Source organism: Cryptotermes secundus, unplaced genomic scaffold (assembly GCF_002891405.2).
Source record: "Cryptotermes secundus unplaced genomic scaffold, Csec_1.0 scaffold743, whole genome shotgun sequence".
In the NCBI taxonomy this organism is placed as follows: domain Eukaryota; kingdom Metazoa; phylum Arthropoda; class Insecta; order Blattodea; family Kalotermitidae; genus Cryptotermes; species Cryptotermes secundus.
Window position 1 is genome coordinate 390,815 of NW_019745093.1, and position 72,089 is coordinate 462,903.

The window sequence follows — 72,089 nt, forward strand, 5'->3', positions numbered from 1 at the left end:
ACCAGATCCAATAATTTCCGGTCTATCTTCAGAAATCGTAGCGAATTATGAGTTCTCTGCTTAAAACTTTGGAACCGTGAGTCTAAAAATAATACCAATAACTTGCAGAACTGCATATATTCATAAAATTCCTTCCTAAGCAAACACCATATCTGCCCCATTTTACTCTCTCCTGCTGAGGTATATGTATATGTGTGTGTTTTATTCTGTAATTTACTCGCTTCTTACTTATCTTCTCTCTTCCTTCCTTTTTGTACCACATTCTCTCTATATATTTCTCAATATATGTATATTCGTCTATTTTCTTCTTGTAAGATTTGAGGCTTTCACGGCGGTGACTATGAAGAAAGCAGTCTTCTGGGATTTGGCACCGTGTATATGTGGTGTTAACCGACGTTTCGGAGGAACGTATCGCCTCCATCTTCAGGNCTTCTTCCTCTCCCCACCTTCACTACTCTCTTGCTATCTTTCCTTCTCTCTCTCTCTGCCTCTGCTATTCTTATCTTATCACTGTACTTCTCTTCCTGAGTATATCTGCCTATTTATCTCCTTTACTGACTTCTCTCTCCCTCTGTTCCACCGCTCATTCGGCATTTATTTCCGTCTACTTCTCAATATATTCCTCTTCTGTGCTACCTCCATTTCTTGACCTCCCTTCTGTTCCCTTTAACTCTCATCGTCTCTCTGCTTTTTCTCTTCCCCTTCCCCGTTCTGAGTCCATCTACCGTCTCTGCTCCCCATCTGTCTTCCTATCTGTATCTTTCTCTAAAGCAGGTTTCGCGAAGTTTAATCTCGTATCTCAAGTTTGAAGTCTTCACGAGTAGAGCCAGACCACATACAGGCTCATGATTCTCGCAAATTAACTTAATATTTCGTGCAGACTTCTACAGCGTTGAGACCAGTGAAATTGGAACAGGTTCGCCTTCCAGACACACAGATGTATCCTTAGAAATGAAATTTATGTTTAAAGAAGAAGTTATACTGTGTCTCCGAACTCTTACGCATAAACCACCTACTGCCTTTGTTCATATTAGATGTTTACTTGCGTACTACTTAAATTTAAATGCATTTGGAGCCTGAAATACATCTAAATACTATATAAAAGTTCAGTCCGTACCTCACAGGAAACACATTAAAGGATAGGCTGTAGAGTTTATGTTAAAGAAACGATACCACTTGGCTCCAAAGGGTTAAAGAATGTGGTACTGCATAATATAGCTTAGTGAATTCAACATTTGAAAGCGGTATGAAACAAAACTTGCAAAATCCAAGAGTATCACTGACAAGCACGCTTACTGCATGTCTATTTGTTAGGTAATTTTGACAATTATCATTATTCAGAAAATATCGTACTCTATAACCACTGTCACCGGGTGAAAACCCATTTGCAGTTAAATAATAATAATACAGTAAAACTTGGTTATAGCAACATCGGTTTCTGCGACACCTTGTCTATTGCGTCAAATATTCAATGGTACGNAATAACGGCTGAACGACTCTGTTAAGCATCATTTTATCATTTAAATCGTGTTCCAAACCCATAAATCACAACTTTATATTATTGTATGTATTTTGTTTATTGTTTCCATAAAGAAAACAGTATATAACTAAAAGAACAGTCCTTACAGCTCTATATCCAAGAGGTCAGTTCCCTGTACTGTTCACCTCTTCTGAAATATCAGACCGAACAGTGATACTTATACTACAAGCATCACACTGATGTTAGAGAAGTTGCCGATATGCCGTGGTAAATACGAGTACAATGGACAGGTAACGGTAAAATTGTCCCTGTATTTAAGTAATTAAGCACTACGCCATGAAGGCGTATGGGGGAGTGGATGTATAGATCCACATTTTCTTGACCTCGGCACTAGTTGGAGATGAGTGGCCAGCTTCACGCCCCGGCTGTTTTACCCGCAGGAAAGTGCTCCCTTACCCATTGGATAGGAGGCTGGGTGGACCCCAGAGCCGGTCTGGACAACGGTAGTCCAGCCCTAAGCCCGTCGCTATACCGACTGAGCTATCCCGACTCATATATTGTAACAGGCGGGTGTTTATTGATGGTTCTGAGTTTAAGAATGAAAGACGAGAGAATCTCACAAATATTTCAAACATGGAAATGAAAGGAAAACGCCAAAGAGGAAACCCAAGATAAATATAGAATATATGTGTATGTTAGGAAAGGTGTCACCTAAAGAAAGGAAGAAAATAGGAGGAAATTGAGTGGAGGGAGAAGCTCTAGGTAGACAAAGATAGATGGAGACACTTGTCTGTTATATGAAAAACGTGGAAGTAGAGACATGGAAAGAAAAAGATTTTTATTTTCAGTGTTTGGGGAAAGGGTTGCTGAAGGGAATATTTGGACTTAATTGACAGGAAGTAACAGATGGATGGACGAAACTGCAACAATGAGAGAAGGTGAGGTTCTCACAGAGGTTAATATTAAGTCTGCGGTGTCGCAAAATGAGCCAGATACGAAAAATCGCGTTCACCATCCCTTCCTCCTGAATCACTCTGTATATGAGGTTCACGCCACAGCCTTCTTCAGTCCGTTCCGTATAAGAACATGACAGAGTTTCAATATCCAGCCCCGTGATAGAGTTACGTCAGCCGATGGGAAATATTTGCCTACGCTCTCGACACGGAGTATCGCGTCAGTGTATCGAAATTGGGCACAGAAATTTCTTTGCAATAAAAATATTTGAGAATCCACACGAATTATTCCACCCCCTTGAACATACAAATTATAGGAATGATGACATAAAAGTGATCTAGTTTCTACTGAACTGCGTGTAGGTTTACTGTGCCTGTCTCCAGAATATTGCATTTACTAAGAAACAGATCATAAATAGAAAACTGGCTGTTCCGCTTCTTGCACGCACGCACGCACAATCCAATCCAATATGGAAACAAATATAAAATAGAGGTTCCAAGAAGCTGTTATAAGCAATTATTTTTCCCTGAGAAAGATGGCATATGACGACAGATACCTGTCACAGTGGCCGCGCGGTCTAAGGCATAGATCGTCTTCGCCCGCTTGAAAACTAGGATCGTGGGTTCGAATTTCACTCAAGGTATGGATATCTGTGTGCGTTTGTGTGTTTGTGTTGGCCTGTTTGTAGGTAGCGGCCTAGCGAGGGGTTGATCCCCAGCCCAAGGAGACCTACCGACTGTGTATAGGATTAAGAAACTGAAAATCGGCCAAGGTCCAACAAAGGGCTGAAGAGCCATAGATAGATACTGCTGTTAGCAGATCCAGCTACCCACACAGTTAGTAGTAACTGCAAACCAGCACGTGCAGAAGTCTATCGGCTCAAACTCTTACAGTAATTTCATTCAGCAACTTTACTACTTTAGTGCATAGAGCGATTACAAAGTTATGTCGTTTTTCATGAACGAGGAAGCTTAGTTTGCTAAGCGACGCGAAAAGGAAACCTACATTTTGGAAAGTCGCAGCAAATTGATTATTCGTGTGTTGTGAGGTTTGAGGTTCCCACAGACGTGACTATTGAGATTGCTGTTTTGTGGGATGTGGGGCCTTGCAGTTCGGTAGATATGTACCTGCTCTGCTGTCTCCATCTTCAGGGGAGACGAGTGGTATAGATACAAGGAAGGAAGGGTCGCTGGAGAGGCAATGTCGGGACCAGGAGGAACAAGAGACTCTGAAGACAACCATTTTAAGGGCAGAAAGCAACGCGGAAGGAGGTGAGAATGATGAATCACTGGAGGAAGGCGGGCGGACCAAATCGTAAAATAAGAGAAAAGTAAAATATAATAAGAAAATGAAGGTAATGAAACTCTACATTTTTCCCTTTGCTTAACTGAGCACCAACAGTGTGAGCCTCAAGTTCGCTCTGGTCGTTATGAAGTAAGAAACATCGTCCGTCCATGCCGGGAATCGAACTCCCATTTCTCTACTTACGGTCTGAGATATGAGCCGTGTAATCAGTCGGAAATTAACCGACGTTTCGGAGGAACTTTCGATCCCCATATGCAGAGCCGAAGAATAAGGCAAGTTTGCTACCTGCTTCATATTGGTTTCTTGCATGGCTTATTCTTCGGCAGGAGGCGAAATGTTCCTCCGCAACGTCGGTTGACATTCAACGGGCCACATTACATTATGTCTCAGACGGTAGCGCTCTTCATAACTTCAGCTGTGAGAACTTCCTTTTCCGGTTTCTTTTTTCCGGCACATTGTCTAGCGGCTATGCTGACAGTGATAAAAGACTGGCAAAGCGGAGAACACGAACATGCACAGTGCTCACGTTCCACAGTTTCGGAGTCCATGTGTAATTACAGTGTCAGAGGTTAGTTATTTGTTTGCTCCAAACAAGTGATCCAACCTTCTTCACATCCAGATAAGAAATATGGTCTGATAGCACGGTATCTTTGACCGAAGCGTTCAGTCTCCTCCTGCTAGAAACATCTAACTAACGCAGTGATCTCTCGGTAAATACATCGGCTGCAGTTATGAGTTGTTCGTTATTTCATCCGAAACGGAATTACTTCACGTCATCGGACAGATTGTGTCAGTATAAATGCAATTTGGAAGTGCGTGTGTGAGTTTCACATAACGAGTATCTGTTTCCTACACATCTTCTACCGAGTGTTGGAGTGTTCTATCTCCACTTTTTGGAAAAAGTGAGATAACGCACTTTTGTGATTCTCCGTATTGTTTTCACTATTACCATGCATTTCCATAAATTTTCTTTGCTTGTAAGTCTGAGATTTCAGAAAGTGTTTCGTCACAAAATCAAAATTACGCATTTTTTTATGTTTTATATGTGACTCAAATTGTGTTATGTTTGGTGCTTGATTCATATTAAAAAACATCAGTGTTTATTGTTGTCTGAGTGCTGGAGTGTTCTAGCTCCACTTCGAACGAAAATGGGATAATTCACTTTTTTTATTCTCCGCATTGTGTTGCACTATTCCCACACAATTTCATAGGACTAGCTGACTTGCATGTGTGAGATGCCAGAATGCGTTTTGTTCTAAGCCACATTTAAATTGCAGTTAGCTCCCAAACTTCAAAACCAGTTTCCCGAAAATTGCTGACGATGGACATAGTTCACTCCAGTACTCAGGTGACGAAATGTGTTCTAGAGAATTAGTTTCGTAAAGAGACTGTCTTTATACACTCAGGACTTAATTCTGTTTTGTATGACACTCAGCATAAACAGCGATTATGTCCCTAAACAACGTTAACCAGTCGGATTTTGCAATGGAGACGTGAGGTGTTTCCTGTGAGGTACGAACTGAACTAACCTATAGGCGTGTACATTAGAATGTTTTGTAACGGTGAGTGAAAGCTAACAAATTCTGATGTTTCGGAGTACCGTATCAGCGAATTGCCGAGGGTTAACATGTTGCATACACTAAATTACGCGATGAGTCATCCTGAACGAGCGAGTAGTGTCTTGTTCCAGTGTGTTGTGTCTGTTTTATAAGTAATGTGGATAATTGAAGAATAGTTATTATTAATCATGGAATGTGACCTACTTCATGAAGATCTGAAATGTAAGATTTGAGGCTTTCACGGCGGTGACTATGAAGAAAGCAGTCTTCTGGGCTTTGGCACCGTGTATATGTGGTGTTAACCGACCGGTTCTCACGGTCTCTTCGCTTGCAGAATTCTTATATTTTTTCTTCAACCCTGAAGATGGGGGCGATACGTTCCTCCGAAACGTCGGTTAACACCACATATACACGGCGCCAAAGCCCAGAAGACTGCTTTCTTCAAGATCTGAAATGTTCCTCTCCCTTTCAAAACCTGCGTGAATTTGTCCATTCAGATCGGTTCAGTAAAAGTGTCGACAGCCCTAATCTGAATCCACGGGCTAAACAAAGTGGACACTTGATAGCTTTTCAATCAGGCAATAACCACTTCATTCAAAATCCTTTATAATACATTATTCATTGACCATCATACCGACCGACGCGTTATAGTCTCGATACTGAAAAAGCTTCGTTATATAAGTTCATAGTCACTGGCGAAGGGGGGGTTGGGGGTATAAGCCAGTCATACGTCCCTCCCGGACGTTTGAAACAAAATTGAAGTGAAGACGAAAATATACAAAGTACGAAACTTAAATAATGGAAGTATTTAAATGAAATGATTCTTCTGACCTGAATACTCTAGGACGTACGTGTATAGTGTTGGACGGTCTGATGTTGCTTGGTTCTGGCGTCTCGTAATCTCACATTAATCATTATCAGATAAGAGAAGAGATGTCGAGTGTACAGCCTCGTGAACTGATATATAGCCTCTTCGCATGTGAGTCTGATATTGTAGTGTAACAGGCCGTGGAGGCCCATAGGGTTGTGAGACGTCGAGGCTCCCACATTTTCTAGACAACTGACTCACAGATGGCGGTAAGGTTGTCAGCCTATACCCCCAGGAGGATTCCTGGTACTCATTTCTGTTAGAGGCTGAGTCGACCCTAGGGCCATAGTGTGACTGGCAGGCTTAGGTCAATTGAAAAATCCACCCCATCGGGACTCAAACCCGCGACCTTCCGGTTTGTAACACAACCAACTGCACTACCGTGTGTCCCCAGCGAATAGATTGGTGTAAAATTAGCTGACTCGTATTCGGGAGGTTTTTGATTCGAATATCGGTCGGCTATCATGACTGAGTCTTCTCATTATTTTTCTCAGTCCCCACAGCTAAGTATTGGGATAGTAACAGTTCACTATTACACACATACTAGTGTTCTCAGTATGTTACAGTCTTCACTAGACGTTGATTGGTAGCGGCTGCCAACGGTGAAGTTCCCTTTCCTATAGGGTCCCAAACGGTCCCCGGCCTTAGCTACTAGCTTCTAAAAGCAACACCTCACAACGATAGATCCTCAGTGGTTCTCGAATCAACTCACTCACTCCACTGACTGACTTCTCATCGTCCTGCTTATAACGTTTCAGCACGGACCCCACAGAAAACGTCGTTCCTATGTTGATGTTTACGCGCCGTTGTCTAGTAATGGCCGTCGTGTAATCTTTTCGAGTTCGTTGCCTAGCAACGAGTCTACATGCCACAATATAAAAATTCCGACCATACTGAGTAAAGCCAACATTTACATGCATCCACAAGGGCATAAATTCGCAATTGTGACTGGCAAGAAACCAGGAGAAGTTATACTGGACCCAACACTGATGGTTCATGGCAGTTGTAGCTACAGTGCAGACGCATCTGTGTTACATTCACGTTCTGAAGAGTTAAACAACTGCGGACATAGGTCAGTCCCAGTACAAAGGTCTCAGTGCAGGCTGTGTTTGTGAGGCCCTGTTTGAACCTTATTCATATGAACTGACATTGGTGACAATTGTCCGGCTTGGCAACACAGTGGCACAATTATCTTGACGGCACGTGCTGCGTTTCTTAGTTTAGTTGGCAGGGATCTCAAGTTCGTCCAAGAGAGCGTTGGTGTGAGTGCAACAATGGCATTAGTGTGCCCTAAGTATAGAATATTTTTACACGCCTCTTTTCCCTAACGGCGTTTCCAGTATATCCGTGTATGCAGACTTATGATAGAAAGATTAATAAGTAATGACTCAAAGAGGATGCTTGTCTCCACGGCGTCGCGCGTCCTGAAGGTAGCTACGCCTTTAGCGAAAAAGCAATCACGGAAAGCCGACAAGGGGTGGTCCTCCAGCAGGGATGTTTGAGCGTGAGGCTTACAACTCCAAATCGTAAAAAAATATGTTAAATGTACTCTTAGCGAAGTAAAATTAGAATGATCAAGTCATGGAGCGTAAGATTGCCAGGGCATGTAGAACGAGAGGGGGAAAAGAGGAATGCATATAGGATATTGGTCGGAAAGACAGAAGGGAAGAGACCACTAGGAAGACCAAGACGTAGGTGGGTGGACAATAATAAAATTTATGTTGGAGAAATAGAACGGGATGGTATGTACTGGGTCTGACTCAGGTTATGGACCATTGAAGGGCTGTTGTGAACACGGTAATGAACTTTCGGGTTCCATGAAGGGCAATAGAAAAGTCACAAACGACCCCGGAGGGCTCTTCTGAAGTAGGAAGTTACCTTTCTGGTACAATGTAATGCTGGAAATTTGAGTAGCTACGCAACTGGCAGCTTCCGAAGGAGGGCTCAGTTCCATGGAGTTAGTTCAGAAAGGATTTGGAAGACAGTGATTATGTCCTAATTTGAAGTACTATCCCAGCACTATCCTGAAGGGAGTAGAGATAAGACAAAATATCTTCTTCTGACAGATCTCAAAACGACGCAGGGTTACAACTCCGGGAGCATAGCGTCTGTTCCTACGGCTTGTTAAATCTCGGGCCCTCTCTTGACGTAACGAACCACAATTTAATAACGCAGAACCAGACTTTTGGATCGTGATAGCTTAGTTAGTGGCTATTATAGAACAATATCTGACCTTGACATGTGCCACTTATATTTTCAAATGCGAATTCGGTCTGTCAGGCTGCCTAATCTCATAAATATGTTTCATAAAGAGTATTAATTTCATCTGCCAGTCCACTCAAAATATATGCAGAATCGTTTTAACCGAGGTCACTAGATCATAAGACAGAGAATATAAGGCAGGCTGGGAGGGTCAGCACTTCTCCAAAAAAAAAAAAAANGGCGGAAGAATTTCCATATTAAATTTAATTAAAAATTATAAATTCTTCACAGTATATTTTCACTTCTGATTACGAAGAACCTAATTATAATTTATATAATTTTGCATAGCTGATAGTCTTTCAGAAATTAAGAATACGCATGCCCATTTGGAACCCAATGATTACCTGCAAAATATTCACAAGATCCTGCCCATGAATTTCTATATGTATAATATAAATACCGTCGTAAATGCAACAATTTATTGTAGTTCTTTTTCTTCCTTCTTACACACTACATGTTTCGGCCCTAACTGGCCATCATCAGGTGTATTTCGTTGACGTAGCTGTTATACTGCATGTAATTTAAAATTTAAAAAACACCAGCTTCCTCAATTGTCATTGCTGCGTTTCAATCGGTCCCGATATACCAGAATCCCCTTGCTATTTTTGTCAGTTATGTTTAAAATCTCTGATAATATACACTCGATTTAAATTTAAAATTTAAATCACAGGGATACCTGCTCCATGTCTACAGGTGCTGCAGCGGCTACTTCTTGCTTTCAGCACCGTTCACGTATTATTCTGTAATACACAAATATTCGTATTACTATCTTATGTTCTTACGTTATTCCTATATGTTTTATACTGTTATGTGCGCCGACTGAAAAGCAGCGATGACAATTGAGAAAGCTGGTGTTTTTAAATTTTAAATTACATGCAGAGTAACAGCTACATCAACGAAATACACCTGATGATGGCCAGTTACGGCCGAAACATGTAGTGTGTAAGAAGGAAGAGAAAGAACTACAATAAAATGTTGCATTTAGGACGGTATTTATATTATACATATAGAAGTGATGAGTGCAACAGGATGCTTAAATATAATATAGTAAACTGCCCATGAACTTCATACTGCAACAGCCTAATTCGGTCCCCACCCTCATAATCCTTCCTTTCAAGCCTTTTACCATCTATGTCTAGATCTTCCAAGTGGTCTATTCCCTTCAGATGTCCTGGTCAAAGCTGTGTATGAATTTCGGATCTCTGTCCTGTGTCCTACAGGTCCAGAGCATCTTACCGACCCACACTCTGTGGGCAGAATGCAGAACTTCCTACGTTAAAGCAAGTGGTACATATATTAATCACTGGTCTTTGAAGGGTTAAATTAAAAATATATGCACAAGGAAGCAGTCGTGACGTAATATGAGATATTATTGTGGTATCTGCCTCGATGGGCTGAGGAAAACCACAAAAATCCTCAATCAGATGAGGCAATATTACTCCTGACGTCTGAATTCACATCATTTCTGTAAGAAACAGTCGAGCAGAGCGTTCAGTAACTATGGTTATCTTGTTAAAGCGGAAATTTGTATTTGTATGTCCACGCCAGCATCTTGGCGCTTCTTTTATTTGTTTAAATTTATACAGTATGACAAATTTACGGGCCGTAAAATGGAAGTTAAGACATGGAAAAACGATATTTACACTGTGGGTATCATAGACTGCTGTGAATTTTGAGGTTGCGCTGAAACAAAAATAATCATATCAACTTTGTTAATTAGGCATCACGCCATGGAGTCGCAGGGGGTAAGTTCTTAGCTTATCTATCTATACCTCTACAGCCCTGTTGGACCTTGGCCGCTTCTCAGTTTCTTGACATTTTAAACAGCCGGTAGGACTCCTCGGACGGGGGATCAGCGCGTCGCAAGACCGCTACCCACACACAAGAGAACATAAACACAGAATAAACTTAGACGGACATCCATGACTTGAGTTGGATTTGAACACACGATCCCAGTGTTTGAGCGCCCGAACACAGTCCATGCCTTAGTCTGCGCGGCCATCGTGATGGGCGAATTCTTAAATTGGACACTGTATAGAAGTGGGCGATCAGACTCACGCTCCGGCTGTTCTAATTCCTCAGAGACATGCCTCGATACTACTGGATAGGAGGCAGGGTGGGACCCACAGCCGGTCTCGAAGCTGTGGAGAAGAAATACTCTCTTACCCATCACAGGAATGGTAGCCCAATGCATAGAGGGAGTCGTTTAAAAGCGTAGTTTCAGATTTGTGTTCGGGAGGTCCGCTTATCACATCTCGGGACACTATCTATCTTGTTCGGAACGTATTTCTGATTATACTTAGCCACTTTGAGCAAAATTCCGGGATTAGACTTCGATTAAGCAGAGACCAGTTCCTTCCAAATCCTTTCCAGTTCATTATCATCCTACGATTCGACGCTGACAGCATCGTTAAATAGTCCACAGTAGAGATTGCCGATTCCTGGTTAGCTCAGCCCACAGTCTAGTCACTATACCCTCTGAGCTATTCCCGTTCCTGTATAATTATTAGTACTTTGCGTTGCACGCGCAGAAATGAACTCGGCAAGCGAAATACGGAAATAAGTGAAGGAAGTATCGGCATTTTCCATCGTGTGCCCCCCCCCCCAACCCGCCTCTCGCCGAACACGAGCCAGCGTCGAGAAACGCAAAGTTATCACAGCGAGTGGCCTCTCTGTTTGCGCAAGAAACAGGACTGCCTCAAGGCAGCCAAAAAGAAGTTTACAATCCCGCTTTATTTTGGGCTTCCAGGTTCACAATGAAGATGTATACGCGAGATGAGATGAAACTTAGAGAATTTGTAAGCATAGGAACTTGACGGGGGCACGCGGTAGCGTAGTTGGTTGAGGGGCTATGCTACAAGACGGAAGGTAGCGGGTTCCGATGAGGTCAGTGGATTTTTTCAATTGACCTAATCCTTCCAGCCGCACTAGGCCCTGGGGTCGACTCAGCCTCTAACAGAAATGAGTATCAGGACTTAAATAAATAATTTCCTGGGGAGTAAAGGCTGACAACCTTACCGCCATCTTTGAGCCGATTATGTAGATAATGTGGGAGCCTCAACGTCTCATAACCCTATGGGCCTTCACGGCCTGGTACAGGGATAGCTTTACTTTTTCTTTTTATAAGAATTGGATAAACGTACAGACCGGCTCTGGGGTCCACTCAAACTCCTATCCAATGGGTACCAGGGGGCTCTTTCCCAGGAGGTAAAGCGGCAGAGGCGTGAAGCTAACCACTCACCTCCAGATAAGGTCGAGATCAAGAAAATGTGCATCTATACATCCACTCCCCCATACGCCTTCATGGCGTAGTGCTTAATTAGTTAAGCACAGGGAGAACTTTACCAAAGAATCAGATAAATCCGTTGGCTCAAGGCTCCTAGAACCCATTTGATAGAAGGCTCGGTGAGCCTCAGGGTCGGCCTGGAGGGTGAGCCTGCCTGTAGGCTAGTCACCGAGTTGTCATGACTAAGCACATTCCGAGCCAGTTGCGATTTATTTTACTGATGTTCCAACTCAGAGAATTCATTTTTCCAAATACATTTAAGCCTTTCTGAGCCCTTCTTCTTCCCTTCATCTCGTGTCCCACTTCTCAGCCCCTCCCTTATTCTTTCTCCGTCTCCAAATTTACTGGTTGTTTTACATCGCTGTCCGTACCTAAGCTAGTATTCAGCGCCGAATGGCATCGTTACAGATGAGTAAAATTGAAAGGCTTAGGTAGTAACTGGTCATGACGTAATTGAAGTTACTGTCCTGGTACCTTACTGCGCGGACTGTGGGAAATAATGAAAAGTCTCACTCACGATACCTGGTAGAGATTCGAACCGAACCCTTCCCGGATACAAACAAAAACAAACTCCATGGTTTTAGTCCGCAAGCGAACTATTCCGACTGAGCGACCGCCGCTTGTCAGCGAAGTTAGTGGCAACTTAAGCGGATAGTGTGTGCCGCGTGGTCAGCGCAACGGAACCCCACGGCTGTTAATTTCGGTTTTCTAGACCGGAGCCGCTATTTCCTTGAAGTATCTCCTCAGTTATCCTCACGAGGCTGAGTGGACTCTGTTCCAGACACTACTTCTCAGAAAATCTAGTAGCGCCGGGAATCGAACCCCGGACCTCTGGATCTGTAGCCAGGAACTCTGACCATTTGACCACAGGGGCGGTCCGGACTACGAATCAGTTATCTTCACATCGATCCATTCACTGGGGTCACGCGGTAGCGTAGTTGGTTGAGATACTATACTACAAGCCGGAAGGTCGCGGGTTCGATTCCCTATGAGGCCACTTGATTTTTTCAATTGATGTAATCCTTCCAGCCGAACTATGACCCTGGGGTAGACTCAGCTTCTAACATAAATTAATACCAGGAATCTTCCTGGGGGTAAAGGGCGGCCGGCGCATAAGGCTGACAAACTCACCGCTATCTGTGAGCCGATTGTGGGAGCCTCAACGTCTCACAACCCTATGGGCCTCCACGGCCTGTTACAGGGATAGTTTTACCTTTTACCAATCATTCGCTTGCACTGTTTGTTTATATTTTCTGTTATTTTCCGTTTATAATTTCTCTCCTAGTTCACAATCTTCCCGTTTGCTTCTCCCTGAACACTACGCTGTTCCACACGTTCCTGTAGGCGGGTGCGGGGAAAGTTAGCTGTGAAGTGCGGTATTTCCGCCAGAAGATTAGACAGGCCACAGCGATAAAACGCGATTTGTCTGTGACGTCGCGTTGGAACAAACTCTGCCCCCTTAAAAAGTGGACAGGGGATTCAGTGGGTTGATAGAGAGAAATTGCGTTACTTTTCAGTTGGAAATCTGTTCGGGGGCCACGTTGGGAAGCAGTTCTAACAGTGCGGTGTGCTGCGGGTTTTGCAGGCATAATCACAGTTCCTCATGTCGAGACACAAGGCAAGGACGCGTCGAATAGTGACAGTTCAGCGAAAGACTGTGTTGCACAACTGCTTACCTGAATGAAGCGCGTCAGGTTAGTGTACCACTAGCAGGAGGCTTACTCACAAATGGCAGAATCTGAGGTCCTCACATCGGTGCTTATGAAGAGTAATATCTTTTGGGATATAACACCGTGTATTCCGTTAAAAGTCACCGAACCTCGCACCTGCTTTCACGCTGGTATCTTGCTCGACTTATTCGACCCTGAAAATAGAGGCGATATGTTCCTCCGAAACGTCGGTTGACCGTCAACTGACTACATGTCGTTATATACCAAAAGATATTGCTCTATTCACAGATTCATTGTGAGGTTTATATTGCTACTAAATTTAAATTTTGTGTTTTGTTGTATCTGAGGTTCACACAGCGGTTTACTTCTGGGAAATGACGCCGTGTAGTCCGGTAAAAATTCATCGACACCTGATTCTTTCTAGTGAGCTTCTACATGAGCACGCCATCAAGTCTCAGTAGGCAGTTCTATTGATGTGGGGTTTTTTGTTAATGGTGTTTCTAGATTCATTAGTGTGCGGTGTTGGTTGTAAGCTGGGTATGGTTACCAAGGTGTGAGCCAAAATGTGAGCTTGTGAGAGGCAGAAATTTTTGGCACTCAAAACTTACAGTGGCGGTGCTTATTGGAGTGTTTAATATCGTGAATTTTTCTGCGAATGTTTCGTGACCCGATCCTAGAACGAATCCGCAGAATACGGGTCAAACAGGAAGCAAATAATAATAATAATAATTAGTGCTCGTAATCAAGAAAAATGTGGATAAATTCCCGAGTATGTGTGTGTGTGTGTCTGTGTGTGTTTAACTTCTGATCCATTTGACTGTCTGTTATGCGCGTTAATAACCGTTGGAACTCATCCCAAACTCATAATTTTTANCACGTAAGTGTTGTTAAGAAGTGAGAAATGAAACATATAAATATTTAATTAAGAAATGAAAAGTATAGATTTTCAGAGGATAATAATAATACTAACAATTATACTATATTTAAACATCGTTTGGAGAGAACTTTGCTGGCTCCGAATACGTAAACATCCCTGCAGACAACATTAGCAGCTGAAGCACATCTAGCAGAGGGGCAATAATAATAAAAATGTGAAAGTAAAATTGTCCGAGCTTAATTCCTTAAGCACTGTGCCACGGGGACGTATGTGGGAGTGGAGGTATAGCTCCACCTTTCTTGACCTCGGCACTAGATGGAGGTGGGTGGTCAGCTTCACGCCTCGGCCTCTTTAATCCCGGGGTAAGAGCCCCCGTTACTCATTGGATAGGAGGCTAGGTGTGCCCCAGAGCTGGTCTGAACCCTGTGAAGAGAAAATATTTTTCCCGTACCAGAAATCGAACTATGATTCCTTCTGGGTCCTCCACGCCCACCACTTCTTCTTCCTAGTGAACTCAATCCATTTCTTTAAGATCAGTTTCAATAATAATATCCCATAAACGCCTAGGTTTTTATGAGTTGTCTCTTTCCTTCAGGTTTTCCGACAAGAACTCTAAATATATTTCTGTTCTGTCCGGTACCCTTAATGTGCCCCGTCTTCACGCGCTCGAAATGGCTGACGCTTGCACAAATTTCTAAACTCGTCATGCAAATTACAGAAACGTTGCTACTGATAATTTTCATGGTTAATGATTCATGAATATTTAACATGAAGTTCTCGCGGTCTACATGTTTCCAATGTTCATCCACGTGGCAAACTGCACTCACTAATTGCGACCCACTTACGCGTCAGTCGCCTCAATAAATTGGGCAGGTACTCGGCTGTTTCGAGTTAGGCTCTACCCAGTAGGAATGTGGATTTATTTTCTCAATCCGTAAATATTTACAGTCATTCCTCGCTAATCCGGAGTTATGGGCGGTAGAGGTCAACCGGAATAGTGAAGCAAAAGTAGCCCTAAAAGACAAATAAAAATCTTAGAACACAAACACATGGAAATTTTATCAATGCAAGAAATAAAATCTATCCCCGTAACAGGTCGTGAAGGACCATAGGATTGCGAGACGTCGAGGTTCCCATATTTTCTAGACAATCCGCTCACAGATGATGGTAAGATTTTCAGCCTTATGCGCCGGCAGCCCTTTACCCCTCCAGGAATATTCCTGGTACTCATTTCTGTTATGGCCTGAGTCGACCCCAGGGACATAGTGCGGCGGGAAGGATTAGGGCAATTGAAAGGATCTACCTCATCGGGACTCGAACCTGCGACCTTCGGGTTTGTATCATAGTGCCTCAACCAAATACCCTACCGCGTGCCCCTTGCTGTTAGTAGTGTTGATGAAAATAAATAATAAAATATCACTGTTTAACCTTTATTTCAAAACAAAAAAAGATAATATATTGAGACCGCACCCTAGCTCAAGTGGTTAGTCGCCGGCTTTCCACCGCGGCGACTCGGGTTCGATCCCGGCTCTGGTCAAGTGGGATTTGTGGTGGACAAAGTGGCGCTGGGGCATGTTTTCTCCGAGTACTTCGGTTTTCCCTGTCAATCTCCATTCCACCAACTGCTCCACAATCACCCTCACCTATCATCTTGGACTGGTACAATAGGCCTGAAGTGGCCGCAGTACAAGGGGCTTAGCCCGACTCCACTAGCAAATAAAAAATATATATATTTATTCATCGATAGAAGACTCAAAAGCTGTACTTGTTTTTGAACGTAATTATGCAGGTTTGAAATCAAGTTTTTCTGAACAGACAAGTGACTCATCTGCCCTCCTAAATGCCCAGTGTCTTTCAAAGTATGCACTCAACTGTGAACGGCATTTTTCATTTTTCATATTTCAATCCGGATATAGCATAGAATGGCAGGATGAGAGATAAATGATCAATTGGAAGAGATTTGGAAGGAAGTTGTCGTGGTCTCCTGGAATTTACCTGCAAGACCACCAGAAAAACACGTGAAATCTCAGTGAGGGCAGCCCGTCTTCCGGCCGAGACTCGAACCAAACTACTCTTGAGTACATTTCCAGAGCGATATCGCTACATTGTCACGTTCTGTGAGGTGTTTACTTATTATCTGTCTGTACCCTCCTATTCACTTGCGGTTTATTTTTCCACACTGACGAAGGGAGCAGGAAACTCCCCCAAACCTTAGTTAAGCTTTAACCGGGATGTAAGGCATCTACTTCCTTTAAGCCAGCAAGTCTTGACATAAGAATTAAGACTGCGAGTCAGTGAAGCGAAGAGACAGTTCTGTGCGTTTTCCCAGCAGCCCTTGGTAAGTTTAAATAATTAACTTTCCTCTCCGTTGATCCTGCTTGTGCCGTGGTTACATTCTAATTTCCTCCTTCCGTATGGCCGCCAATCTACGAATAACCTGTCTCAGTCGATATTTCAGTGTGGTCACAGTAACGACAAAATATAACCTGCGAGATCTACAGTCTCGCATAAAAGCTTATTCACACGTCCTATCATGAAACTATAGCCGCGACAGCTCGGTTGACATAGCGACAAGGATTACGTGCTGACCGGCCGAGGAATCTGGGTTCGATTTCTTCTCTTTTCTGCAATGCCCAATCCAGCTCTAGGGCCCACCTGTCCAATGGGTACAAACGGTTATTTCCGGCGGGGGGGGGGTTTAAGCGGCTATGGCAATTCAAACTGACCACTCACCTCCATTGTCGTGCCGAGGTTAAAAATGAGTGGAGCCGTGCCTCCACTCCCCCTGCGTTTTCATGGCGTTACGCTTAATGAAACACAGAGAAAATTTTCACCTTTCTATCATAAAAGCGACTTTTCCCTTTTCACAAGAAAAGGAACCATTATTGCAATTTATGAATCTGTGACTCTACAGCCTTTTTATGGACCTTAGCCTCTTTTTAATTTCTTGATCCTGTACACAGTTAGTAGGTCTCCTTGGTCGAGGGATCAGCCCGTCACAAAGCCGCTACCTACACACAGAACATAAACAGAATTAATGCACACAGACATCCATGCCTTGAGTGGGATTCAAACCCACGATCCCAATATTCGAGCGAGCGTAGACATTTCATGCCTTAGACCGCGCGGCCATTGTGATAGGCATTCTTACAATTATCATAAATACCAAGGCCGCGCCATAGCTCAAGCGGTTAGTCGCTGGCTTCCCACCGCGTCGGCCCGGGTTCGATCCCGGGTCTGGTCAAGTGGGATTTGTGATGGACAAAGTGGCGCTGGGGCTGGTTTTCTCCGAGTACTTCGGTTTCCCCTGCCAATCTTCATTCCACCAAATTCTCCATCATCATAATTACCCGAGGCAGGCTACAATAGGCCGATCAGTGGCCGCAGTGTTGAGTGGACCCAGCTGGACTCCACCGATTAAAATAAACATAAAAACCAGTTTGAAGTTTATAATAGAGTGGGCTGTTTTGATGAAATACGGCAGAACACTCAACAGTTTCGTGTTCTATTGATTCAGAACGTGTAGGCAATGAAGTGACGCATGAAACATGTTCATTTCAGGAACGTACGTTTATGATTTCGCATGACTTGATTGTCTCTATATGAAAATCATGCAACAGTAGTAATGTCAGGTTTCTTTTCGAAGCCTGAAGAAGAGACAACAGGAGTTGTCTGCAGTCTAGCTGCAGTTGTCAGTACAACTGTCATGAGGCATCAGTACTGGGTCCCACATTAGTGCAGTTCAGGTGCAATTGTCAGTACAACAGAGAGAATTTACTGGAGTCTAGTTGCAACTGTCAGTACAACTGCCATGAGGCATCAGTACTGGGTCCCACATGAATAGCTTCCCCTGGTTTCTTGTCGGTCAGAAGATGCCAATAATGTTATTTAGTTGAAGAAAGCAGTCTTCTGGGATATGGCGCTGTGTAGATATTGTGTTAACCGACGTTTTGGAGGAACGTATCGCCTCCATCTTCAGGGTAGAAGAAAAAGATAGCACATGAGCACTTGTTTGCGCCGGTTCCTCGCTTGTGCAGTTTCTTCGTTTTCTTACATGTTATTTAGTTGTCTGGCTGTGACGTCAGTTCACGTATGTGTTAATGAGTCTAAGTGTGCAAATTCTGTATTCCTTTGATTGCGCTTAGTGATTTATTTTTATTTTCCTTCTTCTTCTCGTTATTTCCTTTTACGTCATCATTCTCCTCCTCTATCTCTTGGGCTCTCTACGCCTAACCCCCAACTTCCTTACGGAGGTTAACGTGGTCCTGTTCAGCAGGTTTCACGCATCTGTCTAATCACATCGTTGTAGCGGGTTTTCATTTCTTGTTACGTATTTGTGTCTACAGCCACGCCGTAGCGTAGTTGGTTGAGACACTATGCTACAAACCGAGGCCGCGCCATAGCTCAAGCGGTTAGTCGCTGGCTTCCCACCGCGGCGGCCCGGGTTCGATCCCGGGGTCTGGTCAAGTGGGATTTGTGGTGGACAAAGTGGCACTAGAGCAGGTTTTCTCCGAGTACTTTGGTTTCCCCTGCCAATCTTCATTCCACCAAATTCCCCATCATCATAATCAACCGGGCCAGATACAATAGACCAATCAGTGGCCGACGTGCCGAGTGGACCCAGCTGGACTCCACCACCCACGGTACGAAAATGCTACAAACCAGAATATCGTCGGTTTGATTCCCGATGAATTCATTGATTTTTTTCATTTGACCTAATCCTTCCAGCCGCACTGTGGCTCTGGGGTAGACTCAGCCGGCGTGTAAGGCTGACAAACTCACCGCCATCTGTGAGCCGACTGTCTAGAGAAAACGTGAGAGCCTCCACTGCCTGTTACAGGGATAGATTTACATTTGTTACGTGTCTGGAAGTTGGAGGTATTCATCTAATTTAAGATTTGAGAAAGCTGCAGATAAGAAGTTAACTTCTGTTGTTCTGGGATATCTTCCAGTCATCCTTAAGCATCTGTCTTGTATCATCAGGATTGTTTAGATATTAAATTTGTGTGCGTAGGCAGGTGCAGGCTTCGCAACCAAAGCAGACCACTCATCTAACACCACGTCATGTATAGCCAGAGTTTGGTGACGGATATGAGTTTGCTGAGGTAACCGGGGAGGGGATATGGCTCTGGAATTTTTGCCAATGTCATTTTGAATATGTTGCTTATGCGTTCATTCCAGATGTGTAAAGTATAGGTAAGCCGATCACAGTGGCCCCGCGGTCTAAGTTATGAAGTGTCTTCACTTCTCGAGCATTGAATGGGTCGTGATTTCAAATCCCACTCAAGGCATGGATATCTGTGAGCGTTTGTGTTTTCTTGCTGGCCTGTGTGTATGTAGCGGCCTTGCGACGGGCTGATCCCCGGTCCAAGGTGTCCTACCGGCTCTATTACAAAACTGAAAAGAAAGAGGCCAGGGCTCACCAAAGGGCTGTAGAGCCATTGATGAATGAACGAAAGTAAAGGTAAAGTTGTTACTGTGCTTAACTAATTAAGCACTACGCCATGAAGACGTAGGGAGTGAATGTATAGATCATTTGTAATTAATCTCAGCACTATTTTGGATTGATCAGCTTCACGCTCCGGCCTCGTTACTCCGAGGAAATAACCCCCGATACTCTACAACGCACTACAGCACGCACTAAGTCTTCTCAGTCAGCTGTATCTTCAACGGTTGTCGCCTGATAACGGCTTCCAATGTCGTAGATTCTTTAGCTTCCGTATTCAGGCCTTATTCGCCGGCGACTGTGTTACAACTAACTAAACTTTAGACTTCTCTTACATATAACACCTTGGCAAAAACCCTATAGAAAAAAACACTCCGAACACGTTTTCTATTGTTGCATCACACAGCTGTCGCACCGACTGCATAGAGAACACTGCTACACAGTCCACTGATGCGTGTTAAGAATCTGTTGCCTAGAACCGGACGTTATGTACAGAGTCATTACTTAGCAACGAGTTTACATGTTACTAATGTGCTTTAATATGTGGAGGACTTTACGACGTTTCGTCCTTCACATGAAACATCAAAATGCAAGGTGACATTAACTGTAAGACGTTGCTATGTACTCTACACGACATAAGAAAGCAAAGAATACTAAAACTATAACTGTGAAGAATGCTGTATTGAAACTGTGAACTGACGGCAGTGAGTTGCGTTTGTATAACCGGACAGAGATGACTGATAGACACAAAATGGCGGGGCCTCTCGGTCGATTAAAACGATTACCGACGTTTACTGTATCAAGGGGAGAGGTACAATTCAGTCTTCGAACTGTGGATCCCATGTTCCGGCTGTCTCTAACGCGACTAGTTGATTCATCGTCATCAGCGTCGCCTACGCCTCCCGACTCATCCTCTCCAGGGGCGGAGGCCCGGTTTGCAGCCAGCTGGGACACTCGTTTCAGACAGGAGTGGGCACGGCTGAGGACGGCCGTTCAAGAGATCTTCCACTTCAAGGTAAGGGCTGTTTGGCATCCCTGCTTCTCGTATATGCAGCGTTCAGGGCGCATGCGTCGTTCTGCGCTAACTTCCGTAACTCATTTAACGAAACTTTCAGTAAAAGGAAGGTAAAGGTATCCCTGTAACAGGCCATGGAGGCCCATAGGGTTGTGAGACGCCGAGGCTCCCAAATTTTCTAGACAGTCGGCTTACAGATGACGTTGAGGTTGTCAGCCTTACGCGCCGGTCGTCCATTACACCCAGGAAGATTCCTGATACTAATTTCTGTTAGAGGCTGAGTCGACCCCAGGATCATAGCGGTACCGATACTATATAGAGTCAGATGGTATGATAAATTGGGAAGTATTTGAAAGGAAGTGGTCGTGGCTTAATGAGGTACCATCCCGGAATTCGGAAGGGACTGAGGACAACCATGAGAACCAACAAACGGATTAGCCAAATCTAGACTGGGATTCGAACCGAGTACAGAGCTTACATCTGGAACATCCCATTAATATTGGTCTGGAGACCAGCTGTCCTCTATGATGATTTTTCAAGGTTTTCCTCAGTAACTGCAGGAAAACTCCTAGATAATACCTCTAATTAGACCACGACCGGTTCCTTCCAGATCCGTTTTATTCAGTATTCACTAGTAGTCCAATCATTCGGCTTGACCTGTGCAATATGGCGCACTGGCAGCGAGTTTAAGTAAATCATCAAATAAAATAAATCACTAAAAGTGGGATGGTCTAGAGGTAACGTCATAAATTCTTATTTAGTGAGGTGCTCGGTTCAATTCTCGACCGAAACACCGACTATCCTGACTGGTTGTGTCAAGTCCTGTTGGTAAACGCCTGTAAGATACCTCGATTGGGTCACCGACTGTTTCCTTCTAAATCCCTTTCAGTTCATCGTTCACCCCATCACTCGACGCTACTGACCATGCCGTAAAACGAGTTGCACTACTCCGAGTCATGAGATATTAAAATATGGTCATGGGCCCAAGAGGCTCGGAAACAAGACTGACTGTGCTGGCGAAGACCAGTAGAAATTTACCATACTCGATTCGGCATAAACTAAATCACAAACCCCACAACGTAATGCTATATATTAGAGTAAACTTTCGGAACCCTGTATTGCAGGCGGAACCTCGGCAGAGCGGCTCGAAGTCAAGACCCGCCTTTACACGCGGCCAGCTCACGGCGTTGCACAATGACATCAGAGTTCTGCTTCGATCCCAGGCTGGGGCCTTCATATTCGAGTACTACCAGAACACTCTTCTCCCTACCGTCGCATGCCTCCTGCTGGAAGAGATAGAGAGGTTCTCGTCAGATCTCGCTGCCAGTCTTGTCGCGGCCTGGACGCACTTCTACTGCCACGCCCTCCCTACACTCGAGGCCGTCTTCATACAGGTGAAGGTGCGTTACCCCTCCCAGATCACGCACTATCTGCTTCCTTCTCAATTCTTACCAACTCATCCATCGTAGTACCATCCTACATACTGAAGGTAAGGATAAAGTTTTTCCAGTCTAATGGAGGTACAGCTCTACGTATTCTTATCCTCTGTACAAGACAGAGGTAAAGCTATCCGTGTAGCAAGCCGTTAAGGTCCGTAGGATTGTGAGACGTCGAGGCTCCCACATTATCTAGACAGTCGGCTCACAGATGGCGGTAAGGTAGTCAGCCCCATGCACCGGCCGCCATTTATCCCCCAGGAAGATTCCTGGTACTCATTTCTGTTTGAGGCTGAGTAGACACCAAGGCCATAATGCGGCTGGAAGGATTAGGTCAATTGAAAAATTCCAATGGCCTCCTCAGCAATCGATCCCGCGACCTTCCGTCTTGTTGTACAGTGATTCAACCAACTACGCTATCGCGTGCCCCCATGAGATGGAAGTGGGGCCAAATTCGTGCTCCCGCGGAAGTACGTCCCCTTACCCGTTGGATGGGAAGCAGGGCGTGTCCCTTAGCTGGTCTGGACGATTTACTGAAGAGAAAAATCTTAGTCCGGGAATCGAAGCAAGATTCCTCTGCCTTCCATCTCATACCGACTGAGCTGTCCTAACGGGAGTGTTAAAATAACCCAAAATCTACATGCTACAACGGAGAGAAGGCGAGGAGAGTGGTGGGTACGACTCGTCGACATTTGCCATTGTGTTCGCGGCCACACTGAGCTTCATGTGGCAAAAGCGACGGTGAAAATGGCCTCAATGTTTTCATGCTGAACAGTACATCCAGGGACGGTCCTTGATTTCATTGCCTTTCCTTCTCCTCGCTGGAGGACTGTACGTTTTCAGCAGCAGAATTCACTTGAAGATGTACTGTGATATTCCCATGGCTGTGAATATTAGGATTACGGCCTTCTTGGATGTGACACCGTGTAGTCTGGCAAGTAATTACCAGTATTTCAAAGGATCATACTGCTTACATTATGTCAGTAACTAACTAACTAACTAACTAACTATCTTCCCGGAGCTCAGCCCTTCTTGAGTCGCCAGTTGTGCAGCTACTCAAGAACATCCCAACATTTTATGAAAACCGATGGTTCATCACCGTGTTCATAAGAGCCCCCCACTGGTCCCTATCCTGAGCCTCATCAATCCAATCCATACCATCCCATCCTATCTCTCTAACATACATTTTAATGTTGTCCACCCACCTACGCTTTGGTCTTCCCAGTGGTCTTTTTCCTTCTGACTCTCCAACCAAAATCCTATATGCATTCATCATCTCCCCCATGCGTTCTACATGCCTTTCGCATCTTACCCTTTACTTCATAATTATACTTGGAGAAGAGTACAAGTTATGAAGCTCCTCATTATGCAGTTTTCTCCAGCCTCCCGTCACTTCATCTCTCTTCGGGCCAAATATTCTCAACACACTGTTCTCAAACACACTCAGTCTATGTTCCTCCCTTAATGTCAGAGATCACGATATTCTGTCCTAATTAATTAACACCACGTAATGAGAGTCATTTTGAGAAGCTATTAGTCGCTTAGCTATTCAAGAAATTCCCTGCGTGATTTAACGACTGAGTAACTCAATGGAAAAGAGCCTTATTGTGAAGCCAACAGGAGGTATCGAACCCGATGGCTCAATGCCCTGATAACAAGAGCCTACCTACCATAATTGTAAGTCTATGTCCGGTTGCTTGGCTACCGAGCGGGGCTTAACCGCGTCCCATAATTCCCTGCGCCTCCTAGCAACAGGAATGAAACCTTTGATGTGTTCCAGAACCAAAGGACGTCCATCAGACAGGCTACGCTGCTGGCGTTTCGTGACTGCGTGCTACTGAAGCTGGCGTCCCGTCTGGAGCCCTTGCTCGATGAAATGAACGCTGAAGGGAGCGTCCCGCCTGCAATCAGACAGATGTTGCTAGTTCTGCAGGTAACTTTTTGTTTTTAAGTTGGCAGTCTTAACGTTTCTGGTATTCTTCTGAATAAACTCGGCATGTAGTTCTTCCATTTAGGGTTTAACGACGATTTTCATTGCTCAGGTTTTTTTATTGCTAGTGGGGTCCCTAAGTCCCCTGTACTGCGGCCACATCTGGCCTATTGTACCAGCCCCAGATGATAGGTGAGGGTGATTGTGGAGCAATTGGTGGAATGAAGTTGGCAGGGGAAACCGAAGTACTCTGAGAAAATCTGCCCCAGCACCACTTTGTCCACCACAAATCCCACTTGACCACACCCGAGATCGAAACCGGGCCGCCTCAGTGGGAAACCAGCGACTAATCACTTGAGCTATGGCGCGGCCCAATTGCTCAGGTTACATAACGTCATTGCTCAGGCGGTTAGTGGCCGGCTTCCCACCGCGGCAGCTGGGTTTGTGACCAGGTCAGGTCATGTAGGATTTATGGTAGACAAAGTGGCACTGGGGCAGGTTTTCTCAGAGAACTTCTGTTTCCCTTGCCAATTCTTATTCAGCCGACTGCTCAGCGCTCACTGTTATCTAACATCCGGGGCTGGCACAATAGCCCAAATAGTGGCCGAAATACCAAGTGGACTCAGTCCCACCCCACCCCAAGAAACTAAAAAACAAACTATATCGTCTCATGACAGGATGTTTGTTGGTTGTGTAGGAAAGCAGAATGGAAGGATTCAGAGGAATGGCAGAACATGTGTGCGTATGTATAGGGCTATATATATATATATACATTAAATAACTAGCCGGGATAGCGCAGTCGGTATAGCGACAGGCTACGGGTTCGACGTCCGAGGATTTGGATTTCGAGTCCCGATAGGGTCAAGAATTTTCTCTTTTCCACGTCGTCCAGACCGGCTATAGGGCCTACCCAGGGTCCTATCCAATGGGTACAGGGGTTAAAGCGGCAGGGGCGTGAAGCTGATCACTCACCTCCTGCTAGTGCCGAGATAAAGAAGATTTGGATCTATAGAGGCACTCCCCCATAAGCTTTCATATCGTACTGCTTAATTAGTTAAGCACAGGGACAACTTTGCCTTTTATATGATTAAGCACAAGGAAAATTTGGAGGGCACGGTAAGAAGGCGCGAGGGTACAGTAGCCGGAGTGTAAAGCCGGGCAGCACAAAGTGTAAACTTAACGGATAGTATGAATTATTCAATCTTCAGTATTCAGTAATAAATGGTAAAAAGGATATGCCATAATTAAGCCGGTTAGACGCCTTCCTCCCACCATTAAAACCCGAGTTCGATCCCCGGTCAGGACATGTGGAATTTGCGGTGGACTCGGACAGGTTTTCTCCACATCCTTCTGTCATAGCGGCCGGAGAGTGAAGCTATCCGCCTTCTTCTAGTGTCGGGGTAAATATCACATGGATCCATACCTCCACTCTCCCATACGTTTTCATATCGCGCAGGGATTTCGCCTTTCTTGTGATACTGCAGTTGATGAGGAGTGATTTAACGTGACAGCCTATACACGCATTCTAGAAGTTTTTGTTTCGAATCTGTGCTAGAACCGCGACTGTCCTGACTGAGGATTTTCGTGGTTTACTGAGTCCTCTTAAGACAAATGTCGGGGAACTGCCATGATTACGTCATGATCACTTCCTTCCAGATCCTTCGCACTTCATCATTCACCAATCATTCCACTATCCAACGCTGTGTAGTCGAGATACTGGACAAAATCATACAATAGACACTCCCCCCACCCCAAAGACAATAAAACCAGCTGTTGCCCTTCAATTGACGTACGGTGAATAGGTGAAGTTTCTGAATGAAGCGGAGTGTACATAAATGCTCAATCAAGCAATTAGTAAAGAGGGACTGGGGAAAACAGCTAAGAATCTTATACGAGGAAGAGTCAGTAAACAGGTCACAAATGGAACTAAAACAGCTCTAATAGACGTAATAGAGCTTTATGTGTATCACTAGATAGCAGCACAGTCCAGCTTCATGACAATCTAGGTAGCAGACGCTCATGCGAATGTTCAGAGGCTGGTTTCAGTAGTCAAAATGGCGACCGTGTTTGAGAAGTGTAATATCGAAGAGCATTATATTGTGCTTTTCCTGTGGGCAAAAGGACTCTATGCAAAGGATATTCATAAGGAAATATTTCCTGTTTACGGTGGGAAGTATTTATCGCGTAAAAAGTTCCACATCTGGGTTGTAGACGTTTCGCTGATGACGAAGAGGTTGAAACGGGGGTGCTGAAGTGGCTGAGGCAAAAGCCAAAAAATACTTTTATGCTGCTTGTTTCGACGCACTGGTAAAGCGATGGAAAAAGTGTATCAGTGTTGGTGGAGGATACGTTCAGAAATATATTTTTTTTTTTCCAGTTTCGAATATGACGTATTTTACGTTTTATATCCATTTGTGACCTCTTTACTTACAGTCCCTGTCCCTCGTACGTGGTAACCAATAATCCACCTGAGTTTCGACACGGTTACCTTCTGAATACAAGACTACACTGTTACCTTTATTACCAGGTGTTATGTTGTACATCTATGAAGGCTTCCAGGCTGGGGAAATGTGAAAGTTTTCACGCGTAAGCGGAAATAGAAATGTACAACGTCACGGAAGTTGTCCAGTTAGCTGTGATAGACCACACCGGAAGTGGTCAAATCACAAGAAGTGTTGACTAATGATTGCAAACAAGACTCTAAAAATATACATTTATGCACTGAACAAGTGAGTTTAGCGGAATGAGTTATAAGAAGGATGAAGATAAAGATATGCTGGGCTGTTTCAAAGGAACATATCGCCTCCATCTTCAGGATCGAACAGTAAACCAAGCAAGAAACCAGTAGGTGCCTCTCGGGATCTCTTCGTTTTACAAGACGTTGCACTGAACCTCAAGTCCTGTACCCTAAATGTACAGAATCAGTACACAGGCTTCAGCGCGTGCTGCTTTCACAGGCGCTAAACTAGAATTAAAAAGTTACAAAGATAAAGTTGTCCCTGTGTTAACTAATTAAGCACTACACCGTGAAGGCATATGGGGAAGTGAATGTATAGATCCATATTATACTGACCTCGGCACTAGCTGGAGGTGAGTGGTCAGCTTCACGCCCCTGCCGCTTTACCGCCGGGGAAAAAAACCCCGGAGCCGGTCTGGATGACATGGAGAAAATTTTTGGTCCTACCGGGGCTCGAACTCCGACACCGACTATGCTATCCCGGCTCCCAAACTAGAATTAAACACGTGTACATTGTTTAATGAGTATGCTTCAAAATTCATCGAGTTTCATCAATTTTCTCCTGCTGATCTTCGTTCGGCAGTTGCTTTCTCATTTATCACCGTTCCCTGAGGTGTTCGACAGCCCTGCCAGGCAGTGCATTATCATATCCTCGATCTTTAAGTTGTGGGCGTCGTTTCGCTGGTTGCAGAGTGAAGGAGTTAAGATTACTCTTAGATTCGATCTGAAAGATATTTTGATATGTACTAAATAGACAGGATTTAATAAACTGATATCTGTACTAACAATGTGATCCATGGGGCGCCTCTAGAGGAGAGCTAATACCAGATTCTGCGAAATCTTTCACTTGGTTTAGAAGTTATTAAGAGGGATATACGGATGTAATGAAGAGATTTTCTGGGATGTGACACCGTGTAGTCCGGACTGAGCTACATGACGTCACATCCCAAAATATAGAAATCAACACAACCACAAAATCCCTTATTGAACTGAATAACTTGTGCTAAATACTGAAATTAATTTGAAATACTCGAAGTAAATTCCAACTCGTCCTTGTTATCAACTAAGTACCACGTCATGAAGACGCATGGAGGAGTGGGCGTTCAGCTTCATGCATTCATAACCTCGAGCACTAGTGGGAAGGGGACAGTCTCACGTTCCGGACTCTTTTGACACCATGGATGACGAGAGAACGTTATATTTGACATGGATACTGTGAGAAAGAAAAAAAAAGATCTTGTCCATACCAGACTTCGAACCCCGATTCTATATCCGTCCAGGCCATACTAAGATCCCCCACTTCTTAGGAATAACAGTACAGAACCCCAGTTCTTAGTTTCAAGTCGACAAAATTTCGAGAGCACATCATTACGGTGTTTGTGCCCCATGTGGAGTGCCACTTGTAGCTTCTTAGAACACCGTAATGATAAGTGACGTCAAGTGAGTTCGGAGGCGGGGGAAATCCCCTTAGTGATACTGTGTCGCTACCTAGCGACACTGCCACACAACTGGCAGTTGTTTGCTGCCTTATCTCTTAAGTAAAATAGTAATCGATACGATTGTAAAACACTTAAGATTACTAATAGTTTATAAATTGAAGTATATACTAGCAATTATGAGAAATATTCCATTTTAAGGCCATAGAATTTTGAAGTGTTACTGATAATCCAGGAATTGAACGTACTGGCAGTTCGACTCAGAGGTCACAATGGCTGCAACTCCTTCGTATTCAGGATGTCCCGGGTTGAAGTCTCGGACAAGAGACAGACTATCCTGAGGTTTTCCACAGTTTTCCTCACTCACTTCGGGAAAATTCCGGGAACGCTTCCTGCCATGTCCTCTCCAATTCATTACTGACTACCAACTTATTATTCGACGCTATACTGACAATATCATTAAGTTAAAGACAACAAAATAAAGAAATGCTAGCGGGGATATGAAAATGGATCTTAGAGAGATAGGATGGGATGATATTGATTGGATTGATCTGACTCAGGATAGGGACCAGTGGAGGGCTCTTGTGAACACGGTAATGAACCTTCGGGTTCCATAAAATGCTCGGATATTCTTGAGCAGCTGAAGAATTTGCGGCTCCTCCAGAAGGGCCCAGCTCCACGAGTAGGCAAGTAAGCGGTTACGAAGATTATGATTTTCTGGGGTATTACGCCGTGTAGTCTGGTTTATATTTATGAAAGTTGCATAAACTATATCGTCTTCATTTTATGAGTATAACTCTTGATAGATCAGCACCAAAGTTCTGGGAGTCCACCTGTATCTGTCTTCGGTGTAAAAGAGTTTGCACTGAAAATGGAGATAGCACCTTGCGCCGAAACAATGCTAACTACTTACTAACTACACAGCTTGACGCTACATAATGTCCTACCAGAAATCTCATTAACTTACTTCAGTTTACTGTTCTGGAATTGTGGCTCTCGCAATGAAGGAGGCACGCGGTAGCGTAGTTGGTTGAGGCACTATGTTACAAGCCGGAAGGTCGCGGGTTCGTTTCCCGATGAGGCATTGGAATTTTTAATTAACCTAATTCTTCAGCCGTTTTATGGCCCTGCGGTCGAGTTAGCATCTAACAGAAATGAGTACCTGGAATATTCTTGGGGGTAAAGGGAGGCCGGCGTATAAGGCTGACCTCACCGCCATCTGTGAGCCGATTTTCAAGAAAATGTGGGAACCTCGACGACTCACAACCCTATGGGTCTCCACGGCCTGTCACAGTGATAGCTTTACCTTTATGGATTGTAATGCAGCATAATTGGTATAAGTCCACTAACGTTTCGTAGGAATGTATCCCCTCCATCTTCAAGTTGGAATAGTTAGCAAGCAAGAAACAAGACATAGCAGATAGGTTCCTCTGAAACACCGGTGGATTTTGACCAGACTACGCGAGGTTGCAACCCAAAAATATCCTACTTCCCATACTGATGCCTGTGATAAATTCAGGTGTGACGTGTAACTTTTCCTTGCTTCTGGTTCCCTTAACTATCTTCTCCAGTTGTTTTCTGATTTGGTCTGCTTACACTCTTGTCTTTCCCCTGTCCTGCAGAGCGTTATGGAATGCTACCCCCCCAGTGAGAAGCGCCTCAAGTTGGAGTCCCTTGTGGCCAGAGTTGTGTCCCCCTATCTGGGACACAGGGGGCTGTACGAAGGGGGCTATGCTAAGCCAGTGATACCTTCACGAGAACTGGACGTGGCTCATCTGAGGAGACCAAGTGGTGAGTGAAGGCAGAGGCATCTCACTGTCAATGCAGACGTAACGTTCCCTTTGATCTAGGATGCGAGTACGCAGTAATTGGGTTGTCTTGGGCAACATGGGGGGGGGCAACGATTTTCGAAGAAGCTCTATACAACTCCGTGGCCTTTAGTCCGCAAGCGAACTATACTGACCGAGCTACCGCCGCTTTTCGGCGAAGTTAGTGCCAACTTTTGCGGATAGAGGGTGTCACGTGGTCAGCACAACGGATTCCCACGGCCGTCAATCTCGGTTTTCTAGACCGGAAGGAAGTATATAACATACATTAAATTTATAAACTCCCAAAAATAACAAAATATTACAGACTATTTTTCAATTTGATGCAAGCCGGAAGGTCATGGGTTCGATTCCTGATGAGGTAATTTGGTTTTTCCACTTGACAATCCTTACAGCCGCACTATGTCCCTGGGGTCGACTCAACCTCTAACAGAAATTAGTACCAGATTCTTCCTCGGGGCAAAGGGCGGACGGAGCATAAGGCTGACCTCACCATCATCTGTGAGCCGATTGTCTAGAAAATGTGGAAGCCTCGACGTCTCACAATTCTATGGGCCTCCGCCGTCTATTACAGGGATATCTTTACTTCTTAACTTTTACTTCTCAATTTTATTTGTATTAATTTACATAGGAACCAGTAGAACTGCGAGAGAGATCTGAGACTCGTGCACGTCAGTGCGACAGTCGCTGCTGGGCCGCGCACGCGCCCAGCTTAGAGAGAACATTTTTCTTAAAATTTATTATTTCCCTCATGCCACAAAATGGGGGCGGGTTATTTTCAGGCAACGTCGATTTCTAGAATAGTACATAATGTCGTGTGGTGGGATGAAAGGGATAAATTTGTAAGGAAGCGGTCTCGGTTTAACCAAGGTAAAGTCTGTCTGCTGTAATAAAAAGCGAACGTCCTGTGGTGTGTAAGCAACCTTGCATGAGACGTCCTGACTATGTACGTTTGAATATCCCACCAGAGCATCGACAATGGAAACACGTTTAAAATAAATTCGAGCGACTTTCTATTGATGACGCAACTGCGTACGTCATGAGCTCACTATGACGTACACTCTTTCCAATAATGGGTGGAGTATACTACCATGACACTTGCCTAGAATTTCTGAGGAACACCACAAAGAACCATTGTACACATATCTTGTGTCTGTCAAGATTCGAAGCAAGCACATCCCGAATACCAGGCTAGAGTACTACTGCTAGGCCAACATGCTCAGTCCCACAAAATGTGCACAACAGAAATGCAGTGAAATATTTTTTGAGTGGACACACGAACGTAAGAGTCGGACGCTTTTCTCGTCGAGTCGGGCCGATTTTTAACTTACGAGTAAGAACTGAAGCATTCATACTGTGTCTGAGAGTCACTCAGCATCAGATAGTTACGTAGTCATCATGAAGTCATTAGATATTACTGTCAACATACTGTAACGTTTTTAGTTACTACTGAAAGGGTTTTGGATTGATAACCGAATTTATTTGACTCTATGTTACACAACGCGTGACTACACTTTACAGTACACTGTTACCACATGCACACTAGTGTCCACAGTCACTTGTTCACTGTCGTTACTTGGTGGCGGCTTCTAACGGTGGACCTTCCATTTCCTCTGGGTTCACGAACTGTCCCCGTCCTCAGCTACCAGCTTGTAATAGCAACAGCTCACGACATCTGAACCCCAGCGGTCGTCTAACTAACTCACACTTTCCACTAACTTGTTCCGCTTATAAGTCGGCGAGGACCACACAGGAAACACCGTTCCTCTATTGCTGCTTAAGGGTCGTTGCCTAGTAACGACCGTTTTATATTTGAGTATTACGCTGTCGTTGTCTAGTAACAGCACTGCACGACACATTACGATGGGAACCTAACCGCCATATCAGACCTCGCAGAAAACACACAGGACTGCCCGCCCATAAGGGTTTTCTGTTCAAGGGTGAACAGTGACAGTGATGTGTCTTGTTGCAGTGGTGGATCCTAGGAGACTTACCCGGCCACTGAGTGTCAACTCCTCTACTCCTCATGTCGAAACACTCAGCGATCTGTTCTGTCTGTCTGCTGACAGGGCATTTCACAGGAGAGTGGGCAGTAAAGACATCCTGTGACTTCTGCTTAATTTAATAAAATTGTTTATTTTAAAACAATCTCCTGACTTTGCTGACAGTTATAATTTTACGTAGAGTAAACCCTCGATAATCCGGTTACATTTAATCCGGATGTTGGGTAATCTGAACTGAAATATGAAAAACGAGAAACTGTATTCACAGCTGAGTGCACACTTTAGAAAACATGGGATTTAGGAGCAAGAGAACTTTCAGACTGTGTTGAGGGCAGCTGGAGAGACTGAAACCACGCGAGAAAATATCAAAGATTGGCTTCAGCTGGACGAAATAGGCCCTGGATTTCAGCTTCTGACAGAGGAGGAAACTGCTGCGGTGATATTTTTTATTTATTTTCATCAGCACTACCTACATTATTAAATTTTCAATTTATTTGTGTTGCTAAGTTTTTCTTTGTCTTTTAGGGCTATTTTTGCTTCATTTATCCAAATTACCCCCCCCCGCCCAATTAATCCAGATTTGCGATGGTTTACTCTTCCTGAAAATAAATACATGTGTGGTCTAGCTAGCAGCCACAGAATCTTCCTTTCTAGAGTACCAGCACCGGATCGCTTGGGGAATCTAAGTCAGTTTCTATCCATTCCTTGTTCTCCTTTCCTATCAACTTCTCCACCTCCTCCACAGTTCCTTCCTCCTCCTTTTCTTCTTCTCCTTTGCTCTCTTTCTCATTCTCTCCTCCTCCTCCTGCTCTCCTCTTTCTCTTTAGAACAGTGGAATTGATCCACTCTGCAGTCTTACGTATACGTATGTATGTATGTAAGATTTCTAGAATTGTTTCAGAATGTAATGGCAGGATCTGGAGATGAATGAACATCCATTGGGATCTGTGGACAGAGGAATTCCTGAACAGCTAAACACTGAATGCACAGGAATGTTCATGTGAGAAGAACATGGTTACCAGGAAATAATTAGAACAAGGACTTAACTAAGTCTATCCTGTTTGGCCAAAGAACGATGCATTACCATAACTTTTAATCGAAATTTAATTAAAAAAATTAAAAAAAAAAGGATTGGTACTATAAGACCAAATTTCTACCAGTACATACAGCCATATTTTTCTGTGTTCCAGCATATTTTCAGCACATTCTGCCAAATTTTTTAGCCGTAAATTCATGAATATAAATATATTAAAACTTTTAATACAGAAAGTGTGGTGTAGCTACATCAAACCACAATGAATTACACACCCAATTTGGTGTATTCAGAACCGCCTGTTAGTTTCATCATGCCCGCCCACTGGTTAGTATTAGGCCCATACGTCACATATATTGATCAAATTTGGTTTCACATGCCTCCACAAAATCGTGTCAAGATTTTCTCATTTTGGCGAACTTTGTTACTATATTTTTTCAAATGAAACATAACCTAGAACACAAACAAACATTTAAATAAGCAGTGTGAATTTTTCAAACGAGAACCCAACTTCAGGAGTATTTCACCAAGAGAGTCCTAGCCCTCTAATGCATGGTGTTATTAACGTACATAATACTGTGTTCTCGTTTAAAAAATTCGTCTTGTATATTTTATTACGGTGTGTAACTTTCACTCATTTAATTCCCTTTTATGAGCTGGAATTACTGGAACATTATGGGATGTACTCACCAAGTATTCAACTCAGAAAATAATTCATTGAATAAATTTTACAGACTAATCAAATACTCCCGTCATATATCAAACAATATCTGGATAAAACTCAACCATTTCGCGGAATCCACTAGTACAGAAATATTTGGTAATTGGAAAGCATATAAATCGTTGTCCAACTTACAGCTTTCGACCTGAAACTGAAGACTGGTTAACAGCACAGTGTGGACATAGACACTACGCACTAACGAGAGATACCTGTATAAAACAAACCTGACAAAGTTTCTGATCCAGTCAAATTACGTGAAAATATACACAACTTTTGTATATCATAAAGTTCAATAGCAACGTAAATGACTGTACAGGATTGTAGTCACTCTGTCAGATAAGTTCAAGATGGCCGCCATTAGCGTCAAAGCACAATCTATACCACCAAACACGGGACGCGCAAATGCATTACTCTGGGAGAAGCTATGTGATAATGGTTTCAAGATCATATACAGGATGTCCTAGGGGGGGAAGGTCAATATTCAGGGAGGTCACAGTATCGGCCATTCTAACCAAAAAGAAGTTCATATGTACATGTGTCAAGATGCACTCAGGCGAGCAACACGCCATGTCCTCACACGAGTTGCAAAGTGCATTGATGTTGATGGTGGAATTTTCGAGAATGTATTATACTAGGTAAACTATACCAACTTTGTCACTTGAACAATAAATATCTGTAATATCTCTTTGAGTCGGGATAGCGTAGTCGATATAGCGACTGGCTACATGTTGGAAGACCGAGGGGTCAGAGTTCGAGTCCCTGTATTGTCAAGAATTTTCTCTTCTCCATGTCGTCCAGACGGGCTCTGGGGCTCACCTAGCCTCATATGCAACGGATACCTTGGGCATTTTCCCCGAGGTAAAGCGACCGGAGTGTTAAACTGACCACTCACATCAAACTAGTGCTGAGGTCAAGAAAACGTGGATCTATACATCCACTGCCCTATACGCCTTCATAGCATAGTGCTTGATTAGTTAAGCACAGGGACAACTTTACCGTGCATTTACATAGTATCTCTTTCTTATCAACAATTTTGAAAGTGTGTAGTGAAATATCTGTACCTTGGAAACCGAATGAATAGGACACATGTACATATACACTTCTTTTTCAGAATGACCGATACCGCGACCTCCCAGATTATTGGCCTTCCCTCCTGGGACACCCTTGATAAACTGGCAGTTAGGTCCCCCAAAAAGGCTGCATACGAGTAGATTTTTGCAAGAAATATAAACACAAATTTATTTATATTTAGTAAAATTCGGGGGGGGGGGGGGATGACAGAACATGGCGGAAACTAACAGACGCTTCAGAATTATCAAAAGGCCGAGCAATAAATTAAATGGTTTAACTGAATTAAGGGTTCTGCAGTTACTTTAACAACGGATATTTCAATTTCGGGCATGCACCGTTCTTTGTTTCACCCGCTCGCCACGGTGAGGCACAGGATATGAGCGGGACCTGAAACAAAAGAAACAAACAAAAACAAAAAACAACATTAGCACAATCTGCAACAAACATTATGGAAATCAGGAGGATTTACACAGAAACCTTACCTCTGCAGTTAGCAATTTGAAGTCAAGTCTTCTGTCACTCAGATCTTCATTCAAAAGCACAATTCTTGATCCGATACGCTGTACGTTTTTAATATCCTCGCGCTCGGAAGGAGTGAAACGAATGTATGATTCGTTCACTGCAGTAAACCGTGTTAAAACGGACGTCTTAATCAATCTCAAACAGCTCACCATTATACTCAATTTTGTGCATGGAATTAAAGCAAAATTCGTCAGAAAGACAAAATGTCGACGGCTCCTCTTCTCGAAAGTGCAGCTGAGACTGGTATTGAAACGATGCTCCTTTCGATGTGTAAATCAAACGAAAACGCCCAAGCACGGCCAACACAAAAGTCGCTCCTTTCGATATGTAACTCGAAGGAAAACACCCAAGCACGGCCAACACAAACGACGCTCCTTTCGATGTGTAAATCAAACGAAAACACCCAAGCACGGCCAACACAAACGACGCTCCTTTCGATGTGTAAATCAAACGAAAACACCCAAGCACGACCAACACAAACGACGCTCCTTTCGATGTGTAAATCAAACGAAAACACCCAAGCACGACCAACACAAACGACGCTCCTTTCGATGTGTAAATCAAACGAAAACACCCAAGCACGACCAACACAAACGACGCTCCTTTCGATGTGTAAATCAAACGAAAACACCCAAGCACGACCAACACAAACGACGCTCCTTTCGATGTGTAAATCAAACGAAAACACCCAAGCACGACCAACACAAACGACGCTCCTTTCGATGTGTAAATCAAACGAAAACACCCAAGCACGACCAACACAAACGACGCTCCTTTCGATGTGTAAATCAAACGAAAACACCCAAGCACGACCAACACAAACGACGCTCCTTTCGATGTGTAAATCAAACGAAAACACCCAAGCACGACCAACACAAACGACGCTCCTTTCGATGTGTAAATCAAACGAAAACACCCAAGCACGACCAACACAAACGACGCTCCTTTCGATGTGTAAATCAAACGAAAACACCCAAGCACGACCAACACAAACGACGCTTCGCTTTATGGAAATAATTCGTCGTGATAACACGAACCGTATCTAATATCACACAGCCTGGCGGCTAGTGACAGAACTACCCAACTCAGAGGCCTGTATTGTCTATTCAGTTTAACTCTAACACGTTCAGTTCTTCAGATGGATTTTAATTACATCTTCAGCTACGTTCTTGTTCATATAAAATCCTCCGACAGCAATACGCGATTTTCAACATGTGAAATGTGCATGTCACAAGTCCACGTGTATTCCTCGATAAGTAACAATGGGGGTCAGTTACTTTATATTATTGATTTGCCTGATGTGTTTCTTCATGATGACAGCCGATGTCATGTCCACGTTGAGGCTGGAAGGCATTTAGGGACCTACCTTGTGCCTTCCTCCATATTGACAATTGATGTCCTGTCCAACACTGAAGCTGGAGCACATTTTGTTGGCCTACCTTATGCGTTTCCTCGTTCCTACATTTTATAAAATGAATTCACAGTAAAATCCATAGACAGACAAACAAACATACACATGTCACTTCATAAATGTAAATGGGTACATCAGATGTTCATATAGATTCACTCTCTTATCTTTCACCATTAAAGTGAAAGTTAATATAGATTCAGTCACTTATCTTTCACCATTGAAGTGAAAGGTGGCTCAAAACAAAATTAAGTTTTGTATTATTGAATCTTTGTCCTTCCAATGCGAGTTATTCAGAGGCAGAGACTGCTAAAGTTCTTTTTACCTCTCCCCCTTTCGCATTGATTTGTCAAGTTACACCCTGCGGTATAAAAAAAAACACAGAAATACTTACAACTAAACCCTCCTGAACGAGCGTCCATTAAGCCAGCAAGGGCTACGCTGGACACAAAATCTACATTCACGCAGCCTAACCACAAATCCTATCGGGGGCACCTAACGGGGAGGGCGGGAGGACAACACCTTACAAACTAATATTAAAAAAAATATTGCATCTACAGGGTTGTCAACTGGACTTTAACCTAAGCCCTGAGTCACTGCGGGTACCGCATCAAATACGGAGTTGCCTGGCAAGGTACTGTTTTATCATGGACAGCCTGGGGCCGGACTGACCTGATAAGACAAATCCGATGCTATGACGTACCAGATCTAACGCGAGTACCCAACCCCATCCTCCTGCGGATGGGCCCTCAAACGCTAAAGGTTCCGTAAGGCACTGTTTGGTCTTAACGATACCGTCTGTGCGGAGCTCCTCTTGCCATGGTCCTCGGTTCGAAGTCTTCATCGGATGGTCGCTGGTGTTTCCCCTGGGATGAAGCAGCCGTTGGTAAAATGCAGGAAATGTCACAACACTGTATCACACACACACTTAGAGAGCCGTTGCAATGACACGGTACAACACGTGACCGTACTTGAAACCTCCTCTAAAATTCTCATTTGCTAACGCCATCTTCACGTCACGTCATTTAGGCCCTTCCTATGGATAAATAATTCTACGTTCGTAATACTGCCCTTGCTTCGGAAATGTCTACAGAGTTTCGTCGTAAAGGAGTTAAAACAGTTTTTATTCACTTCCGTAAACATATGACTTGAAGCCACACGAAATGAAACTCGCGAACCACATACTGCTAACCCGCCTGCCACATAGATAATTTACCTCCTAATTTTGCAATTAGTCACGTCAATTTCCTCATGTTTTATTGTTGGTGATACAAGTAATAAATTGATTTATTTACATTTCGTAATTTGTCAAAATGTCAATAGGATTACTATAGTATAAAAAAATTCTCAAATTGAGACGGATTTATGGGGGGGGGGNCAACCGCAATTCTGTAGACTTTCAGTTTTACTAACTTAACATTAGGATAGCTTGTGATGAAATATATACCAACATATATAAGTTAAAATAAATCAATATTAATAAAACTGTATATTTTAATATTATATACAATAAAAAAGTAAAGCTATCCCTGTACCACGCCCTGAAGGCCCATAGGGTTGTGAGATGTTGAGGCTCCCACATTATCTAGATAATCGGCTCACAGATGGCGGTAAGGTTGTCAGCCTTACGCATCGGCCGCGCTTTACTCCCCAGGAAAATGATTTAATTAATTCATGGTACTCATTTCTGTTAGAGGCTGAGTAAACCCCAGGGCCTAGTGAGGCTGGAAGGATTAGGTCAACTGAAAAAAATCCAATGACCTCATCGGGACTTGAACCCGCGATCTTCTGGCTTGTAGCATAGCCCCTCAACCAACTACGCTACCGCGTGCCCCAAATATTATGTATAATATATAAATTAATATTAATTCACTTATCTATATATAGTATCTATTCTCTTTAGAGAAATGTCTGTACCCTTAATATACAAAGTAATCATAAATACTATACACTGTTTTGTATCATCCTCTCTGACGGACGTGAGCAAATTGCAAGAATTTGCAAATGAAGTGGCAGAGGTAGGATTCTGATCCGAACGAGATCACACTTAACTTAAACTCACCTTGAACTTGGTAATGCAGTCAGAGGAGTTTTCCAAATATAGTGTACACAAAACAAAGATATTACGACTGGCTAGTAAATCGGCTCTAACTGAGGGAGTTGGTGTACGTACTGAAGTTTGGCACAGAAGCGATTGGAAACTGGGTACTTAGCAGACAAATCCCCAAAACTACAGGATAATATTAAAATGAATCTTATTTAAATAAGTTTGAAGATGTAAATTGGATTGCAGTAGTGTGGCATGATGTCCAATATGAAAACGGTTAGAAACATCGGGATAAGGGAGAAGACCCGTGAGGGTAGACTGTTCATTATCTTGTGGTGAAGACACAACTTACTTCCCAGAAGTAAGTTGTGTCGCTGTGAGTATGTCAAATCCTACACACCTTACATTGGATACCATCACGGAATAAAATAGCCATAAGCCTCAACAGAGCTGAGGATGCGTCATAGGGAGGCTCTGTTCGTAAGTTAACATTAGATGTAATTATGATTGGAAATTCTGACTGAAGAAAATCACGAAAAATCTCGGAACAACACAGGACGTTTTATGGACGAGTGGTTGTGTTCATTAATTAATATTAGATGAAATTCTGGTTGGAAATTCTGACTGAAGAAAATCACGAAAAATCTCAGAACAACACAGGAAGTTTTGTGGACGAGTGGCTGTGTTCATTAATTAATATTAGATGAAATAATGATTGGAAATTCTGACTGAAGAAAATCACGAAAAATCTCTGATAACACAGGAAGTTTTATGGAGGGGGGGCTGTGTTCTTTAATTAATATTAGATGAAATTATGATTGGAACTTATGACTGAAGAATATCACGATAAATTTCAGGATAACTGAGGAACATTTATGGAAATGTTTAGTTCGTCTGTTTGTCTCACCTAACAACATCGATGAGCCTTCTAGTAGTTATATCATCGTGAAAATTTTAATGCGAATTCTTATTTCAAAATTTAAGAACATATCTGCCTTTGGACCTTTTTGGTCAGTCATTGCTAGATCTACCAATTGCAACAACAAAGGTAGATTAAAATTATTTCCTTTAAGCAAATCCGAAAAATTTTCAGGCTGAAATTAAGAAACCTACTTAAGAGAACAATGTCTAGACACTTCGACACAAAAGCGCTATTCAGAATTGCTAAGGTAATGCCATAGACTCGATGTGTCCTATATTATTAAAAAATTCAACAACTTTCGCATAATATTGTGTGATTTATTTTAATGTATATTATAATTACGACATTTCAAGGCGTCAAGATAATTTAAAAATGAACTTGGTTCGAGCCGATATTGACCCGCGTACCACAGTCTGACAATCATCGACGTCATGGAAACTTCCTTTTTCAAAAATTTGATTTTGTATCAGTAGATAAATTCCAAACACGTTAATATACGCAGTGCACCAGAGTTTGTTAAGCAATATGAATGAGAAGCCTTTTGAATCCAAACCGCCAGACGGCAGGGGGCACATATGAGCGTACAAACCGTGAAACGTTAGTGTTTGCCGGCCATGCACAAGGAAAGAAGCCCACAGCAGGAAGATTACAGAGAGGGTTAAACAAATGTTAGTTGCAGCGTGTTAGGAAGCTAGAAATTTGTAGCTCATATGTGGAATTTTTCATAAAAAGTTACTTCTATATCAATATTCTACATCATTTTAATGTTTAAATTATATAAGTGACGTCACTGATATTACTGTAGGAATGCAGACAAAAGCTGACGAGAGGCTGAAGGAACAAATGCCATTTCACACAATTCAATTTTTAAGTAGTTTTCAAAACCTTGAAACCCTATCGAAATGGCGGTACTGTACGTGTATAACTTAGAGAACTAAGAAATGTTCAAGGTATTTTAAATGTTAGTTGGATCGTAATGAAACAGAAATTTACTCGGAACGGGTTTTCTGCGTAGAATCGCAATTTTGACAAATTCCTTTACAGTTCAGTGTATAAAACGGGTGGGTGGAACATTCAGCACGAACGAGTAAATCAAGATATTAATAAAAAAATATAATTGAAATAAGTCATATCTTGTCTGTCGGCAGTCCGATGAGGGAGTCACCATCCACGGACACATCTGATAACAATTTGCACCGAAGAATCTTATTGCACGAAATGGACTGCACCAGCCTGCGGCACCGGGACTGGGAATGGCTTGAAGATCTAACCGAACTGCATTTCTTTGCAGTATTCACAACATCCGCCAGTAACGGACAGGTTATTTAATGACGAGGTATCAACTATGAAGTTCCTTAGGGTCAATCTGCAGCCAGTCCGGTTACATTTGCCGAAGAAACCAATCAGAAGTGAAAGATTTCCAATAGCATCACACCGGAAGAGTCTAGACTTCCGTAAGGGCCAGTATGGAGCTCTCTTCTGAAGATGAGAGAGACCTGAGCGTAGGAATTCAAGAGCACAGTTACCTCCTGGGTATGAGAGACAAACATTTCGAAGATTGCTATGGTTCAGAATAACTCATATCAATACAAGCAATATCGCATAGCAGTGGAACAAAGATCTTAATAAGACAAAGGGGATAACATTAATATCAGCCGAAATATGTGCCACGAGGAAAGCAGCAAGTCACACCATAAGAAACGGGAGACATAATTGGCAGTAACATACATAACAGAACGCTGGACATGAAGGTGAAATGGCAAGGGACATGATGAAGGCAGGGCCTTCGATACCAGCCCCCCCCCAGGTCCGAATTCATATGAGAGCTTATGGGAAGACTACAATTATGCAGACCTTCCACAGAACTGGAAGTTTGTGTCTTGCATTTCTCATAAGAGGGCAACTTCTGTGAAGGATATTGATGATGTGATGACAGAAATTGCGTTTGATGATTCCAAAGGGTGGGGAAGGATACTGTCATAGCCGTTTGAAGATGTATCAGTGTTGGCAACCTGACAAAACGGCAAATTAAATTCCTTTAAGAAGTATGCTAAATATTGTAAACCTGCGTTATGCTGTTCACATATAAAGCTCTCTAATAACCAACTTCTCTAAGATTTCTTCCGTTGTTTCAGCTTCTACTAATATTAATTAATAATAATTAGACGTAATCTTCTGAAGAGGGATACTAATGCAGTACACCTGTTCCACTCTTCACACATCGCTATGTAATTACTTCACATTTCTAAGAGGCCTTCTCTTATTTCCTTTCCTACTATTATATTAATAACCGGGTTCGATCCCAGGTCTGGTCAAGTGGGATTTGTGGTGGACAAAGTGGCGCTGGGTCAGGTTTTCTCCGAGTACTTCGGTTTCCCCTGCCAATCTTCATTCCACCAATTGCTCCACAATCACCCTCACCTATCATCTGGGGCTGGTACAATAGGCCAGAAGTGGCCGCAGTGCAAGGGACTTAGTCCCAACCCACTAGCAATAAAAATATATATATTAATAATAAGTTATAATTAAAGAATAATTAATAACATTCCCATTAAGAGGTTTGCTAAATATTGTACATCTGTTTCACTCTTCGCGTATAAAACTCCATAATAACTTAAAATTTCTATGATGTCTTCTGCTATTCCCTTCTTTATTAATATTAATTATAAATAATATTTAAAACCCCTTAAGAGGCACGCTAAATGTCGTACATCTATGTCCCAATCTTCACATATAGGCTATGTAATAAATTAAATTTGGCAAGAAGTTTACTATTTAGTTTATATTAATATAATTAAATATTTTGTGGTTACTAACCAACATTTCATTTTACATATAAATGAAAGCATATGAATGGCCAAATGGAGAGGGTGTGGGGGGAAGATGTTGTAACCAGCCATGCCTAGAGAAACTGAAATAAACCACGTTAACATCAGTGAAGATGTATGCTGCCAGACTGGAATTCGATATGAGTGGCTTCCGAGAGCAAGTCAGCAGCATGTGAAGTGTTGTATCTGAATTACACGATTTTACATTTTGTTCGTTACGATTATAATATATTTAATTTCCATTGTTTCTTTGGAACATGAAATTCAGTCACTTAACTAGTATTTTCGCAATAACTCACCGCTTGCTAGGAATCTGGTCAGTGTCTTATTGCTTAACCTTAGAATTGTTACATCCCTCTTACTCGAAAATGGCGGAAGTACGGTTGATGAAATATTATACAAACAAGGCTACAACGAAGGCATTACGTTAACTTAAAAAAGTCGTAAATATTACAATAACCAGATTCTAATCTTCAACGAATTTACATTTAAAAACCTGACGACGAAATCTGAAAAAAATTAATTAATATTTTTCTTCAAAAACCTCCGTAATTATTAAAGCATAATATTAATTTTATTGTTTATATTACTTTGGATATACTCATGTTTGCGCCATAAAACCCAGAATTCCAAAATGGCTACAAAGACTATCACGAATCAATTTTGATAATTACTAAATTACGAATTACACAGTTTCTGGAAAGAACTAAATTACACGAGACTGTAAAATTATGGAAACACAAACTTCTAAATATGATATCCCTTTCAGAATACCTGGAATATTCAACTTTTCTATTATCAAAAACGGCTGCCAAATTGTTTATGGCCTTGGAAATTACGTGCTAATTAACTGACATCGTAAATTTGTATTTTCTAACTCCTAGTCATAATACACATGAAATATAAACTGAAATTATGTCAGAATATCGAAAGCTGTTACAAAATATGTAACGAACACCCTAGTTTGTCACAAACAGCGTAACTTGAGAACGTGCCTACACTCAGTGTTCTGCAAGCAAACGAGACGGAAGTGGTTTTCAACACTTTTTGGACATTTAATTAGATTCAGTTATTATATCAACACTAATACTTTCAAATCGTTCAATTAACACAACTCACTGTATTACACGCTGTTCTGCCACACCAGGTTTTCCTTGAAAACAAAAAATAATTACTGAATACGAAAATACGACTCGCCTCCTCCAAGTGCAACAGCTCTCTGACCGCCCAAACCTTCCCGAACGAGATATCGCACTTAATAAGGGAGGGAATTTCAGTGCATCGATAGTGTCCATTACATGCAGCGATTTTTCCTCTAAAATACTTTACATATTAGATCCAAATATCAAATTCAGACATCATAACTCATGCAGAAGTCTGTAGTTTTTGGGCGAAGAACTGTTAGCTTTATTTGAAGGTCCATAATAAAAAACAGAACACAGTCGTTTGATTGCGAAACCTCGTTTCTCACTTCACGAGCGAAGGGCGGTGGCGGGCGGAAATGAACTGCTGAGAGAAGGGAGAGAAAGAGAGAGAGAGATATAAATGAATTAAGGAATGACACATTGTGATTCCTTGATTATACTCTCGAATTGAAGCACTCGCGAGCTGGTATAGAGCAGTAGGTACAGCTACGGGTTGGACGGTCATAAGTTCTGAGTTCGAATCAGGGTAAAGCAAAATTTTTTTCTTCTTCACGTAGTCCAGACTGGTTCTGTGGTCCACCCAATATCCTATACGATGGGTATCGGGGGCTCTTTCCCCGGAGTTAAAGCGGCCGGGGTGTGAAGCTGACTACTCATCTCCAGCTATTGCCGAAGTCAAGAAAATGTGGGTCTATACATCCACTCACACATACGCCTTCAGGCATAGTGCTTAATTAGTTAAGCACAAGGACAGCTTTATATTTTACTGAAATATTCAGAATAAAAGTAAAGAACTCCCTTCCACATCGTAAGTTTTACTCTCTAGGTGTCTGTAGTGACATGGAGCTGAGGCTCCCACCATTCTACGAGTATATCTCAAACAGTATGAGCTACAGTGATAAGACCCCTATCAAATTACCCCCAAGGTGCCCATTTTGTGACCCCAGATCCGTTAGGCCTATGGACGTTCAAAAGGTAAATTTGTCCTTACAATTAACTGATCTATCACCAAGCGATGACATGCTACAATATTAAAAATGACTGGTTGAAGACCTAGAAAAGGATGGTATAAATATATATGATTTAGTATCTTAAAGACATCGGTGTTGAAAGAGGGACAGAGCCTCCTTCCCATCTTGGGGACCATAACGTTATAAGAAACTCTTGGTTTCATGTTTAAATTATTTAACGGTCAGTTTGTAAGTGATTATATTTAACAGCTTAAATTGGTAATGGAGCTGTGAACGGTGAAGTGTTTGCGACCCATTTTAAAACATCAGTCTGCTTCTCACGGAAGGAACTGACGAAAATTCCGAAACAAATCCTGCCAGGATAACAGGCCCTCTGACACAGATTCAAAATACAGGTCTCTGTTGAGTCTCAGTCTACAGACCGAAAGGAAAATCCGCTTTTCCAGACGTAATCATTGTTGAGACTGCAGCGATACAGGTTCCGCCGCGGGCAAAGGATGTAGCTGTCCACTGCCCCCGGCTGCAAGTGAGCGGGTAGCGGGTAGCGGGTACTCACAATGTAGTGGTTAGCAGGGTTGTTTCAGATCCGTGACGTCCACAGTTCTCATCTCGCCTATGCTTATTGATGGTTTCCGTGGTATTCATCAGTCACTTTTTGGAAAAATTTAAATGTGCCACGAACATTTCATGCCTGGGGCATCCGGTAGCGTATTTGGTTGAGGCATTATGCTACCATCCGGAAGGTCGCGGTTTCAGGTCCCGATGAGGTCATTGGATTTTTTTTTTCAATTGACCTAATCCTTCCAGCGGCACTATGTCCCTGTGGTCGACTCAGCCTCTAACAGAAATGAATACCAGGAATTTTCCTGGGGGTAAAGGGCGGCCGGCGCATGGGGCTGACAACTTTGCCGCCATCTATGAGCCGATTGCCTAGAAAATGTGGGGACCGCAACGTCTCACAACCCTATGGGCCTCCACGGCCTGTTGCAGGGATACCTTTACTTTTATTTTGCATTTCATGCCCACTCAAATATATTTGGCAATTATCATGTCATCAGACAATATTATCTGATGAAAATTTTGTAAAATAAATAGATAAGGAGAAATAGGATAACTGAATAAAGGAAAAAGCGTATGTTTCACCTAGGGCAGAAAGATCAGTGCCTGAAGATGACTATTTTACTACAGCATGTGTGCTACAGTCAAGAATGCGTGTAGGTTTTCCTTCACGTCTTCCATACTCCTTCGTGACTACGCATTCAGAGATTATCCTGAATTAGGTTTATAGTAAATTTCCTTAGTCCCACTAGACATATGCAGGGATTACCTACTTACTTACTCATGGGGCTGAGCCCTTCTGGAGGAGCCGCCAATTCTGCAACTACTCAAAAATTTCCCAGCATTTTATGGATCCTGAAGGTTCATTACCATGTTCACAAGAGCCCTCTACTGGTTCCTATCCTGACCCAGATCTATCCATCCTATCCCTCTAAGATCCATTTTAATATTGCTCATCCACCTGCGTCTTTGTCTTCATAGTGGTCTCTTTCCTTCTGGCTTTCCCACCAACATCCTACATGCATTCCTCGTCTCCCCTATTCGTGTTACCTGCACACCTCATCCTCCTAGACTTGATCATTCTAATTATGCTTGGACAAAAGCATGGATAATACATGAAATTAGCAAACATCGCTTTTATTTTTTCGCATCCTCTGCAAATCGAGATTCACTATCATAGGAACATTTGAAGCTACAGGGTCTGAGTGCCGTTGATAAACCACAGATAAATGAAAATTGAAGACAGTCTGGAGGGTGATGCAATGAACCAACAGCCACTGGATTCTGGCGTGGGAACAAGTGAAGTTACACAGTGGACAGAAGCAACACTATCCAATGACGAACCCAGGTGCAGGCATATAACCCTCCCTCCTTCCGTCTTAACCGTCACTACAACCCGCCTTCTGTGTGGTTAGAAATCGCCAGCCTGCAGCAGGATCAAATAACTTGCAGAAGGAATCCTTAGCATAGCATAAATTGATACTTATGAATGCACGTTTGTTAGGAGGTAAATTCCAAGAACTAGCCGTTCCAAACGTATATGAGAAATACTGACTGGCATGTACGTAGTAGATACTTCGGCTGCATTGCAAGTGACGTGGCCTGGGTTCGAATCTGAGGGCTATACGACGCAAAAGCTTCATCTCTCCATACGATTCTACGGTTTTTCTTTCAACCTCATCGAATTTTGTGTAAATGTCTTCCAGGCAAACGTTAGCGCTCTTGGGTTTGACCCCAGAATCTTTTGTAACTGGAAACTCTTTTAATTAGTTCCTTTAAATTACGTACTAGTAACTCCGTGGCCCGTAGTTCAAAAGCGAACTATACCGGCCGAGCGACCGCCGCTTGTCGGCGAAGTTAGTGCCAACTTTTGTGGGTAGAGGGTGTCACGTGGTCAGCGCAACGGATCCCCACAGCAGTTAATTTTGGTTTTCTAGAACGGAGCCCCCATTTCCTTGAAATAGTTCCTCAATTATCCTCATGAGGCTGAGTGGATCCCGTTCCAGACCCACTACTTCTCAGAAAATCTGATAGCACAGGGAATCGAACCCCGATATCTCCGTTGATCAGTTCGTATCCTATGTGCTAAACCGACTCAGATATTTCGGCAGTCCTATACTGTTTATTCCATAAAATTAAAAAAGTAAAGCTATCCCTCTAACAGGTCGTGGAAGGCCCATAGGGTTGTGAGACGTTGAAGGTCCCACATTACCTAGACAATCGGCTCAAAGATGGCGGTAAGGTTGTCAGCCTTACGCGCCGGCCTCGCTTTACTCCCCAGGAAAGTTATTTAATTAATTCCTGGTACTCATTTCGGGCAGAGGCTGAGTCGACCCCAGAGCTGGAAGGATTATTAATTGACCTCATCGGGACTTGAACCCGCGACCTTCCAGCTTGTAGCATAGTGCCTCAACCAACTACGCTACCGCGTGTCCCCAATGTTTATTCCATATAATGGTTAAGCACAGAGCTGTGTTACCTATATGACACATAATATGGTGTAGTGAACTGAATCAGGTAAGTGTGGCTGAAACCCGTAGTCTCACAGGTGATTGATTGGGTGGATATAGATACAGATGTAATTTATTGCATTCATTAATGAAGATTATTTATAAGTACTGACAATGGTGTCATTGCAATTTATACTGCTTACAGCCTTCTCATTCCTATTAAAGTTATTTACTTCTCTTCAACAGTTCTTGAGAGAGCACTAATATACACAAATAAGGGTTACAAAATATATTTCAGAGTGATTTCAGTCTATTTCCATCCTGAATATATCATTCGTCTGGTACGTATTTGGTACACAACTTCGTCATAGGTACGTTGTAACAATTCTGGGTTGGAATGTTTTAAATTTCGCGGTCGTTCTCGAAGATGGCAGTAGTAATGTTCCGGTTTTAACTCTGTGGCAGTGGATGTGACGTTTCAACAACAACTGATCATGGTAGTCATCGAACTTTGGCAGCATTGTTTGGAATAGTTTGACGTGTTCCACTGAAATAAGCAGAAAAATGAAAGTGTTTCTTATTATGAGTGAAACATAAATATTGTGTGTTGAAGATCTGCGTTATAAAAATGCCTCTGTAATCTCTGTGTTATATGACGTACGTATTTTGTGCATAGTTTTATAGTGTTTCGGTGCATGCATTTTATCCAGTCTTTCTATAAGAGACCTTGGCTTTCTCAATTTTAATGATTACTTAATCTGTCACATGATTTTGTATGAGTGATATAAGGAATAGAATGTTGTGATTTGTGAAATAAGTGTCAGATTTGTTTGTAGCATACTTTATTCTGTTCAGGGCAATTTGCAAAATACAAAATGCTTCCAAGAGGACGAAAATTCGGCAATGAGACTCTTGATGTTGCAAATAAGGGATGTTTTGATTCCTTTGATACTTTGGCATGCATTCGTACGACTGTATTAGCAGCAGCTGCAGTCATTACATTGATATTTGTTATTTTGAAGATAGTCAAATACCATGTTTACAGACATCCCCAAATGCATCATTATGCCATCTTCTATGTATCAGCAGTTGAATGCCTGGTGTGGTAAGTGGATATTTTATTATACTTTTTATGTTAATATGTGTGTGATATTAATGTATGTCTTGGAAGTTTTTCTTTTCACCAATACCAGTATTTTGGAATACTGAAATGCTTACTTTTTTATCTTGTATTTAAAATGTGTTTCGTTAATTTATCAAGAAACAAGAGTTCAGTTTTACATAAGTGAACCATTTATGTAATTGTATGGTATTGTATAACCTGGCAGTCCAGTCAGTAATGTGATTGAAACATCATTGTTAAGGTGTGTTCCCTGAACAGAAGAGTAATTTTATAATGCTTTTGGTTTCTGTAAGTTGGGTTACCATATCAGAGTAAACCAGACATTAGTTTACCCTCTGACATATTTGTAATATTGGTTCTTTTGTTTGTTTTATCTGGTTATTATTTAAAATAGTATATCCAGAAATTTGCTAGCCCATTGTTCTTCTGTTTGTATATCCATATATATTTTGCATACCACAGAAAGTATGTACCATGGGGGGGCTATTATGAACACAGTAATGAACCTTCGGGTTCCATAAAATGCTGGGAAATTCACGAGTAGCTGTAGAATTGGTAGCTCCTCAGGAAGGGCTCAACTCCATGAGTAAGTAAGTAAGTAAGTATGTAAGTACAGAAAGTATGGATAAATGATATTGTCGCGTATCGGGCGTATAACGCGACAAATAACTTCACGCCGTATTTTGTACAGCGAATTTTATTTCACATTCGCACTTACAATCACCCAAATTACAGATTTACGGTTACTGCTATCTGCAGTATCACAATTAGTACACTCCAAATGCCAGAATACCACTGACTAGTTGCTGGCTAACTCGGCGGTAGCTCCAGGACTCACTGACAGACTCAGTACAACTGACTGTGAATAGCCTTCGCTGCTCCTTATGTAGTCTCGATCGGACAATACAGCCACATAATAGGCACCCTTGTTGCCTGGCGCTGTGTTGATAGCAACGCAAGCGGTAGTAACCGCTGTTACTACCGTAACAATCCGGTTGCGTCACCGTTACGTCACCGTACAGAGGAGGGGGAGGGGAGCGCTGACTCACCCGCCGCGTCACTGCTGGTGGGGGGGTTCTCTTTTGCGCAACATGTCACAATATCAAATACTTCTTTCTGTTTTATTTTAGTGGTGCAAGTTTTATGGTAGGCAGTCTTTACCCACAGCTGGACTTTACAGCATGTTTTTTGAAGCTCCTGCAGTTTACAATTATCTGCCATCTACATTGGTCACTGGCAGCAAAGACACTTCGTCGAGAAGACATAGTTCAGCACGTGATCAACCCTGTGTTGTGTCTGTACATTCTGTACTGCACTACAGTAGCGCTGATGGGTATGGTTGATGTCACCGGAACCTGGACAGAGTGTATGCGTAAGTAATGCTTCATAAATCCATCGTATATCTCATTATTCAGTCATCTCATTTATTTTTGTATATTTGTGCATGGGAGCCGGGATAGCTCAGTCAGTATAGTGAAATGATATGGGTTGGATAACAGAGGAATCAGAGGGCAAGAAATATTTCACTTCACAGCATTCAAACAGTCTCTGGGTCCATCCAGTGGGTACTAGGGGCCCTTTCTATGGTGGTAGAGTAGCAGGAGCATGAAGCTCACCGATCAAATCCATCTGTTGCTGAGGTTACATATGTACGGAGCCATAGCTCCACTCCCCCCCCCCCCTATGACTTCATGCTGTGGCACTTAATTAAGCACAGGGACAACTTTATTTTACATGGGTGCAGTGCTGCTTTGTGAAGGGCGGGATATTCATTCATCAGTAATCTGTCAGACAACAGGTCCACAGTCTCTTCCAGAACACTTAATGCGATCCTCTGTTTTTGGAAAGACACTATTCAGGAAAAGTGATAATGTGGTAGTTTTTCCATTTGCTTTCCACATCGCAGTACAACAGCCGTTCAAACCACTCTGGTCACACCTGTTGCTATACGAACTTGAACCATCTCGAGCATCACTTGCTCTGTGCTTCAAGTCGCTGCTGATGACGCTGTTTCCGGCATCAGTTTTTGGTTTTTGGTGTCTCTCTTCGTCTGATGCCTACCCTTTGACCTGTCCAGCAAGGGAGGTCCTTATATATATATATCTCAGGTTTATTTATTTATGATTTATTTAATAATGCTTCCAGTGGTCTAGGTTAAATATAATGTCGGGGTGTAGGATGATTAGTGAATCGTGAATTGGGAAGGACATGGAGGCATGCAGTTGTGGGCTAATTTGAAATATTATCCCAACATTTAAGTGGAGTGACTGAGGAAAACTGTGATAAGCCATGGTAGCTGGGCACAGGACTCAGATTTGAACCCCAACCCTTCTAGATATGAAAGAATGCTACACTTAGTGAAATTTGGTGTATGAAGCACAGCTTCAAACTCGCATACCTGATATTTATCAATAGATTTACAGTTTGTCAGTGTGTGGAAGAGTTTTGTATCAAGTGTGGGAGTTTTGTATTCCATTTATGGAACTGGTCCTAGGTTTGCCTTTGTTATCCATAGGTCTGTTACAAGTAATTTATCACTCAAAACCAGAATAGTGGTAGACTCATACTTGGAAGGTGCTTGGTTCACATCCCAGCTAGGACACTGGTTGTCCTGACTAAGGGTTTTGTGTTTTTTCTCATTCCCCAGAGGCAGATGCCAGTATAGTATCTGAATTAGGCCGTGGCCACTTCCTTCAAAATCCCTTCCGATTCATCTGTCATCTTACCATTCAGTGCTATGTATTGCAGCTCTTAAAAGTGTCATTAAATAACCCATAAAACTGTATTTACTGCCACTTATACACATGACTCGGAACTACAAGCAATTACAACTTCACTGCTAATCTCCACAGTTCGCAAATCACCACAGCACCTTCTAAGCCCTTTCTAACCTGCTGTGTCTTCACCAGCTGTTCTTTAGCAACGGCTTTAGAGATTATTAAGTTTCACGTGCTCAGGTTCTCTCTTCATGGCCTCCCATGCAGAATTCAACTCTCAGCTGACTCTGGCAAGAACCACATGGGAATGCCCCTTTTCTATTGCTGTAGTCCAGCTGTTGCATTATTAAGAATCTGCTGCCTAGCAGTGGGAATGTGTTTACTGAGCTGTTGCCCAGAAACAGTCGCTCTTTACAGAGTCACTGCTTAGCAACATACCTCTGAAATGTCGGTCGACTTTGATTGGATTAAATGGTGCTATATCCCATAAGATAGAACTCTTCATATCCACATCTGTGAGAACCTCTGATCTTACCAACTGCTAGTCTGACAAAAAGGATTCTGCTGTTTGGAGTTATTTAGTTATAACCTAAATTTTTGTTGATCTTTTATCAGTTGGTACATGTGTTACAGGTCCATATTGGTTCATGCTGTCAATAGCAGACTTTGCTATAGTTCAGCTCTTTACGGTGGCTGCTGTCTATGTGACTCATAGAACTGAAGGTATTTCTTCATTGGCTTCATTTAAGAGTCCGCAAAGAAGAGATCTTTGGAGTGTCATTATGGTCTATGAATTCTCAGCTCTTGTTGCTGTAGCATTTGATGCCGTTGCCAGGTTCGGTAAGTAATCTGTGTGCAGTTTACATTATGGGCTCCTTATTCAGTTTGATCCGTGGGGCTGAATCTGAGATCTGAGATTGTCTGTTACATGTCTCTTCTTTTTCCCCTCTTCTCCTACTCTCCATCACCTCCTTCCCTCCTGCACCATCATCATCTTCTTTATTTGATATCTCCATTACAGTCTATCAGTGGAGATTCCCCATGTCTGTCTTCTCAGCAGTCCTCTTTCTACCCATTTTCTTCTCATGTCCTTCCTTCCCTCTGCATATCATGTTTCACAGTCTGTTGTTTTCATCTTGATCTTCGGTTTTTCTCTCATGCATGCATTTTCATTTTTAATTCCACTTTGAATAAATTCTTTGGGATCCTGTCTTTGTTCATTCTTAAGACTTACCCATACCATCTTATTCCATTATTCATTAATTTATCTTCCAAGTATATATCCTTCTTCATAACTTGTACTCTTCTTGAACTATAATTAGAATGATCAAGTCAAAGAGGATGAGATGAGCAGGGCATGTAGCACAAATGGGGGAGAAGGATATTGGTGGGAAAGCCAGATTGAAAGAGATCACTGGAAAGACCAAGATGTAGGTGGGTGGACAATATTAAGATGGATCTTAGAGAGAGAGAGGATGGGATGATATGGATTGGATTGATCTGGCTCAGGATAGGGACCAGTGGAAGGCTATTGTGAACATGGTAATGAACCTTCGGGTTCCATAAAATGCTGGGAAATACTTGAGTAGCTGCAGATTTGGCTTCTCCCCAAGAAGGACTCAGCTCCATAAGTAAGTAAAGTAAGTAAGTAAGTAAGCAAGTAAGATATAATAATAATATAATACTAACTTTTCATTTCTTATTCTCTTTCTCCTGTGGAGCTGGGATAGTGACTGGTTATGGGCTGTACAGCTGAGGAATTAGGATCCTCTTTTTGACAGGGACAAGAGTTTTTTCTCTTCTCCGCTCTATCGAGACTGTCCCTAGGTCCCACCAGCCTGTTAGCCAGTGGGTATCAGGGACTCTTTCCCTGGGGGGAAAGCAGTGTTAAGAATAGTAGAGCTGTACTTCATTTACCCATGTGTCTTCATGACATTATGCTTAATATAGCACAGGGATGACTTTACCTTTACTTTACATTCTCTTTCTGGGAGGTACAAGAATCTCGTCTCTGCTGCTCATATTGTGCCGACACATACCTCTGTTCATGATGATGTTGCTGCTCCGTATGTTAATGTGGGCTCTTAGTACCTTTTTAATAGATATAATTTTTCTCTCCTTAGGAATTTCTCATCGATTTGGAAGATCAGGCCGGTGTCTAGTAGGGATGCACATATCTGTAACTAACCGGTAACATTTCCTGACTTCTGTTCTCCTGTAATTTTTCTGTTTGTCACTGTTTGCTTCCTAAGTGTTTAAGACTCCCAATTTTATTTATTTTATTACTCTTACATTTTATCTTGTTTGTGTCTCATGTCTTGTGGTGTATATTAAATATCTCCATTTTATCTTGTATCATTGTATCTTCTACTTTAATTGTAACACCAATAACACCAACTTGAAGCAGAAGTTTTATGTAAGTATTTAATATGACACATTGCATTGGTATGGATCGTTATTGGCAGTTCAATAACTGTACGTATTCCTATACATAACTGCCTGATGATGGTCTTATACGACCGAAACATGTAGCAGCAATAAAGATTGAATTGTAAAACATTAAAAACAGAGTATATTTGTGTTGATGGTTAACATAATTTCCTATATATCTCCATTTTATTTTCACTAAAATATTTCTTGACTGAGACCAACTCTAATCCTTATAACGATATGTTCCAGTTGGCTCCGAGAAAGATGGCTGCAGTGCCCTGTTTGCTCATACGCAGTACTTCTACTCATTGATTATCGCTGTGTTCATGGTGTCAAAGTTTTTAGTTCCCACGTGGACAGTTCTGTGTGTGTTCCAGCCAGTGGAAGGGGACACACATAATTCAGAGGTAGCCCTTGCTAGCAGATACAACCTGGTGAGATGTTTCACAACTAACATGCGAATCAATGCATGCCTTTCCATTTGTAATGTGTGAAGAGGGAAGAGATTTTGAGATGTTACGCTTCTTGGTATGATGCACCGTTCTGTGGCCACGGTGACAAAGAATGTCCTTTGGCACTCATCTGGCAACTTACGGGATTTGTGGGGAAAGTTTCTGGATGATCGTCTCATTCTTCTTTCTGTTATCATTTTGATATAGTAATAACAATAATTGGGGGTACACGGTAGTGTAGCTGGTTGAGGCACTATGCTATAAGCCGGAATGTTGCAGGTTTGAGTCCCGATGAGGTTAATTTTTTTTTTCAATTGACCTAATCCATCCATCCTTGGGGTTGACAGCCTCTAACAAAAATGAGTACCATGAATCTTCCTGGGGGTAAAGAGTGACCGGTGCTTGAGGCTATCACCCTTACCACCATCTGTGAGCCGATTGTGTAGAAAATGTGGGAACCTCAACGTCTCACACCCTATGGGCCTTCACGGCCTCTTACAGGGATAACTGTAAATCTTGTGTTGTAAATGGATATTTTCTGTAATGGAAGTGTAATATTGTTCATGGGCTAGCAATCTGCATTCATGAACAGATGGTCATATGATTGAATCCTAGTCAATTATAATTTATTTTATTGCTTACAGTTGTAAATATGGTACAGGTCACGTCATCATCATTATGGGAAGAACTTGTTATGTTATTACAGATCTTATCTATGTTAAATTTGTCAGACATAACCTCAAAGTTTTTAACCAATGCCATATTTCTACTTGCTGAGTTACAAAGAGTATTTTATATTTAATATGTAAGTATGTTTATGATCTGCTCCATACAACATTTGAAATTCCTGGCTGTAGTTTTTCAGTAATTATCACCATCAAACTGAAAGCTAAATGTAGATTTTGTATAGCCTTTACAGTTTAAAAGAATTACTGTAACAGAAGTTGTATATATTGTAAAGGTCTCCTACCATACATCAATTCAAGGTTTTGTGTTACTGCTATGTCCCACCTAACAGGTTTGTGTGTCCATGTGCTCTAAGTCAGGAAGTCTGAACTGTGAATGGATGTTCTTGTACATCTCCTCTAGTCAAAAGTATCTCCGGCCATGTTGCTCAATTCCTTACATTGAATAATATTACTGTAAAAGTAAATTTAATACCCTTGAAACAGTGAATAATGGAACCACTGCATAATTTCAGCATCTATTAGAAAATTAAATGTGCGAACCTGTTTTCAAAAATAAGATTCAAACTGTAAGTTTAACTGTTTTTATACATACATACATATATTTCACATTTCACAAGTCCAAAATACAGTGGACATGAAACTGGTCGCAAGCATAACACAAACAAACAAAGAAGAAAGTCAATACAAAGCTAAACAAACACTGTAACTAATTATTTACTGTATTCTCCAGAAATTCATCAACTGTATAAAGTGAGTTATTCATGAGATATGAAAATAAATTATTCTTAAAACTGATTCTATCCGTTCTAAGACTTTGAATGGTCTTTGGCAATCTATTAAATAACCTAATACCAGTACACACAGTGACCTTCTGGAAAACAGAATGATTTTAAGTTGGAATATAAATTTGATTTTTGCTCCTATTGTTCAGGTCATGAACCTCTGAACCTGAACAGAAATTATTTTCATTATGACAACTTCAAAGAAAAAATATCAAAATATCTTTGAAGGTAGTTTTCAAATTCAGAATAAAAGTATGAGTAGAATAAAAAATGACTGAATTTTATGAGGAAGAAAAATATCTTGCAAACATAAACACAAAATTCCTTGGCTTACAAACTGGCAATCATTTAAACTTGAAAAACCATATCAATCAGTTGGTTCCAAAGCTAAGTGGAGCATGTTATGCAGTTAGATCTGTCTTGCATGTCAGCAACACTGACACTCTGAAATCAAATTAATTTCCTAACCTTCACTCTTAATGAAGTATGAAAATAATTTTCTGGGGAAATTTATTTGACAGCAAAATAAAATTGTTATAATCATGATGACTGTTAAATCCTGTAATTTGTGTAGAAATCTATTTAAGAGACTAGAGATCTTAACTCTTCCATGTGAATATAAATTTTCATTAATAAACTTCATTAATAATAAAGACTAATATTTTCAGATCAATGCAGATGTACACAGTGTTAGCAGAGAAAGCAAGCGTTCTCTCCATAAACCAACTGATAACCTTTCATGCTTTCAGAAAGGCGTATGTTACGCTTGGATCAAAATTTTCAATTATCTGCCATCTAATCTCAAAAGAGTTATGAATGAAAAGGCACAATTTAAATTAACACTGAAACGATACTTAAACACACAATCATTCTACTCCATTGTGTAAGTTTTGAGGTTTTCACGGCGATGACTATGAAGAAAGTTGTCTTCTGGGTTTTGGCGCTGCGCCTTTCACTTCCTAATCATTACAGCTACTGCTTTCTGCATTCACAAGCCATTCACCTGCTCTGAAGATGGAGGCGATACGTTCCTCCGAAATGTCAGCCAAAACGAAGAATACACGGCGCCAAAACCCAGAAGACGACTTTCTTCATTCTACTCCATTGATGAATACTTATTGCCTAAAAAAATTACTCATTCATTTAAAGGCTGTGTAAATAGTATAAGTTACCAATACTGATGTATATATATGTGGATGTATTTTTGAATACCGTCATGTGTAACCACTGTTTTCTTTCCTTATGTGAAAACTTCAGTCGTTCTGTACATATGTTTTTGCATTTATATGACATTCCACACGCTACAGCCATTTTGACTAACTTTGGATCCAGGGAATGCTATGTAATGTAATGTAATGAGAGTCAGGAGGGACAGTAAGATGTTGCTACTCTAGCTCTTGGTTTCTTCTTATCCCTTTGACTTCGATCCCGGCGATAGAGCTGCCTACTAGAAATGCCAGGGCTACCTGGGGGTAAAATCATTTGCACAGAAAACCCACAGTAGTTCCTCCAGTGACCTTCAACTGACGACAGGTATAGATCTTGTGAAAGCCTATTCTTTCCTCTAAACATCAGTATATCAAACACGGTGACATATACTGATACATCAACCCAGTCGAATAAACTCATGCTGTGAAAAGGGTTAATCTAGAAATGTTCTTTGATATTTCTAATTTCAGGATGGCATACCAGACTCTGTGTCTTCCTCAATCCGAGGTTATCACCAGTATCGACGAATGTTCATACCTTCTGAACATGATATTGCCAATATAAATGGCATTCCTCGTCTTCCTTATGTGTCTGAATTCACTTCCTTACATGGTGAGTATGCCTTCCCAGAAGTCTCCCCTGAATCTCCTACTTCGGACGGACCGAAGAAGAAAGTTATCATAAGCAAGTCAAACGGGAGTGTGACAGCTACTGGGCTATCAACGATTAGTGAAGAATCAGGTAACATTTCTGTAGTTGACAGCCCATTGGAGGGCTCCCTGAAAAGTGGTTATGGTGGTAATGAGACTCCTAGGCTGCAGTATCGAAACTATAATTGTTAAAGAAAATTCAGTGTCTGTGATTAAGTGATAAGACATTTTTTTGATATTCTGGTCTCTGTTGGGTGACATAAATGTGAACAAAAAAATCTAGTGCCAAAATAACTTGATGACGTAGGACGAGACGCTATTTTGATTGTATATTGTGTTACCCTTATTTAATATGTCAATTTACCTGCTGTTGTTTCTGTTGCAACTGTGGGCTGAAAACTTTCTGTAGGAATGCATCTCTGCCTGTGGTATGGGAGTCAGTGGAAAGGAAGGTTTTATATTTTGGAATTTCGTGGTACAGACAACTCTTCAAGGACACATCTATAATGCAGGGGAATTTTGTGTATAGTATCTTACAAGCAAAGACGTCTGTTAGATATGTTGGACAGTGAACAGAGCCCATAAAAATATGCAGTCACGAAATCCAAGTTCAAAGTAAGTCTGGAAATTCTATCAAAAAGATTATCCTGGAGTATGCTAATATCAATCAAAAACTGCCCAGAATATAAACTGACAGCAATCATTGTACCTGGACTATGTGTAAAGTTAAGCACTAATCATGTACTACAAAGCATATATACAGTATGCTGCCAGTTGTCTGTGTTAATGAAAGGGGAATTATGCATGTATAATTTAAAATGAAGATCTTTCGTGGAAATTTGGAAATGACTGTGTAGTGTCTGATCTGGCAAAACATAAAATCTTTTATTCTTTCAACTTTTGTTCAAAATATTTTTGACTTTGATTAATATTCAACAGACTCTGCTTGAGATATTTTTTTTTTATTTAATTAATAGCTTATTTACAATCTACTCTCAATAATATGGAGTAAATTTGTTCTAAATAGGTGTCTTGAGTAGAGAAGTCAAGTATGCATAGGAATGCATGCAAAATTTCATGTAAAATGTTTGTAAAAATTATCCAGCCCAAGTGGAAACTAATATTGACTGACAGTTCTTCATAATATGTTTATTGCTGTCTGAGATGCAATGTCATGCAGTTCTGCAGAAGTCCACTGATGTTTCAGAGAAAATTTACTGCTTCCATCTGTGGCGATGAAGAGTAAGCCAAGCAAGCAGCCATCGAGAAGCAGCAAGCAAGCATAGCAAATTATGTATCAAAAACTAAGTCAGATAAGGTAAGGCTGTGCCATAGCTCAAGCGGTTATTCGCTGGCTTCCCACTGTGGTGGCCTGGGTTCGATCCCGGGGCTTGTCAAGTGGGATTTGTGGTGGACAACGTGGTGCTGGGGCGCGTTTTCTCTGAGTACTTCGGTTTCCCCTGCCAATCTTCATTCCACCAAATTCTCCATCATCATAATCACCCGGGGCAGGCTACAATAGACCAATCAGTGGCCGCCGTGCCAAGTGGATCCAGTTGGACTCCACCCCCCACTAAGCGAGGTCAAATAAGGTAAGTGAAGTAACTTGGAGAAAACCAATGGCAGCAAAGGTAGAACTGGACGGAGGTTAGTAAAGGACCCAAAGGGGAGAGAGACATCAGGAAGAAAGGAAAGTGAAACTAGTATATTTGTAAACAGGATGACCCCACATTGTGGAAGGAATGCATCATTGAAAATGTGTCTGTATCATGTGTTTTGAAATGTGAATGTGTTTTTTTTTCGTTCCCATTCTATAAGCAGGGATGTGTTCTACAGACAATTTTTCAGCCCACAATTTTAACAAAAATACATTTGTTTTACCCATCAGAAATAGCAGTAGGTACAGAGACACCTTAAATAAGGGTATATACTGCACAATCTAAAATAAAATGGTAATAACAACCACACTACCAGCCATCCCCTAAACATCACTGATGCATCTGCATAGGCTATCCAGTGGCCGGCTACATATCCTGTGTTGTCACTGACATGAGCATTAAAAGTGATCTGAATTTATTAGCATGTAATCGTTTCCAAAAAAAAAATTTTGGCTGAATTTATTTCACATTTCATGCATAAATGGCTTATTGATAATTTCCCAAATTTCCATGAGGACAAATTTATGGCCCAAATCACAGATTTTATGGTTAATGTTTTATAGTTTATGTAAGGGCAAAATTCTGCAACTAGAATGTCCATAACATGGGAACACACTTTACATAAAAGCTTGCTTGTGTTGTAATGACAATGATTTACCATATAAGGAGTCATTTTCTTGATGTTAGACATGGTTAGAGGTGTACAGTTTGCCAAAAGATGACACCCCCCAATGACCAGAATGTCAGACCCACATTGCTGTGCCCTGTAATTACTCAATACCTGAAACAAATTATTGTCTGTCTCAGCGTTCTGTCTCGAGTCATATAACTTCATACATGTGGTCTTGCTTGTTGATCAAAGAGGCCCAGTCCTTCGACTACATTTGCTTGTGTGACTTGATGTATTGATATTGCTGATCATATGTGTAGCACAGTATGTTCCAGGTTATATGCTCTAGTCCTGAAGAGTTTAGACACTTCTTACTACTTCTGTGTTACTGTTGTCATACTAGAAGAAGTTGGGGAGTATTTAGTTTTTGAAATATGAACTGTAGTTTTTAAGGTTCAAGTGCTACAGGTTCTACAGTTGATGTGCAAGAAAATTGTAATGTAATGCTCTCTTGCATGAAGTCTACATGTAATATGGTTTACATAGGCATACATGGCCCAGCTCACGTTTTTGAAAGTGAACATTTATTTTAAATGGGATTACCAAGATTTTTTGACTTTGTCCATCATCTGGCATTTTGAAACACACATTTCAGAAACTGGATCTGTTTTCACCCTCAGGTGAGGGGGTGGAAGACAGGTACTCTGTTGGGTACATTAGAAAGAGCTAACTCCAATCACTGGACCAACTTCCGAATGGATGAAGTCCAAAAACCCAGTAATCCCAAATGTCATACATCATCGTCAGAACCGTTTGGAACCTACTTATTTTAATGTTTTGATTTTGAATCATTAATTGGCCTCTTTTAAGATCTCGATATTAAATTTTCTCTCATTTAGAGTTCAGTTCGTATGTTTTTGATTTTTCTCCATATAAAATTTTTTTCATGGTTTAAGCATGTTTTTAGAAAAGCTGAAAATGGGGTAATTTGATATTGCATTTAATTGAAAGCCCCAAATTTATTTATCACATTCCAGAATTAGGTGGCTTGCCCTTAATATGGCATTGCATTTACCAGTGGTCATTGAAAATGTGGTGCAGTGACCAGTGTCATCTGTCATTGTTCTGTAGTTTGTATCTTTCAGTTAGCTGACTGTGTCCATTTTAAAGGATCAGCACTTTGTCACTACGCTGAGGGGACGAGACACAGTACTTCCACTCAAATTTGAAAGTTATGGCATGGTTTCACATTTTACATTTAGTTGTTCTGCCAGAAGAAGAAACAACATTGATTTATATTTTTAAAGTCTACAGTCTCTGCATAAGACTTTGTAGGTGTTTGTAATATACATTGTCGCATGTGAAATGTACCATCAGTTTTCTTCTGTTTGATCATATCTTAGTCTGTGCCAGATAATTAACATATGATGCAAATATATAATTACAAATTAAATTCAGCTCATCCAGATGCCAATAACTACATTTCTCAAATTGCAGAACTTTGTTCTGTGACCCATGGAAGCTTTGTGCTTGACTGTTGCATAGGTTTCCATGACAAAAAGAAATAATGTTTGCAAGATATTTAAAGTAGAAGGTTGTGGGTTGAAGTCCTGATGAGGTCATTGGATTTTTTCAGTTGACCTAAACCTTCCTATGGCCCTGGGATCGACTCAGCCCCTAACAGAAATGAGTACCAGGAATTAAATGATTTTCCTGGGGAGTAAAGCGCGGCTGGCGCGTAAGGCTGAGAACCTTACTGCCTTCTTTCAGCCGATTGTCTAGATAATGTAGGACTCTCAACGTCTCACAACCCTGTGGGCCTTCACGGCCTGTTACAGGGATAGCTTTACTATTGTTTTACAAGCATGTAACCCTGAAAGGAAGTTCCAGCCATGGTAGTACCTGGAAAAGTGAATTTTTCTTACAGGTAATCTGTAAATGAAGAAGATTGAAAGATTAATTTTATACTTCTAATTTGTTATGTGGTATAGTCAGATGAAAGCTTGTACTATTCAGAGAATGCATCTGATTTGTTCCAGTTTACACCCCACACTTCTAGTGTGAGTCATTTCAAGGCAATGGATATTGTGATACTTTTAAGTGGCTAATCAGTGTTGGTGCAGGAGGTACCTCTGGCCTTTCATTAAGGTCTGTACTAGAACTTAGAAGAGTTCATGAGTCATGAGTGTCAGTATCTGGATTTGATCTAAATTTAAGCCAAACCTAGTACCTAGTACAGTGGAACCCCCCATTTAAGTTTTCTTTGAGGACTGATTGATTTGATGGCTAAATGAATGAAAATCTTAAATGAAACTAATGTAACACTGCATGTATTGACTTCGGATCACTGAATTTTAATGTTAAATATAGGAAAACATTAAATTGAGGAAAATTAAATGGGAGTTTCACTTTGTAACATAGGTAATTCATTCATGTTGCCAACACTGAAGGCCTGTTAAATGCTCTAGTCTTTGTAATTGATATAGCAAGCAATAGAAAAAGAGATATATATATAAAATATGTATGGTACTTTTGATATAATTGATTCTGTCACTTTGAATTCAAAGCTTAGGACATTTCATAATGATCTGATAAGTAGAGGTGATATAGTTGAAGTGTATTCATAAATTTAGAACTTCCAACTGTGTAATAACATTAATTGCAGTGAATTAAGAATATTCTGTAGTACTGTCTTCTTCACCAACTTGCTGGTTCTATTCTGTCATCCGATTTTGAACATAATATTAGTTAGCATGTTTTATAAACTTTATCTTTTAAAATAAATTGTCATGTTAATCATTTAATCCTCACAGAAATGGATGATAGAATCCGGTAGAGTGTGTTCTAATTATATCATTCAGTAGACTAAATGTTCTAACTTTCTGGGGATATATCTATTATGAAAAGATGCAATATTTCCAGTCTATACTGAATGAATTTTGTGATACCAAGCATACATTATATTTACAATATTATACTTGAAACCTTATGTATATGGTTTGGTATTTATGTGGTTGCATGGGAGAATTGTAACAGAGCAAGTACTGAAGTATTGTCATAAAGAAATCGTTGTGATTGTTAACACATTGGATTTATTAGTGTAATAATTTATATACTCCTAAGACTGGAAAGGTTGTACTCTATAATGTAGGTAATGGAGTGAGTTCTCCAAAGTGTAAGCTTGTGGCCTTTTTTTTTCTATTTATGACCTGAAGTAAAGTGGATTGTATTATGGGCCAGTATGGCTGGAAATCAGAATTGTCCAACAAATTTGTGCGAATGTGTTTTATGTTGGATCTTTAAGAAATCTTGGTACTGGTTCACATACAGATGGACAGACATAACCTCTGCATAAGGTGTTATTGATTTTATGAAGAATACCTAAAAAGAGGTGATTATTTGTTTGGATTATAGACTAAAGTTTACTGGATTCTGGGATGTGGTACAGTGTACTGTGAACTCTTAATTATCTGCAGTCATAGAAGGGAGAAATAGCACGGATAATTAAAAATGATAAGTAGTCCAAGAATATGGAACTTCCCACTGTTTATGCTACAATTCAACTGTGCAGAACACTTTATTTATTATTTAGTGCCATGGTATTGGTCAATAACCAGTGAGCTTTAAATCATTCCAATACAAGAAAGCATCCCTTGTTCAACGGTATGTGGGTGCAGAATACAATGAAATAATAAAATATAAAACTGCTGCGGGGCGATAAAATCTACAGTGTACTGCAGAACATTATAAAGCATCACTGAATCATATTACTGAAACAGTTGCAGTGGACAACACTTAAAGCATTACAGGAAGCTGCAGTCAATATCTGAGGGTCTGTAAAGTCCAGTTATTAGTCTGCAAAGTGGATGGAGGATATGGATATAGACAATTGAGAGTCTCCTGTAGTTCGATAGGTACCACTGTATCACATTCTTCATCGTCACTGCCATGAGAACCTGACATCTCACATGGATTATAAACTGCTCATCAGATGATATAAGAAAGAAAGTAAGCCATTCTTCAGTGATAGATCAAGTGATCTTAGATTTGAGATTATTAATCTGAGTACCAGATTAAGAAATAGATATTTATATGTTGGTTGTCTCAAAATGTTTCACCAGTTTTTGTAATATTAAAACATAATTTAACATACATCACACATGCTTTGTAATAGTGACAAAGTGAACATGAAAATAGTTGCTGTTTTGTTTGCATAGACATGTAATACCCACTATGTGCTTCTTGTGGCTGCCAAGATTTTGAATCCTGTAAAACGGCCATGTTGTAGCACAATGGCTGATATACAAAACATGAGATTAATTTCATTTGTTGCGTCTTTAAAAAACATGTGTTAATGCTTTAATGCTGTGTGTCTTGAAATTGATAATGTATTCAAGAGAATACAGCATGCCCTGAAAACGGTAACTGCGATCTATGCTGAAGTGTTGGAATGGCTGCAATATGTCATCCCAACTAAACCTGGCAGCCAAAATTTATACAGGATGATCATAAATTCTTGCAAGTGACAAACAAATGTATTGTTTTAAGAACGAATAAAACAAAAAAAATACTGAAACACTAGTACTATAGTAGCGAGAAAAAAATGAACACAAACAGCAGCATGTTGTGATAATAACATGTGATACCTTATCACTTGAATGGCTTTACGATTGCACTGTACATTCAAGAGGGTTGTCATGAAGAATATGTGAACATAAGGTTTCATTATGAATATTATACTATAATAGCAAATATAGATTAGCATAAATTTTGACTGATTGAAGAAGCAAGGTTAGGATGTATGAATACTCATTTGAATATCATATTATTGGGTAACTGAATTGTTAATGTTTACATACATTTTATGGATTGGGTGTAAGTGGCTTGCATTAAAATGATATGCTTAATACAGGGTTAAGAAATAATTGCATCTTACCAAAGCTAGCTCAAATATTGCAGCTGTGTAGAGAAAATTACGAGACTCGGGGTGGAAAGTAAAGTTTTGTTCTCCAGCCATTCAAGGAAAAAATATGTGCTACTGTTCTCCTTGACATTAGAGTCAACCAGTAGTGTGGGTGCGCCAGAATAATTTCCAAAAGGGGTAGCCAGAAATAACAAACTTAGGTTTAAGTTGTTCAAAGATTATTTTACCAATTGCCTTAGAGTATTTAGCGTAGAAGAATATTCTTTTAAATGCTTTTAATTTTTGGTGTTAATATTTGGTATCATTCATTCGTTTAGTAATTCATATTCCTGTTGCTGCCTCTGGAGCATAGGGCATCTGTGAAATGCTTAATTTCACTTCAGTTTCTTAATCTTTAGACAGTTGGTAGGACTCCTTGGACAGGTGATCAGCTCATTGCAAGGCCTCTACCTGCACAGGTCAACACAGACAGAATAAATGTAGACAAACAGCTGTGCCTGAAGTGGGATTCAAACCCACAACCCCAGTGTTCAAGCAGGTGAGGACAGTTCCTATCACTGTGATCACCAGTATCTGGTATATTTCCATATTTTTTCCATTTTGGTTTTTTTTTTTTTTTCTAAAAATCCAGGTGGTTGGGAGCAGATGCCTGGTATTTCCATACTCCATCTCCTCCCCTGCCGGTGCCCATGGCTAGCAGGTTAGTGTTTGTGGCCTATTCCCACCATATTACTGACTGTATAATGCATTGTACAGTGATACTTTGGAAGTGTGAAAGTGAGCCAGTTGCGGTCTCATTCTGCCCACCCTGCGTACATAATAATATAAGACATTGATGCAGTCCATACACACCAAACCTACATACTCAGTTGGATATATGCAAGTGGATTTTCTGAACCCTGAATTTTTTCTTTATTATTATGAGACTGTGAAATGATATTTAGTTAGATCATGCCTACATTTAAGAAATTGTAAATATTTCTGTGATCGTATTTAAATGTGTGCAGGTATCCAACGTATGTGAATTGTGTGTTAATGCGATTTCATAGAAGTGCTTAGTATAACTTTTTAAAGTGAAAGCTAAAATATGGTCGAATTATTTTAAGAGTATAGTTTTCTGGGATGTAATGCCATGCAGTCTGATAGAAATCCTCTTATGTTACAGAGAAACTCTTTCATCCTGAAGATGAAGGTAGTGTGTATGTGTTTTCCTCTGAAATGCTGGAAAACTTATACTGTATTTCATGGCATTACAACCCAGAAGACTCAACTCTTCATAATCACTGCTTTGAGAATTTTGAATCCAACATTAAAATTATCTGTGTAAAACAAAGGAAGAACTCACAAACATGCAGAATATATGACATTGGCTAATCACTTGTATTTTATATGTTTCATTGAAAACTAGGCAGTGAAACGAGTTGAGTAAAAAAGAAATTTGAGTTAACATGACCACTCTTGGGAATATAACTGTCGCATAAGTCAAGGGTACCTGCACTGTGTAATGAATTCAAGGCCTACAGAATTACAGGCCTCATTAAGCATATATTACATATAAAAAGGCACATATATTGCTATGTTCAATTATGAAGGTGTAAAATTGTATTTCTGGAATGAATGTTCTTTTTTTTTCTGTTTTGTTTCATTCATATGATTTGTTCCTCAGGAATCTCTGTGATTCATATTATTATGATCTGACAGTCTTACTGCAAGGACCATGCAAGTTCTTCTAAGTGATAATGAAGTAAGCATTTATACACACATTTCTGAAAATGCTTATGGGGGTAAAATCTATATTAATTACAAAAATCCTGCATTTATTACATTTTATCATGTAAGCCAACTTCCTTAATTTTACTCCAGCCAGTTTATCAAATATTACCTTATTGTTATTCAAATTGTACTGTGTTGAATTTAGTGGTGACTTTCAGTGAATGTGAATTATGTGTGCTGCATTTTTTTATAATATATTGCCAGACATGTACTGTATAATGTCTTTCATTTTGAACCTTAATCCTTTTGGGGGGTGGAGACCCAAGTTCCCCACCCCTCTGCTCATAGCTCAATAATCAGATTAAAGACAACATCAAAATCAGCTGATTGTTAAAGATTTTGTATGATTGTTCAAAAGTACAATGTTCTGAGTTGTAACACTATGTAGATCACTCCTTGCTTGCTTGGCCTACTCTTGAACTCTGAAGATGGAAGTGGTGTGGTCCTCTGAAATGGTGGTGGATATCTAGCTAAGTAGGTGACATCACAACCAAGAGACAGTATCCTCTATATTTGCTACTATGAGCACCTCAAATCTGAGTAATGTGAGCACTGTTAAAGCAAAACCCATTTACAGGGTGATCCTAAATTTAGAATCACTCTGTGTATTTAAGTCTGATAAAGACACTAGGACATGGGTATGTTATAGTGGTTACTGTTACATTCAAATTTAGAATCTCCCTGTATTTTTGAGATTGATAAAGACACAGGGCCATGGGAGTGGTGCAGTGGTTATTGTTACTTCCCAGAGAGTTGTTTGTGGAGGCAATTCACTCAGTGCCCATGGGGACCATTTTTTATGGCCCCAGCCACATGCCCTGAAAATTTCCAGAATGTATTTCATTTGCGCAGTCTTAATATAACACAACTCTTGGTATGTTACATTTCAGATATGTTATTGCATTACATGAGAAAGTTTAAGTAATTAATATTTATTACAGAGGAACCCCCATTTAATGTTGAATTTCAATGATCCCACGCCAATCTCAGTACTATTAAATTTACACCGTTCACCATTTGCCCCATTTGATGGGCGGCAACAAATTATCATCACAGTCACCTCCCCCTCCACCTACCTTAAAAATTTGAAAAAGCGGAAAAAAAATAACATGGCGCCATGTTGAGGGATAATTCTTAAGTGTAAAATCTGTGTCAGTGCGTGAATCCGTCAAGGGGTACATTAAACTTTGATTTGGATTCATTGTTTTTCATTTTCATAATATGTGTACGTATTCTCCAACGCTGTGTAATCTCGATAGTGACAGCATTCGGATATAACCAAAAAGAAATGTCCAGCACCGAAACAAAATCAAGTACTGTTCAGATGATTTCGAGATATCGCTGGATTATTCTCGATAGTTTGTATGCAAACAGGAGAACGATTTTGGTCGGATACGAATTCAGTTTGTTTTCTGTACGTTCCAAGTGCGTTTAGTAATAAGTTATTGCTGTAATTTGAACATAGGTATGGAAATTAGTGCACGCTTCTGTTGAGATTTAGTTTTATGAGACCGCACCAATGTATGTAACTTACGCAGTGTCACTTATATTGGTTGTCATAATTGAAATAGAAATGCCGGCAAAGATGGGCGGAAAGTGTAGCGCGGGAATATGGTTCGGTGGATGATAAATGGATGGATGAGACTAAGCGACAGGACATGACGCAATTCCTAGTGAAGGTAATCATGAATACACAGAGTAGAATAATTTTTGAAAGTGCTGTGTACTAAAAATCACTTCTATATAGTGCCAAGGTTAAGAATGGTGGATCTGTATCTCCACTTCCCCTCTACGTCTTCATAATTAATTAAGTACTGGGACAGCTTTGCCGTATCTTTGCACTATATTTGTCATAGACTAAAAGGTATTAAGTTAGTAATGTTACACGTAATTTCAATTTGAGATCCCTTCTTTTAGTGGGCTGCTGTAAAACATCTGGAAGATCATGTAACTTTTGTAATTACATAAAATTCTTTATTAGAATCCGTCACAACACAAGAACCAAACAGTTAATGTTTAAGAATATTTAGCTACATGTTTCTGCTTTTTAGAGAGCCATCATCAGGCAAATACACAATTACTGCATTCTTAAACTATTGAACTGATTTTATACGATTGGTGCAATAGTGCTGGATTCTTGACAAATACATATATGGTCCCAGTAGCAGTTCAGGGAGTTCTTTGCAGATGCGGTCTATTAGCTGATGCCAGCCTTGATACACATGGTGTCTATTTTTAACAGCCTCTACTGCTTCACACAGCAGATTCCTCTGGGAGGTTTTATTTGAACAGTCCTCATGAAACAAAGTTGTTTTCTCTTGATTAAAAAATGTGAGAAGTTCTGTCAGCACAAGTGTAGTGTACAGTGAATTAAATATAGTTTTTTTATTATATATGTTTTTTTTGTCTTTTGGCTATCATTAAGCTATTTTACGTAGTTGCTGTTGGCAACATTGGTTAGTGTTTATACAGATTCCAGTTCATACGTGTGATGCAATTGTTGGGTGAACTGTGTGAACAACCATAATGACAAAGATGATTTTGAAGAGTACTGTCTTCTGGGATATATGGTGTGTAGCACGTTGAAAGTCAACACATTGCCTCCATCTTCAGGGTCGAACAAGTGGAGCAAGATAAACAGTGTGAAAGTAGATGGCATGTCGGTTGACTTTCAATGGGCTACACCACGTTACATCCCCGAAGATAGTACTATTCATGCCCACTGCTGTGAGAATGTCAAATCCTAAAAAGTTGATTTTGTTAAAATGTTTGTTTTAAATCTTTGAAAGTTTGGATGTTTGGCAGTTTTTCACTTGAAATGTGATACTTTGACTGTGGGATGTTGACCAGTACTTAATAATGTGGCCATTGTTCCAGTTATTAACATGTTTGGTATTGCCAGTTTTATTATACGTACATGTTCTTCAATGTTGTTCTCCACTCTTCTGTGTAGGTTCTTGAATTGTCTTTTCTGTTTTAATTCGTTTGTTTGGTCATGTAGATTGAATTGCTCCAGTTCTTATTTGCATTTTCTACGATATTTACTGTATTTAGTAATCAGGGAAGTGCAATGTAATGCTCCGATAAAGTATTTCTCATGCTTTCTCTTCTGTTAAATAATTAGTTGCATGCACTGGGTAGCTTATTGTATACTAGGCAGGTAGTTGGTAGGTTTGTTCACTGTTCAACTAGATATTCCAAGATTCCTTTGTGCATGCATTACCATTCCAAAGAGGTAGAAAATATTCTGTTAATTTATTTATTTTGTCTCTATAGATCATTGTTACATGATATAGGACAAGTCAGTTACTGTACATTGGCTGATTGCAATAAGAGAATAAAGTTACAATACTTAACAATTGTTTACACTAGATTATAGTAGATTACAATAGTTAAGAGTTCGTATAGTGTGAGGTGGAATCCATATTACGTCCCTTCGGCACGTCGGCTTCCATATGTCCTATTGTACCTGTACTGGTGATAATGCTTATGGAGAATTTGATGGAATTGTGTGTGTTTTTTTTTTTTGTTTTTTGTTTTTTGCAGAAAATCTGGTAGCATTAGTGCCTGACCCTAGAAGATGGTGTGATGGTTATTCCCGATCAGTGTTTTTGCTTGACAGAACGTAAGTCTGGGGCACAGCCCACATCTTCCAACATCTGAAGTGCAACAGTGTATACTAACAGAAAACTTGTGAGGTTATGTCATTAATTTATTTCCTTTGAAGTTAATGAAAGGTTGTGATAGTTGTAAAGTACAGTAAAACTTGGTTATAGCAACATCGGTTTCTGCGACACCTTGTCTATTGCGTCAGATATTCAATGGTAGGAACTAATTCCTCATAAAGCAACTGTTTTTATACCTTGCTTAGTACGACATGCACAAATGCATCAACCTCGTATGTAACGTCATTTTCATTCCTGAATTTATCTGATACTGTGGGAAAGTTCGATATGTCTGCCCACCCTCACTTTCTCTACTTGCTGACGTGACTGTCCTGGAAGAATACGACCGCGGGCTGCAAGAGAAGCGTGGGTTTTATTTGAAAACAAGGGTGTGGGGTGGGACTGTGTGAATAGTGCAAGAGGACGCTGAAGGTTGTTAACTGCATTCCTTTCCTAGAATCTCGCCTAACAGGACCTCACATTGTCTACTTACCCTATAGTGTTCCTGGCTAAACCCAGAGAAGTGCAGTAGCGAAAACATGGCAATGAAAAGGAAAGTTTTAAGCATTGAAGAGAAAGTTAAAGTGATTCGTGAAATATTGTGAGTATTGTCAGTGAAAAGCGCTGTAATATGTCTTTGATATTACACATTTGGGCAATTCCACGTTAATGTTACGTTAGTCTGTACTTAACTACGTATTTCACTAAAAAATGCAACATTTTAACTCGGTTTTTGGTAGATTTTTACGTGACTAACATAAGTCTACTGTGGAAGTGCCCATTTCGGTTACAATGACATTCGTTTATAACGACACTATTTTTAGGTCCCTTTGATGACGTTATAACCAAGTTCTACTGTATTTCTAGATGCTATGGATGGTTATTTATAGCACATGCTCTTCATTTTAGTCAATTTGACTGCATGTTTTAATCTAAATAATAAATTAACTAGTATCCCTTGCGTCAAACTTCAGTCTTAGGCATTTGAAGCACAAATTTCTTTGAACTAGCATATACCATGTAAGATTTGAGGCTTTCACGGCGGTGACTGTGAAGAAAGCAGTCTTCTGGGATTTGGCACCGTGTATATGTGGTGTTAACCGACGTTTCGGAGGAACGTATCGCCCCCATCTTCAGGGTAGAAGAAAAAGTATAAGAAATCTGCAAGCGACAACACCGTGAGAAACGGTAAAGCAGACTCACTGTGTTGTCGCTTGCAGATTTCTTATACTTTTTCTTCTACCCTGAAGATGGGGGCGATACGTTCCTCCGAAACGTCGGTTAACACCACATATACACGGTGCCAAATCCCAGAAGACTGCCTTCTTCATAGCATATACCAATTCAGTTCCTCACAGGAAGCATTTTACACCTCTGTTATGTAAAGATCAAGTGGTTAATGCTGTTTAGGGAAGTCATTGCTGTTTATTTGCAGAATAATATGTAACAATATATACACTCTGGGAAATATGCATATATTTTTAATTTTAGAGCAGGTGGTATATATAGTTACAGTATTTTGTAAGTATAGTGTGTATGCTTTTCTTAAAACAGGAACAATTTTGGGAATTTCACAAAGTTACATTGACTACATTGAATTTCATATTGAAGCAGGATGGGCTGAACATGAACGCATGATGG

The 72,089-nt window shown here is 41.0% G+C and overlaps 2 protein-coding genes across 20 annotated transcripts; both read left to right on the forward strand.

Moving 5' to 3' along the window:
* Positions 1 to 4,235: 4,235 nt before the first annotated feature.
* LOC111874961 (proline-rich protein 5-like) lies at positions 4,236 to 32,455 on the forward strand. Of its 18 annotated transcripts, XM_033755661.1 has the most exons (7): positions 4,350 to 4,716; positions 5,175 to 5,251; positions 20,114 to 20,722; positions 21,847 to 22,122; positions 23,939 to 24,091; positions 29,884 to 30,052; positions 32,060 to 32,455. In XM_033755661.1, the coding sequence occupies exons 3-7, from the start codon at positions 20,441 to 20,443 to the stop codon at positions 32,194 to 32,196; spliced, it is 1,017 nt and encodes a 338-aa protein (XP_033611552.1). In that variant the 5' UTR covers positions 4,350 to 4,716; positions 5,175 to 5,251; positions 20,114 to 20,440; the 3' UTR covers positions 32,197 to 32,455. The 18 variants fall into 18 exon arrangements, with proteins under 18 accessions (XP_033611557.1, XP_023726636.1, XP_023726637.1 ...); XM_023870868.2 differs by lacking the exons at positions 4,350 to 4,716; positions 5,175 to 5,251 and adding an exon at positions 4,289 to 4,307; XM_023870857.2 differs by lacking the exon at positions 5,175 to 5,251 and having other exon boundaries at positions 19,834 to 20,722.
* Positions 32,456 to 48,120: 15,665 nt separating this feature from the next.
* On the forward strand, positions 48,121 to 59,210 carry LOC111874955. Of its 2 annotated transcripts, none has more exons than XM_023870847.2 (6): positions 48,121 to 48,423; positions 48,622 to 48,871; positions 50,020 to 50,261; positions 52,240 to 52,446; positions 54,286 to 54,470; positions 57,639 to 59,210. In XM_023870847.2, exons 2-6 carry the CDS (start codon positions 48,642 to 48,644, stop codon positions 58,008 to 58,010), a joined length of 1,236 nt encoding a protein of 411 aa, XP_023726615.1. In that variant the 5' UTR covers positions 48,121 to 48,423; positions 48,622 to 48,641; the 3' UTR covers positions 58,011 to 59,210. The 2 variants fall into 2 exon arrangements, with proteins under 2 accessions (XP_023726615.1, XP_023726616.1); XM_023870848.2 differs by having other exon boundaries at positions 52,267 to 52,446.
* The last annotated feature ends 12,879 nt before the right edge of the window (positions 59,211 to 72,089 follow it).

Bases quoted from the DNA above. Each gene is read 5' to 3' on its own strand.
- LOC111874961 (XM_023870868.2), top strand. From the start codon at position 20,441: ATGACTGATAGACACAAAATGGCGGGGCCTCTCGGTCGATTAAAACGA. The intron at 24,092-29,883 runs GTAACTTTTTGT...CCTGTCCTGCAG, and splicing joins AGATGTTGCTAGTTCTGCAG to AGCGTTATGGAATGCTACCC. The intron at 30,053-32,059 runs GTGAGTGAAGGC...GTCTTGTTGCAG, and splicing joins TCATCTGAGGAGACCAAGTG to TGGTGGATCCTAGGAGACTT.
- LOC111874955 (XM_023870847.2), top strand. From the start codon at position 48,642: ATGCTTCCAAGAGGACGAAAATTCGGCAATGAGACTCTTGATGTTGCA. The intron at 48,872-50,019 runs GTAAGTGGATAT...GTTTTATTTTAG, and splicing joins GCAGTTGAATGCCTGGTGTG to TGGTGCAAGTTTTATGGTAG. The intron at 54,471-57,638 runs GTGAGATGTTTC...TTCTAATTTCAG, and splicing joins TTGCTAGCAGATACAACCTG to GATGGCATACCAGACTCTGT.